We start from the raw sequence: 65,803 nt of genomic DNA, 5'->3' as shown, positions 1-65,803 counted from the left end.
TGCTCCAAACTCTTTATCAAACCCTGTTCAACCCTTTTAAACCCATTTAAGCTGAGCTTTGCAAAGATCAGGACCCACCAGCAGAATCCCTGAGCCCTGCTGGCTTTGCAGGCTGAGCTCAAATCTCCCCCCAAAACACTTCAGAGCCAGCCAGAGCTGCAGGTGTGGGGTTCAGAGGAGATTTAGGGGCGCAAAAACTGCTCTGGAGCTCTCAGCTGTGCACCCAGCCCTGCAGGTGAGCATAGATCGTTGCTCAGCAGCTTTTATTTTTTGTTTTTTCCCGCCCGATTTTTCACTCTGCAGGAAGTAAAGAAACACTTTTGAGCTCTCACAGCGCATTTGGCAGGTAAAAATAAATTTGTGGGGCACAACGGGTTTGTGGGGACGCCCTGAAATCTGTGGGGGCAAAGGCAGCCTTGTGGTTTTGAAGATTTTTTTGTTTCTTTTTGTCTCCCTGCCACCATCAGGGGACCATCCTGAGGGGGAAGACCCTGAGAGCTCCATCAGGGCAGGAATCAAACAGGATTTTGGCGCTCAGAGGTGCAAAAATTGAGATTTTGGGGTGTTTTGCAGCATTTCCCAACCCTATTTCACAGGAATTTGGGGTGTCTTGGAGGATTTCCCAACCTTATTTCACAGCAGAGCCCTGTGAGGTTCAGGCCAAATGCGCAGTCTCTGGTTTTGGTTCATTCCTTAGGATAGAATTTATCATTTAGGATAGAATTTATCACTTAGGATAGGATTTATCCCTTATTTCCAGTTTATTAATTAGGATAATATTCATCTCAAGCAGTGGATCCCTGAAAAAAAAAGGGATTTTTCTGTTTCCCTGCATGGAAAATTGAGCTGCTGAGCCAAGCAGGACTTCCCAGGGCTCGTGTTTGGTCCCTGCTTGGGCCACTGGGATGTGTCCCCTCCTTTAGACAGATCCCAATCCCAATCCCAATCCCAATCCCAATCCCAATCCCAATCCCAATCCCAATCCCAAACCTGGCATCACTTCCCACCAGCCCAGGAGCTGCCCTGGCAGGGGGCTGAGCAGAAAAAAATGCAAATTTCAATATTTGAGGTGATTTCAAGTCTCTCTCACACAGACACCAAGACAGGATGGATTTCCTGGAGGGGCTGAGGACAAATTGTGGGATTTCCATTCCAAAATTTGGGATTTCCATTCCAAACCTTGCAGAGCTGAGGAAAATTGTGGGATTTCCATTCCAAACCTTGCAGGGCTGAGGAAAAATTTGTGATTTCCATTCCAAAATTTGGGATTTCCATTCCAAACCCTGCAGGGCTGTGGAAAAATTGTGGGATTTCCATCGAAACCCTGCAGTTTGGTGGCACAGCTGCCTCTGGAAGTGCAGGCAGCTCTTCCCCCTTAATCTGTAGGGTGCTGATAGCCCAGGGCAGCCTCTCCCTGTGCCTGGGGACAGGGACAGGGACAGGGCCAGCACTGCTGGCAGCGCTATCACTCCCTGTCCCCATCCCCACACGTTTGTTTGTCTCGTTTCTCCTTTGAGGGCAGCTGCATTCTGAGAAACCCAAGCCTGGAGCTACAGGAGCACCCAAAAAAATAAAAAAAGGGAGTTTTTGCTTTATCTCTGCCTGGAGCTGCAGGAGCACCCAAAATAAAAGGACTTTTTGCTTTATCTGTGCCCTTTGTGCCCCCACAGGGCCTCGATAACGCCAGGCTGGGCTGGCAGGATTAGACACCGCGGTGCCACCTGCGAGGCTCTGGGGACATCCAGATGTGGCGCAGCTTCCCAAACAGCCTCCCCAGCTGCTCTCCCACTAAACTGAGGGGATTATTCACGGCTGGAGACGCTGCAGCCACTCCGCAGCGGGGTCAGAGCCCCTCCTGAGCGCCCCTTTTTTGGGGGGACACTTTGTGGGATTGTCCCACCAGTGGTCAGGCTGGGCAGATGGAGAATTTGTGGGGAAGGGAGGCCAGGCTGGGGGGGTTTAGCTGGGTTTTTCTGTAGGAAACGAGGCCAGGAGTTCTGGAAAGCTTTGGGGCCATCCTGATGGCCAGCAGGGAGATTTTTGTGGGGATTTTTTCTGTTCACCCAAAGTGAGGAAGCCACAGGGAGGGTCTGAGTCCTGCAGCCCAAAATTCTCCTTTAGGGCAGCACGGCCAAGGCTGCTCCTCCACAGAGCACAGGGAAAACAGGGAGAGAGGGAGTCACAGGCACAAAACCCCTGCCTCTATAAAGGGTTTGGAGCATCCCAAATATTGGGGTTGCATCTTTCCCCGCCTTGATAAAGGGTTTGGGATAAAATCCCAAAAATTTGGATTGTATCTTTCCCTGCCTCTGTATAAGATTTGGAGCATCCCAAATATTGGGATTTCTTTCTCTGCCTCTATAAAGGGTTTAGAGCATCCCAAAGATTGGGATTTCTTTCCCTGCCTCTATAAAGGATTTGGAGCATCCCAAAGATTGGGGTTGCATCTTTCCCTGAGTCAATAAAGGATTCAGAGCACCCCATAGATTGGGGTTGCATCTGGAGCATCCCAAATGTTGGGATTGCATTTTCCCAAAGATTGGGGTTGCATCTTTTCCTGCCTCTATAAAAGATCTGGAGCCCCCCAAATATCGGGATTTCTTTCCCTGCCTCAGTAAAGGGTTTAGAGCATCCCAAATGTTGGGATTGCATCAGGAGCATCCCAAAAATTGGGGTTGCATTTTTCCCAAATATTAGGATTTCTTTCCCTGCCTCTATAAAGGGTTTGGAGCATCCCAAATGTTGGGATTGCAGCTTTCCCTGCCTTGATAAAGGAGCATCCCAAATCTTGGGATTGCTTCTGGAGTATCCCAAATATTTGGGTTGTATTTATCCCTTCCTCTATAAAGGGTTTGGAGCATCCCAAATGTTGGGGTTGCATCTGGAGCATCCCAAAAATCGGGGTTGCATTTTTCCCAAATATTGGGATTTCTTTCCCTGCCTCTATAGAGGGTTTGAAGCATCCCAAAGATTTGGGTTGTGTTTTTCTCTGCCTTGATGAAGGGTTTGGAGCATCCCAAATATTGGAATTTCTTTCCCTTTCTCAATAAAGGGTTTGAAGCATCCCAAATACTGAGGTTGTATCTTTTCTTGCTTTGATAAAGAGTTTGGAGCATCCCAAAGATTGGGATTTCTTTCCCTGCCTCTATAAAAGATTTGGAGCACCCCAAATACTGGGATTTCTTTCCCTGCCTCAATAAAGGGGTTTGAAGCATCCCAATGCCACTAAATGGGGCAGTTTTGGGGTTTTTTTTCCTATTTCCTGGTTGTCACCCCCTGTCTGTCTGTCCCTGTCCGTCTGTCTGTCCCTGTCCCCCCTCCTTAAGTCTCGCCCCAGTTCCAACGGCCGCCCCAGCTGTGGCAGCTCCCGTGTCACACACGAGAGGCAGCAGCCCCAAGTGACAGCAGGTGACAGTTGTGGGCACGTGAAGCGTGGCCTGCCACCCCCTGGGGTGCCCCCGAGCCTTGCAGGGCCCCCTGGGAAATCATTTCAGCAACATCTGAATATTTGGATTTCATCAACGTTCGAATATTTGAATTTCATCAAGGTTCGAATATTTGGATTTCATCAACGTTTGAATATTTCCTCCCCAAAACAGCCCCGGCTCTGCTGGTGAGGATGAGGAAAATCCCTTCTCCATCATTCCTGCTGAAATCAGGGAAAAGTTCTGAATTCCTGAGCATTTTCCTGTAAAATCCCTCTGCTCTTCCCCAAATTCAGACAAAAATCCCCAAAACAAAATGGGAAAAAAAAAAACCAAACCCAACAAAAAACAACACAACTACAACAAAAAAACTGAATTAAAAAAATCTCCCAAAAAAAAACAAAACAACCCCCCCCAAAAAACCCAAATCCCAAAAAACCCCAAAAATTGGGATATGAACCCTCTTTCCCTTCCTGCTTACCTGGAATGTGGAAAACCCGCTCAGATAATTTTTTGGGGTGCTACCCCTTGCCCTGAAGGGATTCCTCACACCCAGCCCCAGGGATCCCCCAAAAAATCCCGAAAACAAAATGAAAAAACAAAAAAACTAAAAAAAACCCACCCAAAACCCCCAAAAATGGGGATATAAACCCTCTTTCCCTTCTTGCCCACCTGGAGTGTGGAAAACCTGCTCAGATAATTTTGGGGTGTCAAAAACTGCTGGAATTCCTCACATCCAACCCCAGGGATCCCCAAAAGAAATCCCCAAAACAAAATGAAAAACAAAAACCAAAAGAAAACCACCCAAAAACCCCAAAACCCCCCAGAAATGGCGATATAAACCCTCTTTCCCTTCCTGCCCTTCCTTTTCCACCTGGAGTGTGGAAAACCTGCTCAGATAATTTTGGGGTGCCAAAAACTGCTGGAATTCCTCACACCCAACCCTAGGGACAAATCCCGAGGGGAATTTTGCCCCAGGGACGTGATCCAAGATTGAGATTTTAGCCACAAAATTCTTCAAAATTGCATTTCCTGCCCGAGAAGGGTCCCCCAAAGCGCCCCACAGGAGGGACAAGGAGTGGAGCCAGGGCAGAACCTTCCAGAAGGGATTATGGGGACAGCTCCAGCTGAGAGAGGAGGAGCTGGGGCTGGGAGGGGACAGGGCCACTGTCCCCATGGCACAGGGAGGGGACAGCACAGGAGCTATCGTGGCCTCCCAGCTGCTGCTGCAGCTCCAGCTGTGCCTCTGGGGCTGCCATCCCTGGGGACTTTATCGGGGATTGTCCCTTCGTGTCCCCTCCTTTTGGGGCTGCCATCCATGGGGACTTTATCGGGGATTGTCCCCTTCTTTGGGGCTGCTGCCTGGGGCATCCCTCAGGACGTTATCGGGATTGTCCCCTCCTTGGGGGCTGCCATCAATGGGGACTTCATTGGGGACTGTCCCCTCTTGGGGCTGCCATCCTTGGGGACGTTATCAGGGATTGTCTCTTCGTGTCCTGTCCTTTTAGGGCTGCCATTCACGGGGAATTATCTGGGACTGTCCCCCCTTTTTGGGGCTGCCATCCCTCAGGACTTTATTGGGATTGTCCCCCCTTTTTGGGGCTGCCATTCATGGGGACTTTATTAGGGACTGTCCCCCCTTTTTGGGGCTGCCATCCCTCAGGACTTTATTGGGACTGTCCCCCCTTTTTGGGGCTGCCATTCCTGGGGACTTTATTGAGACTGTGTCCCCTTTTGGTGCTGCCATCCTTGGGGACTTTATCAGGGGGTTGTCCCCCATTTTTAGGGCTGTCATCCCTGGGGACTTTATCAGGGATTGTCCCCTATTTTTGGGGCTGCCATTCATGGGGAATTATCCGGGACTGTCCCCCCTTTTTGGGGCTGCCATCCCTCAGGACTTTATTGGGATTGTCCCCCATTTTTGGGGCTGCCATTCATGGGGACGTTATCGGGATTGTCCCCTCTTGGGGCTGCTATTCTTGGGCACTTTATTGGGACTGTGTCCCCTTTTGGGGCTGCTACCATCCCTGGGGACTTTATTGGGATTGTCCCCCCTTTTTGGGGCTGCCATTTTTGGGGACTTTATCAGGGATTGTCCCCCATTTTTGGGGCTGCCATTCTTGAGAACTTTATTGGGACTGTGTCCCCTTTTGGTGCTGCCATCATTGGGGACTTTATTGGGATTGTCCCCCCTTTTTGGGGCTGCCATCCATGGGGACGTTATCGGGATTGTCCCCTCATTTGTGGCTGCCATTCTTGGGGACTTTATTGGGACTGTGTCCCCTTTTTGGGGCTGCCATCCTTGGGGACTTTATTGGGATTGTCCCCTATTTTTGGGGCTGCCATCCTTGGGGACTTTATTGCGGACTGTATGCCCTCTCCTGCCCCGCTCCCAACTCTGGATTTCCAAAAAGGGCAGGAATTGTCCCAAAAAAAGGCAGGAGCTGTCCCAGAATCAGCAGCTCAAAAAGGAAAAAAAAAAACCAGCAAAAAAACCCCAGCTTGGATCCATCTCCTCCTCCCTTGGGATCCCAAAACTCCAGGCAGGGATGGGGGGAGGCAGAAATTTCTGAGTGCCTGGGACCAGCCCGGAGCAGGGGGGATTTTTGGGGGGGTTTTTTTGGAGGAGATTTTTGGGGGGATTTTCAGAGCTGAGGGGTGGGAAAATCGCCATGAATTCATTCAGCGCTGCTGATTTGGTTGGTGAATGAAGAAATAATCGGAATTTCTCCGTGCCAACGTGCCCTCTGCTGGCAGCGGGGCTCCTTGCAAAATGGGGGAGAAATCGCGATAAATCACGATCAAATGTGGGATAAACCACGATCAAAATGTGGGATAAATCACAATAAATCATGTTCAAAATGTGGGATAAATCATGTTCAAAATGTGGTATAAACCATGATAAATCACAATCAAAATGTGGTATAAACCATGATAAATCATGACCAAAATGTGGGACAAATCACAACCAAAACGTGGGATAAATCACAAAATAAATCACAATCAAAATGTGGGAGAAATCACAATAAATCACAACCAAAATATGGGATAAACCACGACCAAAAAGTGGGATAAACCATGATCAAAATGTGCGATAAACCACGGTCAAAATGTGCGATAAACCACGGGTCAAAATGTGCGATAAACCACGGGTCAAAATGTGCGATAAATCACAAATAAATCATGACCAAAATGTGGGATAAATCACAAAATAAATCACGATCAAAATGCGGGATAAATCACGATAAATCAAAACCAAAATATGGGATAAACCATGATCAAAATGTGGGATAAACCACAATAAATCACGACCAAAATGTGGGAGAAATCACAATAAATCATGATCAAAATGTGGTATAAACCACAATAAATTATGACCAAAATATGGGATACACCACAATCAAAATGTGGGATAAACCACGATAAAGCATGACCAAATGTGGGATAAATCACAAAATAAATCACAATCAAATGGTGGGATAAATCACGATAAATCATGACCAAAATGTGGGATAAATCACGATTATCTCAAATCAGGGTGGTTTTTGTGCACTTTCCAGCCTAATTAGAAAGAAACGAGAGTTAATGAGTGGAGGAGGCAAAGTTTCATCGTGGCTCAAGGACAGCCCAGAATTAAGGAGCTCCAGGGATGCCGTAAATCAGAATAACATAAATTGGGATGTCATAAATAAATAAATAAAATCAATAAATAAAAATAAATAATATAAATATAAATATAAATATAAATATAAATATAAATATAAATATAAATATAAAATAATAAATAAATTGGGATTTATTTTATTATTAAAATATTATTTTATTTTATAATAAATCAGGATATCATAAATTGGGATGTCATAAATAAATATAATAAAATAATAATAAATAACATATTATATATAAAAAGATACATAAAATAATAAATAAATTGGGATGTCATAAATAAATAATAAATAATATATTTTATATACACACACACATATATAATATATATATATATATATAAATAGTAAATAATCTGGGATATCATAAATCAGGATATCATAAATTGGGATGTGATGAAATCAGGTTTCAATGGAGACTTTGCCGACTCAACAAAATCCTCGTGCTCCTCGTGTCCTGTCCGGGTTGGGATGGGCGGGACCATCAATCCCATCTCGTTCCGCCCCCTCGGGATTCCAGATGTGCGGGGGAAGGGGAGGGCGGGCGCATCCAGATGTTCCCCTCCCCCGCACTACAACTCCCACGATGCTCCGCGCGTCGCTACGCCTTCACTACAATTCCCACAATGCCCCGCGCGCCCGCCCACCGCCCCGCCCGCACCTGGCGCATGCGCACAGCTCCATATGGCTCCAAGATGGCTGACACAGCGTCCGGCGGCTCCGGCACGGTAACGGCGCCTGATCCCCGGGGCGCGGGGCCCTGAGGGCGGGTTCCCGGCGGGTTCCCGGCGGGTTCCCGGCGGGGCCGGGCGGGGCGGCAGCGCCCGATCCCTCCGGGGCGCGGAGGCGGCCGCGGCCAGGCCGCGGAGCGTGGAGGCGGCGGGTGGAGGGAGGGAGGCGCTGATTGGCTGGAGGGCCCGAGGGAAGGCGGGGTTTGATTGGCTGAGGATGGCGCGCTGCAATTGGCTGGGGGGGGACGGGGGGTTTCCTTAAAGGGGCCGCGTCCAAAAAGTGTCTGGGAGGTTCTATAAGGACGCGTGTGTAAATGTATGTATTTATATAAATATTTATATATATATATAAAATATATACACACGTGCCCATGTGAGTGTATAGGGCACACGTGTATATGTGTGTGTACCTGTGTTCCTGCTGTGTCAGCCTTCCCATCACCTGCTCCCAAACCTTTTTCAATCCTTGCTCCATGTTCCTTCCCAGTCTCTGCTCCATGGTCCTTCCACCTGCTCGGTGACCCTTCCCAGTCCCAGCTCCCAAACCCTTCCATTCCCTGCTCCCTGCCCCATCCCATTCAGTGGATCTCATTCAATGGATCCCATCCCATCCCATCCCCCATCCCATCCCATCCCATGGATCCCATGGATCTCTGACTGTGTTTTTCCCTGCCAGAGGGGCAGCAAGCAGGCTGGCACCCCCGCAGACAATTACCAGCTGGCGCGGCGCCGCACGCTGCAGGTGGTTGTGAGCTCGCTGCTGACCGAGGCCGGCTTTGAGAGCGCCGAGAAGGCGGCGGTGGAGACGCTCACCGAGATGATCCAGAGCTGTGAGTGCCCCCTGCCCGCCCAGGAGGGGCTGGGTCCTGCTTTTCACACAGACACAGGGTGGGGAGAGAGCTGACAGGGCGTGGAGTGCAGCTCAGCTCTGACGCCGCAGATAAATCCCAAAAATCAGCCCCTAAATCCAAGGCACCAATCCCAAAAATCATCCCCAAGTCCAAGGCACCAATCCCAAAAATCAGCCCCCAAATCCAAGGCACAAATCCCAAAAATCAGCCCCCAATGGCTGCAATCAGTCCATGGCACAAATACCAAAATCAGCCTCAGTTCAAGGCACCAGTCCCTGGAATCAGCCCCCAATTCAAGGCACAAATTCCAAATATCAGTCCAAATCCAAGGCAGCAATCCCAAAAATCATCCCCAAATCCAAGGCACTAATCCCAAAAATCAGCCCCCAGTCCCAAAAATCAGCCCCCCCAGTTCAAGGCACCAATTCCTGCAATCAGCCCCTAATCCAAGGCACAAATCCCAAAAATCATCCCCAAATCCAAGGCATCAATCCCTGGAATCAGCCCCCAGTTCAAGGCACAAATCCCAAAAATCAGCCCCAAATCCAAGGCACCAATTCCTGCAGTCAACCCCAATGCAAGGCAGCAATCCCAAAAATCCAAGGCACAAATTCCTGGAATCAGCCCCAATCCAAGGCAGCAATCGCAAAAATCATCCCCAAATCCAAGGCACTGATCCCAAAAATCATCCCCAAATCCAAGGCATCAATCCCTGGGATCAGCCCCTAATTCAAGGCACTAATCCCACAAATCAGCCCCCAATTCAAGGCACTAATCCCAAAAATTAGCCCCCAATCCCAAAAATCAGCCCCCCAGTTCCAGGCACCAATTCCTGCAATCAGCCCCCAGTCCAAGGCAGCAATCCCAAAAATCAGCCCCAGTTCATGGCACAAATCCCAAAAATCATCCCCTAATCCAAGGCACCAATCCCTGGATTCAGCCCCCAGTTCCCCATCCCTGGAGCTGCCCCAGCTGTGAGAATTCCATCCCTGCTGGTTTTTTTCCCTGCAGATATCTCAGAGATTGGGAGGAGTGCCAAGTCCTACTGCGAGCACACAGCCAGGACCCAGCCCACGCTCTCGGACATCGTGGTCACCCTGGTGGAGATGGGTGAGCAGCTCCCTCTTCCCACCCCTCCCACCTCTGGATTGGGAAATTTTCCCCCCAAAAATCTGGGATTTGGTGTTCACAGAGTCCCAGGGCGAGGGGAAGAGATGAGAATCTTGAGTCCATGTTTCAGAAGGCTGATTTATTATTTTGTGATTGTCACAGACACATTTTATGGAAAATCCTGTCCTTAGGATTTTTCCTCCTGAGAAGCTGAGAGGCCTCAGGAACAAAATGTAAATAATAATTATCTGCTGCTGTGGGATGCAACAGATGCATCTTTGATTAATCTCATGTGGTTGTTTTTAATTAATGGCCAATCGCAGTCCAGCTGTCTCAGACTCTGAGAGTCACATGCTTTTGTTATTAATTCCATTCTTTTTCCTGTTCCTTTCTGAGCCTTCTGATGAAATCCTTTCTTCTATTCTTTTAGTATGGTTTTAATAGATATATAATATAATATAATATAATTAATTAATGTAATGTAATTATATAATTAATTAATATATTAATATATATAAGTAATATAATATATTATTAATTATATAATTAATATAATATAAATAATTGTAATATAATATAATGTAATATAATATAATGTAATGTAATATAATATAATATAATATAATGTAATGTAATGTAATATAATGTAATATAATATAATATAATATAATATAATATAATATAATATAATATAATATAATATAATATAATATAATATAATATAATATAATATAATATAATATAATATAATATAATAATAAATCAGCCTTCTGAAACATGGAATCAGATCCTCGTCTCTTCCCTCATCCTGAGACCCCTGTGAACACCACCACAGATTATCTATATTATATTAAAACTATACTAAAAGAATAGAAAAAGGTTTTAATCAGAAGGTTTGAAAGAAAAAGAATGGAATGATAATAAAATCTTGTATCTGACTGGAGAGTCTGAGACAGCTGGACTGCGATTGGCCATTAATCAGAAACAACCACATGAGATTAATCAAAGATGCATCTGTTGCATTCTACAGCAGCAGATAATCATTGTTAAATTTTTTCTGAGGCCTCTCAGCTTCTCAGGAGAAAAAATCCTAAGGAAAGGATTTTTCATAAAACACGTCCCTGACAGGTGCCCTGTGCTGTGGCCGCACACAGCTGATGCTTTTCCATGATCCTCCCCATGATCTGCTCCCCTGGCCCGTCCCTTTCTCGTTTAAATTGGAAAAAAATCTGGATTTGGACAGGATGAATTCCTCTTTTCCTCTTTTGTCTTCCAGGCTTCAACGTGGAAACCCTTCCTGCCTACGCCAAGCGTTCCCAGAGGATGGTGATCACTGCCCGTACGTGGGGCGCCTCTCCCGGGCCGGCAGCAGCCTGGGATCCCTGGGATTCCTCTCTGCTGCCTCCCAGGCAGCTCCCGAGGAGCTTTCTGTGCGACAGCGCCAGGAATTCGGGGCTCCTGGGTTGGGGTGAAGGCACCGGGGTCACTCGGGAGGGGATTTGCCTGCAGGGCTCAAGGGATCCTGTTCCCGTCTGGGATCCAATCCCAAGGTCATGGAGGGGGTCAGGGATGGGGTCAGAGCTTTGGGGGGACCCTGGGCAGGAGGATTCCGGTGTTTTCCCTGATTCCTGTGGGTTTTTCCCCCGATTCCTGTGTGCTCCCTGATTCCTGTGGGTTTTTTCCCCTGATTCCTGTGGTTTTTTCCCCTGATTCCTGTGATTTTTTCCCCTGATTCCTGTGGTTTTTTTCCCTGATTCCTGTGGTTTTTTTCCCTGATTCCTGTGGTTTTTTTTCCCTGATTCCTGTGGTTTTTTTTCCCTGATTCCTGTGTAGTGTTTCCCCGATTCCTTTGTTGTTTCCCCTCATTCCTGTGTGTTCCCTGATTCCTGTGGGGTTTTTTTCCCTGATTCCTGTGGTGTTTTCCCTCATTCCTGTGTTTCCCCTGATCCCTTTGTTGTTTTCCCTGATTCCTCTGCTGTTTTCCTTGATCCCTGTGTTTTCCCTGATTCCTGTGATTTTTTTCCCCTGATTCCTGTGGGTGTTTTTCCCTGATTCCTGTGTTATTTCCCCTGATTCCTGTGCTGTTTTCCCTGATTCCTGTGGGTTTTCCCCGATTCCTCTGCTGTTTTCCTTTATCCCTGTTTTTGTTTTCCCTAATTTCTGTGTTTCTCCTGATTCCTGTGATTTTTTCCCCTGATTCCTGTGGGTTTTTCCCTGATCCCTGTGGTGTTTTTCCCCTGATTCCTGTGGTGTTTTCCCTCATTCCTGTGTTTCCCCTGATTCCTTTGTTGTTTTTCCTGATTCCTCTGCTGTTTTCCTTGATCCCTGTGTTTTCCCTGATTCCTGTTTTTGTTTTCCCTAATTTCTCTGTTTCTCCTGATTCCTGTGGGTTTTTTCCCCTGATTCCTGTGATTTTTTCCCCTGATTCCTGTGGGGTTTTTTTCCCTGATTCCTGTGGTTTTTTTTCCCTGATTCCTGTGGTGTTTTCCCTCATTCCTGTGTTTCCCCTGATCCCTTTGTTGTTTTCCCTCATTCCTGTGGGTTTTCCCTCATTCCTCTGCTGTTTTTCTTGATCCCTGTGTTTTCCCTGATTCCTGTTTCTGTTTTCCCTAATTTCTGTGTTTCTCCTGATCCCTGTGGTGTTTTTCCCCCGATTCCTGTGGGTTTTTCCCCTGATTCCTGTGGTTTTTTTTCCCTGATTCCTGTGGGTTTTTCCCTGATTCCTGTGGTTTTTTTCCCTGATTCCTGTGGTGTTTTCCCTCATTCCTGTGTTTCCCCTGATTCCTTTGTTGTTTTCCCTGATTCCTCTGCTGTTTTCCTTGATCCCTGTGTTTTCCCTGATTCCTGTTTTTGTTTTCCCTAATTTCTCTGTTTCTCCTGATTCCTGTGGGTTTTTTCCCCTGATTCCTGTGATTTTTTCCCCTGATTCCTGTGGGTTTTTCCCCTGATTCCTGTGGGGTTTTTTCCCTGATTGCTGTGGTGTTTTCCCTCATTCCTGTGTTTCCCCTGATCCCTTTGTTGTTTTCCCTGATTCCTGTGGGTTTTCCCTCATTCCTCTGCTGTTTTTCTTGATCCCTGTGTTTTCCCTGATTCCTGTTTTTGTTTTCCCTAATTTCTGTGTTTCTCCTGATCCCTGTGGTGTTTTTCCCTGATTCCTGTGGGTTTTTTCCCCTGATTCCTGTGGGTTTTTCCCCTGATTCCTGTGGGTTTTTCCCCCTGATTCCTGTGGTGTTTTTCCCCTGATTCCTGTGGTGTTTTTCCCCTGATTCCTGTGGGGTTTTTCCCCTGATTCCTGTGGGTTTTTTCCCTGATTCCTGTGGGGTTTTTCCCCTGATTCCTGTGGGGTTTTTCCCCTGATTCCTGTGGGTTTTTCCCCTGATTCCTGTGCTGTTTTCCCCTGCAGCTCCAGTGACAAACCAGCCTGTGACCCCCAAAGCCCTGACAGCTGGGCAGAACAAGCCTCACCCACCCCACATTCCTGGCCACTTCCCAGAGTTCCCAGATCCTCACACCTACATCAAGACTCCAGTGAGTGAAAACAACATTTTTGTGCTGTTTGGGGTCTCTCTGAATTCCAGGAATTGGGGTGGTTTTGCTGCAGTGCTGCTGCCATTTATCCAAAATATTCCTGCTGACCTGACACATTCCTTCTTTGAGGGTTGTGGGCATCCCTTGCCACCCAGAAATCAGCCAGAATCCCTGGATTTCTCATTTTTGTGCTGGCTGGGATCTGTTTGAAGTCCAGAATGCCAGAAGTGGTGTTTTTTACTTCAGTGCTGGTGCTATTCATCCAGAGTATTGTTTTCCTGGCTTTGAATATTCCTTGTTTGTGGGTTGTGGGCATTCCTTGGGATGGGATCCTTCCATTACCTGCTCCCAGACCATTCCCAGTGCAGAATCCCTGGATTTTTGCCTGCTGGACTCTAACTGTCCAAAACCCTGGAGGAGCTGAAGAGCAGAACCTGCAGCTGCTCCATCCCTGGGAAGTTTGAAGGAGGAGCTGCTCCACAACTCCTCCATCCCTGTGAAGTTTGGGAATGGAGCTGCTCCATCCCTGGGATGTTTGAAGGTGGAGCTGCTCAATTCCTGTGAAGTTTGGAGGTGGAGCTGCTCCATCCCTGGGATGTTTGGAGGTGGAGCTGCTCCATCCCTGGGATGTTTGTTTGGAAGTGAAGCTGCTCCATCCCTGGGATGTTTGGAGGTGGAACTGCTCCATCCCTCGCATGTTTGTTTGGAAGTGAAGCTGCTCCATCCCTGGGATGTTTGGAGGTGGAGCTGCTCAATTCCTGTGATGTTTGGGAGCTGCTCCATCCCTGGGATGTTTGGAGGTGAAGCTGCTCCATCGCTGTGATGTTTGGAGGTGGAGCTGCTCAGTCCCTGTGATGTTTGGAGGTGGAGCTGTTCTCTAACTCGTCCCTGCTGTCCCCCCGCGCAGACGTACCGGGAGCCGGTGTCCGATTACCAGGTGCTGCGGGAGAAGGCGGCGTCGCAGCGCCGGGACGTGGAGAGGGCCCTCACCCGCTTCATGGCCAAGACTGGCGAGACCCAGAGCCTCTTCAAGGACGATGTCAGCACATTCCCACGTCAGTCACTCCATGGTTTCACCTCCCTGCAGGCTTTGGGAATCATCCCGTGGTGGTGCTGGCCCCACTGAGGCGCTCACGGGTGTGGGAATCCCTAAAATCAGAGGGTTTGGGGAAAGGATTTGAGGATTGCCACAATGGAAGGTTGGGAAAGGAGGGATTTGGGGGTTAAAATGGGGAGGAAAAGCAGAAAGCAGCTCCTCAAGGTTCCCTTTTATCTCCTGGTGGAGAAGGCCTAAAATCCAAATCTCATCCCAAATCCAAATCTCATCCCAATCCTGGCATCATCCCTGTAACCTCAGCAAGGAATTTCTTCTCCCTGACATATTCCTGGAAAATTTTCCTGTCTCTCTGCCTGCAGAGCAGAGATGAGAATTCCCATTTCCCAAGGCTTGCTGACCCCACAACTTCATTTAAGAGGAGCCCAAAATCTTCATTTAAGAGGAGCCCAATCTCCCAGATATTTGGGATTTCATGGTGAAGCTCAGGAAGGATTTTCTGTGTTGGAACACTGCTGGAAACATGAAGAGATTTAGAAAATTGGGAAGGAGAGAGTGCCATCTTTTAAGGATCAGAAAATTGGGAAATAGAGAGTGCCATCTTTTAGGGATCAGAAAATTGGGAAATAGAGAGTGCCATCTTTTAGGGATCAGAAAATTGGGAAATAATAGAGACTGCCATCTTTCAGGGATCAGGATTTCCTTCCTGATCCTTTGGAACAGCAGGAAAAGGAAATGTATCCAAAAAAAGGAAAAGGAAAATGAAATGTGCCCAAACCCAGAACCAGCGAAATGTTTGATCTCCGTAACTTCGTCCCTAATTTCTGAGGGCAGGACTTTCTCCCAGCTTGCTGACTGTGTCTCCTCTTTTCCCTGCTGCCAGTGATTGCTGCCAGGCCCTTCACCGTGCCCTACCTGACAGCTCTGCTGCCCTCGGAGCTGGAGATGCAGCAGATGGAGGAGACGGATTCCTCGGAGCAGGACGAGCAGACGGACACCGAGAACCTCCCGCTGCACATGAGCACGGTGGGGCCACCCTGGGGGGCTCCTGGGGCCATTCCTGCACCTTGGACACCTGGCTCTGCCTCCTGGGGGACGGGAAATGATGGAACTGAGCAGTGTCAGGGTTCCCCAGTTTGGAATTCTGGCTTTGCCTCTTGGAAAATGGGGAATGGGGAATGGGAAATGGAACGGAATATTGTCAGGGTTCTCCAGTTTGGAAAACCTGGCTCTGCCTCCTGGGAAATGGGAAAGGATGGAAGTGAGCAGTGTCAGGGTTTCTTGAAATTGGAATTCTGGCTCTCCCTCCTGGGAAATGGGAAGTGGGAAATGGAACTGAGCAGTGTCAGGGTTCCCCAGTTTGGAAAACCTGACTCTGTTTCCTGGGAAATGGGAAATGGAACTGAACATTTGTCAGGGTTCTCCAGCTTGGAATTCTGGCTGTGTTTCCTGGGAAATGGGAAATGGAACTGAAGATTGTCAGGGTTCTTGAGCTTGGAAAACCTAGCTCTGTTTCCTGGGAAATGGATCTAACCATTGTCCTGGTTCTCCAGCTCCCTGCAGAGTCCTGTGCAGAACGAGGCCGAGCTGGAGCTTTCAGGACATCCCGAATTTTCATCTTCCCAAGGGATTTTCCTGTCTCACAAACCAGGAGGCCTGGCCTCTGATGCAGCTCCTTGTGTGCTTGGTTGTTCATTGTCCCTCCTGCCCACAGCTTCTGGGCTTTGAACTTTGAATCCTGGAATAGTTTGGGTGGAGTAGGACCATAAAAACCCTGTCCCATGGGCAGGGACACCTTCCCCTACCCCAGGATTGCTCCAGCCTGGCTTTGGACACTTCCAGAGATGGAGCAGCCACGGATTCTGTGAGCAGAAAGATTTCCACGCCTGACTTTGATTGATTTATTTTTTTTGTTTTTTCCACGGCAGGATGATGCCGGACCCGAGAAGGAGAACACCTCAGTGCTGCAGCAGAGCAGCTCCCTGGCAGGCAGCAGGAACGGTGAGGAGAACGTCATCGACAACCCCTACCTGAGGCCCGTCAAGAAACCCAAAATCCGCAGGAAGAAGTGAGGGAGGAATTCCCAAAATATTCCCTGGGCTCAGGAGAGGCAGCCCAGCTGAGGAGGGGTCTCTGAGCCTGGTGAACCCCACTCCCACCCTGCTGTCCCTCTGCTCGCTGCCGTGCTCCAGGAGAAACACCTGGGAATTGTCTGGGGGGCTTTGGTTCCACTCTGGGGGGATTTAATTCCTGAGGAGCTGAGAGAGCCAGGGCTTGGAGGGGCTGGGCTTGGAGAACCCAGGGATGGATTTGGATTTGGAGCACCTGAGGGTTGGATTTGGAGGGACACAGGGGTTGGATTTGGATTTAGATTCGGAGGACACGGGTTGGATTTGGAAGACACAGGAGCTGGAGCTGAGGGATCCAGGGCTTGGAGGGACACAGGGTTGGATTTGGAGAACCCAGGGGTTGGATTTGGAGGATACAGGGGTTGGGGTTGGATTTGGAGGATACAGGGGTTGGATGTGGATTTGGATTTAGATTTAGATTTGGATTTGGAGGACCCAGGGTTGGATTTGGATTTGGGAGACACAGGGTTGGATTTGGATTTGGAGGAACAAGGGATTGGATTTGGAGGGACCCAGCGGTTGGATTTGGATTTAGAGGACACAGGAATTAGATTTGGATTTGAATTTAAATTTGAATTTGGAGAACCCAGGGGTTGGATTTGGATTTGGAGGACACAGGGGGTTGGGGTTGGATTTGGAGGACACAGGGTTGGATTTGGAGGACACAGGGTTGGATTTGGATTTGGAGGACACAGGAGCTGGAGCTGAGGGACTCGGGGATTGGATTTGGCTTTGGAGAACCCAGGGGTTGGGGTTGGATTTGGATTTTGAGGACACAGGGTTGGATTTGGAGGACACAAAGGCTGGAGCTGTGGGACCCAGGGATTGGGATTGTATTTGGGGGACCCAGCCTTTATTTCCTTCCTTTATTTCCTTTATTTCCTCCCTTTATTTCCTCCTTTATTCCCTTTATTTCCTCCTTTATTCCCTTTATTTCCTTCCTTTATTTCCTTTATTTCCTCCCTTTATTTCCTCCTTTATTCCCTTTATTTCCTTCCTTTATTTCCTTTATTTCCTCCCTTTATTTCCTCCTTTATTCCCTTTATTTCCATGCCACTGTTGTCATTATTGGCTGGTCCTGGACGGCTTTGCTTTCATTTCACTTCAGCATTTTTTTAGGTAAAATAAAGAAGAAAAATCTTCTTTATTTTTTGGGTTAAAGAAAAACCAAAAAAAGGTTTTCTTTGGTTTCTTTAGAAAACCCATTTGGGTTTTCTTTGACCCAAAATCTGGGTTCAGTTTCCATCAGAAAAAGCTCCTGAGGTTTGGTCCAAAATCTTCCAAAAATTCCACTTTCACCTCCATGAAGTTAAAAGGATCCCACCCCCTCTTCCCCCAGGACAAAAAAATTTTAAAAAAGGTTTTTTTTCAATGATTTCCTGCCAAAAAACCCTGAAATTAAATCTCAAATCCCCCCCCTGTGTGTGCCACTGTCACTTCTGCTGGTGCCTTGCTTGTACAGAATGAAAAATGTACAGAACACCCTGTAAATATTTGTACATATCCAAAAATTTTATCTTTTTTTAACTTTTCTTTTTTGTTTTCTGCAAGGAGAAAAATCCCTTGCTGGGTAGGGGAAATAAAAAAAAGATGGAATGAAAATTGTAGTTTTTATGTTCATAATAAAAGAAATTTTATGTCCTTACGAGCAAATTGTGATTTTTGTGTTCATAAGAAAGGAATAATAATAATAATTTAGTAAAGGTATTTAGTATTATTTAATAAAAGTATTTAGTATTATTATGTTCCTTTATAAATTTAATAAAAATACATTTAAATTTAATAACAATTTAATAAAGGAATATAATAATAATTTATTGTGTTCATAATAAAAGGGATTTTATCTGAGAGAAATTTTAACTGTTAATTAAATTATTTTCAATTAAATTATTTATTTAATTTAATTTGAATTAGCAGTTGGGTCTGGAAATACAGAAATTATAGGTTTGAGGGGAAACAGCTGCCCCAACACCAGGAACTTTCTGTTTCAGGCCACATTTATTTTTGTGATTCTCAGTTTCAAGCAAATTTTATTTTTTTTAAATTAAGAATATTTTCATTTCAGCAGGGAAGGAGCCAAAATGCAAAAATTCACCTCTTTCCCTCAGATCTTTTCAGGGTGATTTTTTGGGCACAAAAACATAAAAAACTCTCTGAGCGTTAGAATTTGAAATGTAGGGAATTCTTGGAAAGTCATTTGGTTTATAAAATTATTTGGGATACGAAATTATTTGGTATATGAAAATATTTGATATATGAAATTATTTGGGATATAAAATTATTTGTATATAAAATTATTTGGTACATGAAAATATAGATGAAATTATTTGGTATATAAAATTATTTTGTATATAAATTTATTTTGGATATAAAATTATTTGGGATATAAAATTATTTGGGATATAAAATAATTTGGTTTATAACATTTTCTATATAAAATGATTTGGTATATAAAATTATGTGGGTTTATAATCTAAAGTTCAGAATTTAATGTAAGATATCTTTTGAGGCTTTAAAAAAACTTTTAAGTTCTAAAAGTGAGAATATAGATTTATAGTTTAGAGACGTGTTAAACTAAGTAAAAGTTTAGAATTTGAATTTTAATTTTGATTTTATGAATTTATCTATATATTTTAATATATTTTTCTATCTTATTATTTTAAGTTCATGACTATAATTTTTTTTTTAATATCTCCAACACATTTTAAACGCATCAAAACATTTTAAAACACCTTTGAATATTTTAAAACATTTTAAAAACAAATTCTGGTTTTCAATATCTTCCCACGTGGCTGCAATGGGGCTGAGAAGATTGAGGTGAGCAGAGCGAATTAAAAACACAAAAAACCATTTAAAACATTAAAAACCATTTAAAACATTAAAAACCATTTAAAATATTTGATTTATTCAGCCTGGAGCTGCGGGTGAGTGTCTCCAAATAAAGATATTTTTCCTCAGCCGTGGTACAGCTTCAGGTACGCCTCTCTGCCCTGGTTTTTCTGGAATTTTTTATCCACAGTCATCTAAAAAAAAAACCCCAAAATTCGCATTAAAAACAATGAAAATGCGCCAGAAAATGAAAGGGCGAGACCTAAAATTGGGATTTAAATCAGATTTTTGTGCCAGCTTAGCCCCATGAGGCAGTGGAGGCCCCGCTTTGTTCATTTTGGGGGGGAAATTGGAGAAAAATTCTGAGTAAAAGGGTTTTTTTGGAAGAGTTTTGCAATCGGGGATTGTTTGAGAGAACAATTTTGTGTTTTGTGCTCTGGGCAGGGAAAAATGCCAAAAAGAAGTGGAATTTTGAAGGAAAAAAGGAAATTTTCTCTCTCAGAAGTAGGAAAAAATAACAAAACAGAAAAAAATGGGAATTGAAAAGGGAATTTTTATCTCTCAGAAGCTTTGAGGCAGGGAAGGAGAAAAAAAGGTGGAGGAAATGGGAAATAAAAAGGAAATTTTCTGTCTCAGAAGCACTGGGGTAGGAAAGGATTTTAAAATAGAGAAAATATGAAGTTAAAAGGAAATTTCCTCTCTCAGGAGCAGGAGTGAACAACAAAATGGTGAAAATACAAAGTAAAAAGGAAATTTCTTGTCTCAAAAGAGGGAGAGTACAATAAAATAGTGAAAAAATGGAGAAAAAAAGGAAATTTCTTGTCCCAAAAGCAGGAGAGGATAATACAACAGTAAAAATGGGAAATTAAAAGGAAATTTCTTGTCTCAGAAGCACTGGGGTAGGAAAGGATATAAAATAGAGAAAATATGAAGTTAAAAGGAAATTTGTTGTCACAGAAGGAGGAAAGAACAATAAAACAGTGAAAATGGGAAGTGAAAAGGAAATTTCCTGTCTCAAAAGAGGGAGAGGATAATACAACAGTAAAAATGGGAAATTAAAAGGAAATGTCTCAGAAGCGCTGGGGTAGGAAAGGATAACAAAATAGAGAAAAATGAAGTATAAAGGAAAGTAAAAATGAAGCAAAAAGGAAATTTGTCATCTCAGAAGGAGGAACGAACAATAAAACGGTGAAAATGGGAAGTGAAAAGGAAATTTCCTGTCCCAGGAGCAGGATAGGAAAACAAACCATTGAAAATATGGAGTAAAAAGGGAAATTCCCTGTCCCGTAATCTCGGAGCCTTCCTCACCTTCTGCACCTGCATCTTCACCATCCTCGGGGCCAGCTGGGGCAGCGCTGCCCAGTCGGGAGCCCCAAACCTGGAGGGCCACGAGACCTTCTTGGTGAAAGGCTCCCGGATGTCGTAGGTGCCAGGCCTGGGGGGGGACAGGAGCCGTTCATCTCGTTGTTTGCATCGTTTATTTATTGATTTATTTATTTATTTAAAGGCATTTTAATCTGCGTTTTGGGGCTGGGTTTGGTTTAATTAAAATGTCCCGGTGTTGGCCGAAATATCCCGATGTTCACCAAAATATCCCAATGTTAATAAAAATATTCCAATGATAATCAAAATATCCCAATGTTAATCAAAATATTCCAATGTTAACAAAAAAATATTCCAATGTTCACCAAAATATCCCAATGTTAATAAAAATATCCCAATGTTAATAAAAATATTCCAATGTTAACCAATATATCCCAATGTTAAGCAAAATATCCCACTATTATCCAGAATATTCCAATATTAACCAAAATATTCCACTATTATCCAAAATTTCCCAGTGTTAACCAAAATATCCCAATATTAACCTAAATATTCCAACATTATCCAAAATATCCCAATGTTAACCTAAATATTCCAATATTAACCAAAATATTCCAATGTTAATCAAAATATCCCAATGTTAACCTAAATATCCCAGTGTTAACCTAAATAACCCAATATTAACCTAAATGTCTCAATGTTAACCAAAACATTCCAATATTAACCTAAATATTCTAATATTATCCAAAACGTACCAATATTAATAAAAATATTCCAATATTAACCAAAATATTTTAATGTTAACAAAAAAAAATCCAATATTAATCTAAATATTCTAATGTTAACCAAAACATCCCAAAGTTAACCAGTATATCCCAATGTTAAGCAAAATATTCCAGTATTATCCAAAACATCCTAATGTTAACCAAAAAATTCCAATGTTAACCTAAATGTCACAATATTACCCAAAATACCGCAATGTTAACCAAAATGTCTCAATATTAACCAAAATATCCCAATGTTGATCAAAATACCCCAGTGTTATAAAAAAAAAATTCCAATATTAAGCTAAATATTCCAATGTTAACCAAAATATTCTGATATTACCCGGAATATCCCGATGTTAATCAAAATATTCCAATGTTAACCAAAATGTCCCAATGTCAACTGAAATATCCCAATATTAACCAAAATATCCCAGTATTCCAAGTATTCCACAACACTCCAATGTTAACCCAAATATTCCAATATTAACAAAAATATCCCAATATTATCCAAAATGTCCCAATGTTAAGCAAAATATTCCAATGTTAACTGAAATATTCTAATGTTATCCAAAATATCCCAATATTAACCAAAAAGTCCCAATGTTAACCAAAATATTGCAATGTTAATCAAAATATCCCAATATCATCCAAAATGTCCCAATATCATCCAAAATGTCCCAATATTAACCAAAATATTCCAATATTAACCAATACTTTTTGCGATAAAAAGCTTATTTTTTGGAGATAAAAAGTCTTCTTTTTTGGGACATAAAAATTCTCTTTTCGGAGCTAAAAAACCTTCTTTTTTGGCACATAAAAAAAATTTATTTTCGGAGCTGAAGATCATCTTTTTGAAGAGAAAAACCGATTATTTTTTGTTTTATTTATTGAATGAGCGGAGGCTTGCCTTACCCGGGGTAGCGGTCCCTGTCCTGGAGGCGGTTCGGGAACCGGGGGCTGCTGGAGCAGAACGGGGCCGGGGCCGGGCCGGGCCGGGCCGGGCGGGGCTCAGCCGGGAAGGGCCCGTAGGCGGCGGGGCCGGGGGTCACGGTCTGGGGAAAAGCAGCCAAAAACCGGGAAAAGCAGCAAAAAAACCCCAGGGGAATTCAGGGAGAATCCACCCCCAAAATTGTACCACGTTCCTGCCCAAAATTCCACCGCATTCTCACCTAAAATTGCACCACGTTCCTGCCCAAAATTCCGCCACATTCCTGCCCAAAATGCACATTGCCGCCCAAAATTCCACTACATTCCCACCCAAAATTGCACATTCTCAACCAAAATTTCACATTCCCACCCAAATTCCACATTCCCACCCGAAATTGCATATTCACACCCAAAATTCCACACATTCCCACCCAAACTGCACATTCCCACCAAAATTCCACATTCCCCCCCAAAATTGCACATTGCCACCTAAAATTGCACCAAAATTCCCACCCAAATTCCACACTGCCGCCAAAATTTCACATTCCCACCCAAAACTGCACATTGCCACTCAGCTCAAAATTCCACCACATTCCCACCCAAAATTGCACCACATTCCCACCCAAAATTGCACCATGTTCCTGCCCAAAATTGCACATTCTTACCTAAAATTGCACATTCCCACCCAAAATCGCAAATTCCCACCCCAAACTGCACTGCGTTCCCACCCAAAATTTCACGTTCTCAACCAAAATTTCACATTCCCACTCAAAACTGCACATTTCCACCCAAAATTGAACATTCCTACCCAAAATTGAACATTCCTACCCAAATTCCACATTCCCACCTGAATTCCACATTCCCACCCGAATTCCACATTGCCACCCAAAACTGCACATTCACACCCAAAATTCCACCACATTCCCACCCAAAATTGCACATTCCCATCCAAAATTCTACATCTCCATCAAAATTCCACATTGCCACCCAAAATTCCACATTCCCACCCAAAACTGCACGTTGCCAGTCAACTCAAAATTCCACCACATTCTCACCCAAAATTCTACCACATTCCCACCCAAAATTGCACGTTGCCACCCAAAATTGCACATTCCCACCCAAATTCCACATTCCCACCTGAAACTGCACATTCACACCCAAAATTCCACCACATTCCCACCCAAAATTGAACATTCCTACCCAAATTCTACATTCCCACCCAAAATTGAACATTCCTACCCAAATTCCACATTCCCACCTGAATTCCACATTGCCACCCAAAACTGCACATTCCTACCCAAAATTCCACCACATTCCCACCCAAAATTGCACGTTGCCACCCAAAATTGCACATTCACGCCCAAAATTCCACCACATTCCCACTCAAAATTGCACGTTGCCACCCAAAATTGCACATTCCCACCCAAAATTCCACCACATTCCCACCCAAAATTCCACATTCCCGCTCAAAATTCCGCATTCCCACCCAAAATTCCACATTCTCGCGGCAGCAACCAGGGCGTGGCACGGCCGGGCTGGGCAATATTTTGGTTGCTTTTCCCATAGTTTTGTTTTGCTGCTTTTCCCCTGTTTTTTTTCTGCTTTCCCCCCTCTTTTTGGCTGCTTTTTCCCTCTTTTATTTTTTTTTGGCCACTTTTTGCTGCTTTCCCCCTGTTTTTTGCTACTTTTTCCTTCTTTTTGGCTTTCCCCTCACCTGAGCCTTCTGCTGGAAGCGCGGGGCTGTCCTGGCTCCCATCACGTAGCCCAGGGTGCTCATGGGCCGGGTGCTCAGGGAGGACTGCAGGACGTTGCTCTGCAGTTTGAGAGCCAAAATCATTTATTAACATCATTCAAAGGCATCCTTTGCAGGGCAGAGTCAGCTGAGCAGCAAACGTTATTCCTAATAGAGTTATTCCTAATTATTCCCTTAATTTCTGACTCTTCCAGACCCTCAGGGATCAGGTGGGAAAGGAGATAATTCATTTTCCCAGGAAAATTTCCTTTTTCCATCCTGCAGTGGGTTTGCAGGGCAGGAGTGCATGATACATTTCCTATTATTATTCCCTTAATTTCTGGCTATTCCTAAATATTTCCTTATTTTTATTCCCTTAATTATTCCCTTCATTTCGGACTATTCCAGAACCTTGAGGATCAGGTGGGAAAGGAGATAATTCCTTTTTCCAGGTGGATGTGGGACATCTTCCAGCAGGTTTGCAGGGCAGGAGTGCAGCATGAAAAGCAGATACATTTCCTATTAAACTTATTCCTAATAATTCCCTTAATTTCTCGCTACTGCAGAGCCTGGAGCAAAGGAGATAATTCCTTTTTCCAGGTGGATGTGGGACATCCTGCAGTGGGTTTGCAGGGCAGAATTATCTGAGCAGGAAATGTTATTCCTAATAGGATTATTCCTAATAATTCCCTTAATTTCTGACTATTCCAGAACCTCAAGGATCGGTTGGGAAAGGAGATAATTCCTTTTTCCAGAAGGATGTGAGACATCTTCCAGCAGGTTTGCGGGGAGGACTGCATGGTACTATTCCAATTAAACTTATTCCTAATAATTCCCTTAATTTCTCACTACTGCAGAGCCTGGAGGGAAGGAGATAATTCCTTTTTCCAGGAGGATGTGGGACATCTTCCAGCAGGTTTGCAGGGCAGGAGTGCAGCATGAAAAACAGATACTATTCCTAATAAACTTATTCCTAATAATTCCCTTAATTTCTTGCTACTGCAGAGCCTGGAGCAAAGGAGATAATTCCTTTTTCCAGGAAGGTGTGGGACATCTTCCAGCAGGTTTTCAGGGCAGGAGTGACCCTATAACTTCTATAAAAACCCCAAAATGAAGGAGGAGCTCACCTCTGGCCCCAGGTAGGAGCCTGGCCCCAGGGAGGGGTTGCCCCTCACCCCCAGCACCTCGATGCCCAGCCTGTCTGGGGCGTAGCTGTAGGGGAACGTTTTCCGTTCCTGAGTTGTCCCGAAGGAGATGAGCTTGGCCACAGCTGGGGGACAGGCACGGGGAAATGCCAGCAGTGGGATAAACAAGGTAAAAAAAAAGAGAGAAAAAAGAGAAAAAAAGGTGACCATGAGATGTTCTCTGCCTTCATCCCCCTGCCCTGGGTATTTGGGAGGGGTTTGCTCTTTGCCTCAAAGCCACGAGGGGCTGAGAGGGATGAGGGATTTGTCTTTCCAAACTGATTTGTTTTTCATAAGAAAATGGATTTGTTTTTCACAAGGAATGACAGATTTGTCTTTGCCCCGGATATTTGGGAGGGGTCTGCCCTTTGCCTCTGCCTCATTCCTCTCAGACCCTTCTTCATAGCCACGAGGGGCTGAGAGGAATGAGGGATTTGTCTTTCCAACCAGATTTGTTTTTCACAAACAATGACAGATTTGTCTTTCCAAACAAGCTGTGGGTCTCCTGTTAGATAAAACCAGCGCTGAGAGAGAGAAGAAACCATGGGAAGGATTCCCATGAATGGAGATCCAGCCATGGATTGGATTCAATCCATTACCACGGTTGATGAACGGGAAAAAAAAAAGATATTTGCCTTTACAAATATCAAATGCTGATAAATGAAATTGGATATTGAAAGGCGAAAGAAACAATGGGGGAAAACCCTAAATTCTGTAATAATTAAAAATGAAAAGGGAGGGTTGTACATTAGAGGAGAATCTCTGGTATCAGGTGTTTTGGGATGTCTGAACCTTCCAGATACCTCAGAAATGGGGAAAAAAACCCTAAATTCCGTAAGAATTAAAAATCAAAAGGGAGGGTTGTACATTAGAGGGGAATCTCTGGTATCAGGTGTTTTGGGAAGTCTGAACCTCTCAAGTACCTCAGAAATGGGGAAAGAGAGAGGGAAATTGGGATAAAAATGAGCCTGGTCCTCCAGAAGTTGGAGAGACCCCAGGGGAACACCCCATGGCCTCTCCCTTTATTGGAATAAAGTCAAAAGACTCTGTCTCTTTTTTGGACACAAACCTCTGATGTTTGTGGATTAATTTTCCTGACAGGGCAGATTTTCCCCATTCTGAGCAGGGAACTGGGATCTGAGAGGATCCTGGAGCAGCTGATGGCAGCAGGGGGAGGGTGAAGAGAAGAAATCCCAGCCCCTCCAGGTGCCCCCACCTGGACCAGCTCTCACCTTTGGGCTCGTGCCGCGCTGCCATCCCGGCCGGGCACAGCTGCGGGTGCTACGGGCACCAGGGAGCCGGGAAAAAGCCAGGATTGGGCATTTCCCTCTGGAACGGGCCGGGCTGGCTCCGGGCAGCAGCCCCGGCCTGTGAGGTCACAGCGCTGGCGATGTGACAGCAGCTCCTGCCTCGGTTTCCGTGGCACTGCCAGGGTGGGGCGGTGAAAAATCCCCGGCTGGGAGGAAATCCAAAACCTTCCCCGAGCACCAGTGTGAGCGTCAGAGATACGCATTGTATATTGGATTTTTGCAAGTGTTAAAATTCGTCTTATATGTATGATTTTAAAGTAACTTTGTCATAAAAAGATAGTTTTCATTTCTGTTGTTACTTAAACTTAGTAGTGAAATGGCTGATATGTGTTATATCTATAACATAATATCTATAACAACATATATCTATATCATAATATTGGCTTTTTGTAAGTATTAAAACGGATTTTATATGTGCGATATTAAAGTAACTATGTTATAAAAATATGGGGTTTTATTCCCATGTTGTTAATTAAACTTAGACATAGTAGTGAAATAGATGGTATAAGTGATATAATATGTGTTATAGATACATAATATTGGCTTTTTGCAAATATTTAAATGGATTCTATATGTGTGCTGTTAAAGTAACTTTGTTATAAAAATATAGTATTCATTTTGTTGTTAATTAATCTTGGACATAGTAGTGAAATGGCTGATATGCGTTATAGATACACATTATAATATTGGCTTTTTGCAAGTATTAAAATTGATTTCATATGTATGATTTTAAAGTAACTTTGTTATAAAAATACAGTTTTCATTTCTGTTGTTAATTAAGCTTAGACATAGTAGTGAAATGGCTGATACGTGTTATTGATATATATTGTAATAGTGGCTTTTTGCAAGTATTAAAATGCATTTTATATGTGTGATGTTAAAGTAACTTTGTTATAAAGATATGTGTTTTATTTCTGTTGTTAATTAAGCTTGGACATAGTAATGAAATAGTGAATAGTGAATTTTGTGTTAAAATGCCCGCTGGGATGGGATAACATCCCAAAACCACAGCCAAGAAACACACATGCTCTAAAAAGGCAGAGCAAGGAGGGGCCATGTAAAATAGTTCCCGAATATGTAAATTAGTTTGTGGATATGCATAAGGACCTATGAATATGCAACAGGCTGCTGTAACTAAAGGTATTTAAGGGGAATCCCCGAGGATAACAGGGTGCTCTTGGGTGACCCCATAACCTTTGTCCTTGTCTCCTGTTGTCCTTTATTAAACTTTTTAACCTGTTTTTCACACCTTTGCTCTATGGTCCTTGCTCTATTGTCCTTTATTAAACTTTTTACGTTTTCACAGGTGGTTTTGTCTCTTTTGCTCTATGGTCCTTGTCTCCTATTGTCCTTCATTAAACCGTTCACATTTCCACAGAAGAGTGAACGTGTTTTTCTCTCCTGAGAGAATCAGGAAGTGACAAAATACAAAGGAAGAAACGAGTGGAAACAGGAAGTTGCTGGGTTTGGGTAAAGGTTTATTGAATCATTGTCGTTGTGTGCAAGGGGATCAGAGGGGTCTTTGGGCTGGATCAGGATCAGGATTGAGATCAGGATCTGTCACTGCACCTCCAGCAGCTGCAGGAATGTGAGGACTGTGCTGTGAAAAGAAAGCAGAATTTTCCTTGATGTGACACATGAGTAATGCCATGGCTGACTCCCACAATTAAATTAAATATCAATTAAATTAAATTAATTTAAATATCATATATATATTTTAGGAGAAGTTTTATAGATTTATAGTTATGTTTTACTCCCCCCTTGTGTTGTTGTTATGGGGTGGGACATTTGGGAGGCTGGGATTGTTACTATTACAACACCTGACTTCCAATTAAGATTTAAGGAAGTGATTTCCACCACTGGATAGGGAAGGAGGAGTTGATGGACAAAACTTTGGGAAGGACTAAAGGGTTAAAAGGCAAAACCTCCATTGCATGGACGAGCACATGCTGGGGGAAAAAATCCTTTAATATTCTCTCTATTAAGTCTTGTGTTGTATTTTTTACAAGGTTTTAAAAAACCTCTTAAATTTTTTGGAAGTGAGTACCATTTTTCACACTGGGGAAGGGATGATGTTTGCAATGCCCCCTTGCCCACCCCTCCGTGTCCTTTGGGGCACACAGCCCGTGTCCCACCCTGTCACTCACAGCACGCTCACAGCCCCAGGCCCCTCTTGAGGCTGGAGATCAGTGGGTATTTGCCCTGGTGGCAGAAGTTGCCAGTGAAGTCATCCAGGTCGATGGTCCACACCATGGCCCCTCCAAAGTTGTTCTTCTTCAGCCAATCCACCTGTGGGGAGGAAAATCACAGTGAGCGCCAGGAATTGATCCCACAGGAGAATCCAGCCCCACCCCAGCACAGCCCCCAGACCTTGAGGCCAAAGCTCTTCTCGTTGTCGTAGCCGACCCATTCGTTGGCCTTGTAGGCGTAAGGGACATCCTCAGGGGCATCCCAAACCTGGGTGGCTCCAGAGCTCAGGAAGGTGCAGATCTAAGGAGAAAGAGCAGTGGGAATGTGAGCCAGGTTAGGAACCCAAGCCTGGGTGGCTCCAGAGCTCAGGAAGGTGCAGATCTGGGAGAAAGAGCAGTGGGAATGTGTTGCGGTGTGATGTCGTGGTTTGCCTCAGATACCCCAGGTTTCTCGCTGAAGATTCCTTCCCCAGGTGTGTCAGTCACCGCTCCTTTCCCCTCCCAGCACTGTCTGTCGGTCCTGGAATTCCAGAAGGGATTGGCAGATCCAAAGGATGCCCTCTACCCCTGGGGGGCATTGGGCCATCCAGGTGTCCTTTGTCCCTTTGTCCCTCCCCTCCTGTCCCTGCTTGGTGGCTCCCTACCCCTTCCCTGCCCCTCTCCCCGGGGTTCAAAGGAGCAGCAGCCACGGGCTCAGGGAGTTCTGTTGGAGCTGGTGCTGCATTCAGAGGCCTGTGGGCCAGAATAAAGCTCTGGATCCAAACCCTCCATGAGAACCGACTCCTTTCCTTCACCATCGCCTTAAAGCTTCTGTGCCAGAGAGAAACCTGAGGAGCAGCCCCTGGTATGGGGGAAGCACCACCAGAGCTCCTGCAGGCCTGGACTTGTCCCCACGGGCCCAACTGCAGCACCCAGCCAGCCCAAAGTGTCTGTGGGGTGAAACACCACACACCAGCAGGCCAAAAGTGTCTGTGGGTGAAACACCACACACCCAGCCAGCCAAAAGTGTCTGTGGGTGAAACACCACACACCCAGCCAGCCCAAAGTGTCTGTGGGGTGAAACACCACACACCAGCCGGCCAAAAGTGTCTGTGGGGTGAAACACCACACACCCAGCCAGCCAAAAGTGTCTGTGGGTGAAACACCACACACCCATAGAGCCAAAAGTGTCTGTGGGGTGAAACACCACACACCAGCAGGCCAAAAGTGTCTGTGGGGTGAAACACCACACACCAGCCAGCCCAAAGTGTCTGTGGGGTGAAACACCACACACCAGCAGGCCAAAAGTGTCTGTGGGGTGAAACATCCAGCCAGACAAAAGTGTCTGTGGAGCAGACCCTGTTATGGAGGGAAGCTCCATCCCACCATCACCAGGCTCCTGCAAGCCTGGACTTGTCTCCACATGCCCAACTGCAACACCCACCCAGCCAGAAGTGTCTCTGGGTGAAACACACAGTGCCACTGTTTGATTCAGCAGCAGGGCCAGACAAGCTCAGGCACGTCCTGTCTGGCAATACTGGCGATATTCCAATAGGAACGTGAGCCAGGTTAGGAACTCCATGCTGGGAAGTGCCAGCAGTGTCTGGGCTGCCCTTGCAGTCCAGGATGAGTCCCTCACACACCTCGTAGTAAGCCAGGAGCCCGGCCTCCTTGGTGTAGGGCCCTGCAGGGCCAGGCCCGGAGCTGGGGGCTCCGATGGCCGTGTTGGATGGGTTCTGCAGGGTGAAGCTCTTTCCGTAGGTTGGGAATCCCACCAGCAGCTTCTGGGCTGGGGCGCCGTTGTCCTTCCAGTAGTTCATGGCGTATTCCTGGAAAAGGCAGCAGGGTTCAGGCTGAGCTGTGGCAAGGGGAGCCCCGGGCCAGAGGCCCCAAAGGCACTCACAACACTGAGGGTGCTGCCGCTGCTGAACAGGGGGCTGTTCTCGCCCGTGGAGCCATCCCAGGGCCCGTGGAAGTCGTAGGTCATGACGTGGATGTAATCCAGGTACCTGCAGGGAGCGGGGCTCTGTCCTCACCTGAGGGCCTGGAGCTGCCATCACCCCACCCTCAAGGGCTCTTTCACTTCAGCACTGCCAGGAAATCCCTCAAATCCCACCAGGGACCCCAGGGTGGTCACTCACTTGCCCAGCTCAGCGATCTCATAGCCAGACTGGATGGTGGAGAGTCCTCCAGCCACAGCAGCAGTGACCATGAGCTGGGGCCTGTTGGTCTGTTTGGCTTCCTGCTCGAAGGCTGCCACCATTTCCTGAGGGATCCAAGGCACAGGAATCACCTGGGGGCTTTCAGGGCTGAGGCTTTGCAGCCCCCAGGGCTCAGAGGCCAGAGCTGTGGGCAGCAGAGCCTGGAGCCAAGCCCACCTTAACCAGGACGGTGAAGAGAGACTTGTCCTGGGCAGGGCTGCCCCTGGAGCCGGGGTATTCCCAGTCCAGGTCCAGCCCATCGAATCCGTACTGGCGCAGGAACCTGACCACGGAGTTGATGAAGGTCTGGCGGTTCTGGGGTGTGGAGACCATGGTGGAGAACCTGGGCAAGCAGAGCAGGACCGAGGTGGGGTTGGAATCCAGCCTCTTCCTGCTTTCCCTCCCTGTCCTGGGAGTCATTATTGGGAAGAGCTGGTTTGGACTCACTTCTGTGTGCCGAAATTCCATCCTCCGATGGCCAGCAGGGTCTTCAGCTTCCTGTTCCTGCAAGGAAGGGAGAGGAACTGGAATGAACCCAAGGGTTTGGTGTCACCATGGATTTTCAGCATGGGTCCCTTGGATGAGAAAGGCCAAGAGCCACTGTCCCCATGCTCAGAGGACGGAGCTGACCCCATGTCCTGCCTTGGCCGTTTCTCTGTCCCGCTTCACTCAGCATCTTTGTCACCAAGAAGGACAGGGAGGGAGCAGAGAAGGGCAGAGAAGGACAAGGAGGGAGCAGAGAAGGGCACAGGAGGGAGCAGAGCCCTGCTGAGGCTCCCAGCACTCACTGGTTCTTGAGGCCATTGAAGGACTTGTAGAGGGTCTCGTCGTTCCACTCGTAGGTGGTGATCTCGTTGTTGTTCATGCCGGCGAAGGCGTAGATCAGGTGGTTGCACAGGTTGGGGTCGATGTTCTCGGGGGTGTATCTCCCCTCACCAGGCCTGTACTGGGCCCAGTTGGTGAAGTAGCAGGTCAGCACATAGGCAGTGCCTGCGGGGACACAGCGGCCATGGAGGGGCTGCAGAGCCCAGCACGGCCCGGCCCTGGGCACGGCATCCCCACTGTGGGCACAGCTCCTGCTCCACACTGCAGGGCAAGATCTGTTCTATTGCCATCTGCATGGCAGCTGGCTCCTGTCAAGTGGGCAGTTTGCCTTATCTCCTCCCTGGGGAGGGGACACCTGCTGATAACAGCTATTGGATGTCACTGCATGGCTGATAAGAGCTACAGCATCCCATTGGGAGATGTGAGCCCAGAAGGACCCAAGCATTGCTACCCAGATATGATCTGGAGATTCTGGAACACCAGCACGGCTTCTGCACTGGATTGCCCATTCACATTCCCCATTTCAGGGGACGCTCCTGCCTTCCTCAGCAGACCCCTGGCTTTCCAAACCCAGACATCTCCGTGTGTGGGCACAGCTCCGCCAGAGGCAGCGGGGCCGGGCGCCCTGGGCACCCTGGGGCAGCCTGGGCTCCCCCCAGCCCCGCAGCCCCAGCCCTTCCTCCCCGGGCTGGGCAGGGCTGGCTCAGCAGCCCCGGGCCCGCAGCTCCCGCCCGCTCCGGCCCCGCTTCGGGCCCGGCCGGCCGGGCAGCGCGGGGGGCAGCGGCGGGAGCTGCGCCGCCGCAGCGGCACCTACCGAGCTGGGCGTTCAGCAGCAGGGCCAGACCTGGCAGGGACAAGGAAACAACGCACGGTCACTGCCGGGCCTTGGCAATGCAAACCTCTGCAGCAAGGCGCTGCTCCCAAGCTCAGGCACAACAGTTTTAGCAAAACATTTCTCCATGCACTTCATTTCTCCAAGCGCTTCATTTCTCCAAGGGTTTCATTTCTCCAATGATTTCAGGTAAAAGCACCAAAAAGAACCCAAACAGATGCCAAAGGAATCATTTGGTTATAGGTTTAAATCTAAAAGCACATTTCAATTGCAGCCTGCAATGAACTCTGTCCATGCTCAGGCAGAAGAGTTTCACTAACATTTCTCCATGCGCTTCATTTCTCCAATGATTCCATGTAAAAGCACAGAAAAGAACCCAAACAGATGCCAAAGGAATCATTTGGCTTTCAGGTTGAAGTCTGAAAGCACATTTCCATTGCAGCCTGCAATGAACTCTGTCCATGCTCAAAGCAGAGCAGATCCCCAGCCCCAGCAGCGCTAAAGAAGAGAAATTTCCCTCCCCAAAGGAAATTGAGAAATCTTTGACAGGAAAGAGAGAGCAGCGTTTTTATCCCTCCACCCCCCGTGCAGGCAGCAGAGCAGCAGTGCCAGAGCCCCCAGCCCTGCTCAGGAGGGCACAGAGCTCCAGCCCAGCAGCACTCACCGGTGAGCACAGTGAGCTTGGCCATCCTGGACCAGACTGATGTGCTCGGGCTCTCTCCCTCTTTTATACCCTGCTCCTCTCTGCTGCCAACGTGGGACCGACAGGGATGGACAAACATTACGAAACTTGGCAGGGAGCAGTGTCACCAAACCTGACACCAGCACAAGGGGCCTGGGCTTTCCAGCTGCAGGGGTCACTGCCGTGGGGCTGTGCCACATCCTGGTGCTGCAAGGGCAGATAAAGAACGGGATTAGATTGTGGGATTGTTCAAATGTTCTTCCAAGCACAGCTCTGTGTCCCCGCAGGGACCGATGGCTGCAGGGCTGACCTTGTGCTGTCCTTGAGCCCTTCCCAGGGGCTGGCACTGCCAAAGCCCAGCTCTGGCCTTTGCCAGCCTTGGCTGTCCTGGGTGGCAGCGGCCCCAGGCAGGGCTGAGCGGGGCTCTGGCTCCAGCCCCGGCACTGCTGGGGGCTCTGGGCTCACTCGCTGTGGGACAGAGGGACCTTGGGGCTCTGAGCTCACCTGGGCTCTGCTCAGGGAAGCAGACACAAGGAGTCCCATCACGACAGAAAAACCACAGCGCTTTTTACTGAGTCATTCTCCACCTGAGAAAAGTTCTTCTGTAAGAAGCGTTGTTTTTGTCATCTTCTTTCCCTAATCCCCTGACACCCATGGTCACAAGAACAAGTGGGAGGACAGCGCAGCAGAAGCTGATTCTGATTCACTTTGTTTGCATCAACCCTTGTGCCACACCTCTGTTTTGGTAATTCCCGTGTTGGTGTTCCCAGCAACCATGGAGTGGGCAGGATGAGAGTTTTACCGGGAAGAGTTTTGCAGCAGGAAAAACCCAGAGTGGTGAAATCTCTCTGCAACCCAGCGCTGGAATGGATGGAAGGTCCCTGTCTGCTCTTTTTAACGGGAATTCTTTCAGCAAGGACCAATTCTTGTGCCCTTTGTTACCTCCCGCACTCCCAGGGAACCCACAGCAAAACACCTTCGTTAGAACAGGAGAAGGGCACGGAAAGTCCTGAAGGAAAAGTCCCGAAGGAAAACTCCAGGATTTGTTACCCCCACATGAAAACAAATCAGTGTTCTTGAGCCTGCCCCAAATGCTCTCATTTCCAGCCCCAAATGCCTTCCCTGGATAACAGAGCTGAACATGCTCCAGAGGTCACTGAGTGCAGGATTTTCCAGATCTATCCCGGTTGAATTTGTACCCTGGGACTTTATCAACCAAGAAAAACATTGGAAAAATACTCCTTGAGGATGTTGTCCTGTTATTAGCTGTATCCCACCCCGTGCCTGCACCAAATCCCAAAGGCTCAGGCTGGCACGTTTGAGTGTGCAGGTCAGCCAGCACCTGATACCAGGCTGTTTTCCAGGATTCCAGTCATCCAAGGCTGGGTGACCTCCTGGAAAGGCACCTTCATGTCACCCCACAGGGAATTAAACCTCCCAGTGCAGGGACACAGCCGTGTCCCCACTCCTGAGTGGGGAAAAGGGAAGAAATCCCCAGTCTCCTCACACAGGGGGAGAGCTTGGAGTCTCCATTGGGTCAGAAGATGGAAATAAAATATGGAAAAAATATTTTGAGGCATTTAGCTGATGGAGTTTCACTTAGGGAAAAATGGCAATGATCAGCAATACAGGGGTGTCTCAATTTGGGAAAGAGCTGAGCAGGAAAAGGAGGGGACAGATGTGAGAGGAAAATTAACTGGGGTCACGTTCCAGGGTGTCCCTTGTGGAGTTTAACCTCCAAGAAATAAAAAAATTCCTCTGCTTCCCTGAGCAGAGCCCAGGCGAGCTCAGAGCCCCAAGGTCCCTCTGTCCCACAGCGAGTGAGCCCAGAGCCCCCAGCAGTGCCGGGGCTGGAGCCAGAGCCCCGCGCAGCCCTGCCTGGGGCCACTGCCACCCAGGACAGCCAAGGCTGGCAAAGGCCAGAGCTGGGCTTTGGCAGTGCCAGCCCCTGGAAAGGGCTCGAGGACAGCACAAGGTCAGCCCTGCAGCCATCGGTCCCTGCGGGGACACAGAGCTGTGCTTGGAAGAACATTTGAACAATCCCACAATCTAATCCCGTTCTTTATCTGCCCTTGCAGTACCAGGACGTGGCACAGCCCCACGGCAGTGACCCCTGCAGCTGGAGAGCCCAGGCCCCTTGTGCTGGTGTCAGGTTTGGTGACACTGCTCCCTGCCAAGTTTCGTAATGTTTGTCCATCCCTGTCGGTCCCACGTTGGCAGCAGAGAGGAGCAGGGTATAAAAGAGGGAGAGAGCCCGAGCACATCAGTCTGGTCCAGGATGGCCAAGCTCACTGTGCTCACCGGTGAGTGCTGCTGGGCTGGAGCTCTGTGCCCTCCTGAGCAGGGCTGGGGGCTCTGGCACTGCTGCTCTGCTGCCTGCACGGGGGGTGGAGGGATAAAAACGCTGCTCTCTCTTTCCTGTCAAAGATTTCTCAATTTCCTTTGGGGAGGGAAATTTCTCTTCTTTAACGCTGCTGGGGCTGGGGATCTGCTGCTTTGGGGTGGGGTTCGTGCTCTGCTTCTGAAAGCATTTCTTTGGCATCTGTTTGGGTTCTTTTCTGTGCTAATGGCATTGCAGAAGAGTGCAGAATGTTAGAAATGTGCTTTCAGAACATTCAACCTGAAAGCCAAATTATTCCTTTGGCATCTGTTTGGGTTCGTTTCTGTGCTTTTACCGAAATCATTGGAGAAGTCAAACCCTTGGAGAAATGAAGCGCTTGGAGAAATGAAGTGCATGGAGAAATGTTTTGCTAAAACTGTTGTGCCTGAGCTTGGGAGCAGCGCCTTGCTGCAGAGGTTTGCATTGCCAAGGCCCGGCAGTGACCGTGCGTTGTTTCCTTGTCCCTGCCAGGTCTGGCCCTGCTGCTGAACGCCCAGCTCGGTAGGTGCCGCTCGGCCGGCGCAGCTCCCGCCGCAGCCGCCGCTGCTGCCCCCGGCCCGGCCGGGCCCGGCGAAGGGCCGGAGCGGGGCGGGAGCTGCGGGCCCGGGGCTGCTGAGCCAGCCCTGCCCAGCCCGGGGAGGAAGGGCTGGGGCTGCGGGGCTGGGGGGAGCCCAGGCTGCCCCAGGCTGCCCAGGGTGCCCGGCCCCGCTGCCTCTGGCGGAGCTGTGCCCACACACGGAGATGTCTGGGTTTGGAAAGCCAGGGGTCTGCTGAGGAAGGCAGGAGCGTCCCCTGAAATGGGGAATTTGAACCATCCCCACCCCTCTGAATTGCTGTAAATTTTAACTTCAAGGGATCTCAGGCAAAAAAATATGGGAGTAGGAAATAACAGTTCTTTAATAGGGAAGAAAAGGATAAAATAAGCAATGCAGTAAACTAGAACAACACTGACAGAGTCAGAACACAACCTGACACCCTGTGGGTCAGGGTGCTGGCAGCAGTCCCATTGGAATTGTGGCTCAGCCCTCCTGCAGTGTCAGGGGTGGTTCTGCTGGAGCAGGGATCCTGGAGAAAGCTGCAGTCTCTTCCTCTGAAGATCCAGGGAAGGGGCAGCTGCTGTTCCTCTGGGAAATCCAGTGCAGAAGCTGTGCTGGTGTTCCAGAATCTCCAGATTATATCTGGGTCGCAATGCTCGGGTCCTTCTTCTGGGCTCACATCTCACACTGGGATGCTGTAGTTCTTATCAGCCATGCAGGGACATTCAATAGCTGTTATCAGCAGGTGTCCCCTCCCCAGGGAGGAGATAAGGCAAACTGCCCACTTGACAGGAGCCAGCTGCCATGCAGATGGCAATAGAACAGATCTTGCCCTGCAGTGTGGAGCAGGAGCTGTGCCCACAGTGGGGATGCCGTGCCCAGGGCTGGGCCGTGCTGGGCTCTGCAGCCCCTCCATGGCCGCTGTGTCCCCGCAGGCACTGCCTATGTGCTGACCTGCTACTTCACCAACTGGGCCCAGTACAGGCCTGGCCTGGGCAAGTTCACCCCTGAAAATGTCGACCCCTGTCTGTGCAACCACCTGATCTACGCCTTCGCCGGCATGAACAACAACGAGATCACCACCTACGAGTGGAACGACGAGACCCTCTACAAGTCCTTCAATGGCCTCAAGAACCAGTGAGTGCTGGGAGCCTCAGCAGGGCTCTGCTCCTTCCTGTGCCCTTCTCTGCTCCCTCCTTGTCCTTCTCTGCCCTTCTCTGCTCCCTCCCTGTCCTTCTTGGTGACAAAGATGCTGAGTGAAGCGGGACAGAGAAACGGCCAAGGCAGGACATGGGGTCAGCTCCTTCCTCTGAGCATGGGGACAGTGGTTGGGGGTGCTGTGGGCATGCAATAATTCAGGTTCCTGCCTCTTCTCCTGCAGGAACAAAGATCTGAAGACCCTGCTGGCCATTGGAGGATGGAATTTCGGCACACAGAAGTGAGTTCAAACCATGTCCAGCCCTAAATGGCAATGTGGGGAGATAATCAGAGGAGGAAGGGGCTCCATGGAAACCTCACCTCTCTCCTGCTCTGCTTGCCCAGGTTCTCCACCATGGTCTCCACACCCGAGAACCGCCAGACCTTCATCAAGTCCGTCATCAAATTCCTGCGCCAGTATCAGTTTGATGGGCTGGACCTGGACTGGGAATACCCCGGCTCCAGGGGCAGCCCTGCCCAGGACAAGTCTCTCTTCACCGTCCTGGTTAAGGTGGGCTTGGCTCCAGGCTCTGCTGGCCACAGCTCTGGCCTCTGAGCCCTGGGGGCTGCAAAGCCTCAGCCCTGAAAGCCCCCAGGTGATTCCTGTGCCTTGGATCCCTCAGGAAATGGTGGCAGCCTTCGAGCAGGAAGCCAAGCAGACCAACAGGCCCCAGCTCATGGTCACTGCTGCTGTGGCTGCTGGACTCTCCACCATCCAGTCTGGCTATGAGATCGCTGAGCTTGGCAAGTGAGTGGCCAGCCTGGGGTCCCTGGTGGGATTTGAGGGATTTCCTGGCAGTGCTGAAGTGAAAGAGCCCCTGAGGGTGGGGTGATGGCAGCTCCAGGCCCTCAGGTGAGGACAGAGCCCCACTCCCTGCAGGTACCTGGATTACATCCACGTCATGACCTACGACTTCCATGGCTCCTGGGAGAGGAACACCGGCGAGAACAGCCCCCTGTTCGCCGGCCCTGCTGACAACGGCGACTACAAATACTTCAACGTTGTGAGTGCTTCTCTGGGACACTCGCAGCTCTCAGATCCTCGGTTGGATTTCAAGGAATTCATCCTTCAAATCCTAGCAAAGGCTCGAGCGGGAATGGTTTCTTGCAGGAATACGCCATGAATTATTGGAAGAGCAATGGTGCCCCAGCTGAGAAGCTCCTTGTGGGATTCCCAACCTATGGAAAGAGCTTCACCCTGCAGAACCCATCTGACACCTCTGTTGGAGCTCCAGCATCCGGCCCTGGCCCTGCTGGGCCCTACACCAGGGAGGCTGGAACTCTGGCTTACTACGAGGTAGGGATGTTCCATCACATTCCTCGCTCAAATCATTTGGAGGAATTGATCAGGAAGCTCCCACGGAGTTTTCATTTGGAGGAATTGATCAGAAAGCTCCCACGGAGTTTTTATTTGGAGGAAGCGATCAGGAAGCTCCCACGGAGTTCTCTGCATGGCTCAGGCACAGAGCTCTCCGTGGAATCACCAGGAAGGAGTTGGCACTCAGGGAGCAGGGAGGCAGCACAAAACCAGAGGAGAAAGCCAAGGCAAGGGCAGAGCCTGGGCTTTTCCCTTCTTGTGGATAACATTCCTGCTTCCTTCTCCTTAGATCTGCTCTCTCCTGAGCTCTGGAGCCACCCAGGCTTGGGATGAGCCCCAGGATGTCCCCTACGCCTACAAGGGCAGCGAATGGGTCGGCTATGACAACATCAAGAGCTTTGGCCTCAAGGTCTGGGGGCTGTGCTGGGATGGGGCTGGATTCTCCTGTGGGGTCAGATCCTGGGGCTCACCGGGAATTTCCTCCCCACAGGTGGACTGGCTGAAGAAGAACAACTTTGGAGGGGCCATGGTGTGGGCCTTGGACATGGATGACTTCACTGGGGATTTCTGCAAGGAAGGCAAATACCCGCTGATCTCCAGCCTGAAGAAGGGCCTGGGGCTGCAGAGTGGTGGTGAGTGGCTCCAGGACAGCAGGAGCAGCTCCTTGATGGAGGCTCCCAAAATTCCTGCAGGGATGTGGGAGGGATGAAACACTTTGAACCTTTTCCCACCCGAATTCCAGATTGTCTTCCCCATCTGAGCCGCTGCCTCCCCTCACTGAGGCTCACAGCAGCAGCAGGATCTCCTTGATGGAGACTCCCAAAATTCCTATGAAGGATGGGGAGGAATCAAACACTTCCAACCCTTTCCTGCCTAAATTCCAGACTGTGTCCCCCCCTTCTCCCATTTGAGTCTCCCACCACCACCAGCAGCAGGAGCAGCTCCTTGATGAAGGCATGGGAGGGATGAAACAACAGGAACATTAAAATAAACCTTTTCCTGCTTGAATTCTTGAATTCCAGACTGCATTCCCCCTTCTGAGCCCCTTCCTGCCATCACTGAAGCTCCCACCACCACCACCAGCAGCAGGAGCAGCTCCTTGTGGAGCAGCTCCTTCATGGAGACCCCCAACCTTCCAGTGGAGGTGCGGGAGGGATGGAACACCAGGAATGTTAACCCCATTCCCGGTTGAATTCTTGCATTCCAGACTGCGTTCCCCCCTCTGAGCCCCTTCCTCCCATCACTGAGGCTCCCACCACCACCACCAGCGGCGGCTCTGGCGGCTCCGGTGGCTCTGGCGGTTCCGGTGGCTCTGGATTCTGTGCCGGGAAAGCCAACGGGATCTACGCAGACCCCAACAACAAGAAGAACTTCTACAACTGCCTGAACGGCCAGACCTTCGTGCAGAGCTGCATGGAGGGGCTGGTCTTCGACCCCGCCTGCTCCTGCTGCAACTGGCCCCAGTGATTCCCAACCCTTTTCCAGCCAGTCCATCCCTCGGATTTAATTGCGTGCAATAATGATGATTATATAAAGCTTTCTCAAAGCAATCCTCTCTGTCGTAGCTTTATTTTTTGGGTGTTTTCATGCTGTTTGCTCTCAGGGAATCCTGGAGAGCGTGGCTGTTAAAATTCCCGACAGCAGGTGTCAATGTTGCCTGCTCTTCTTCCCGGGCGTGGAGGGATTTTCCAGGAGTTTTTCAGAGATTTTCCGGCAACATTTGGAGAAGAAAAGTGGTTGCAGGCCAGAAATCTGAGTTGTTGTTCCTCTTTGATCAGCCACAAATCGAGATATGAGGTGGAGAGGAATTTTTTTGCTCCATTTTATAGAAACGGAGCACTTTGATAGGTAAAAAAAAAAACCAAAAACAAACCAACCAAAAACCAGGATAAAAGCAGTTTGTTTCTCCAGGGCTTTAGAGCCTGTGGGAGACATGGAATCATGGAATTCCAGAGTGGGCTGGGTTAGAAGAGACCTCAAAGTTCATCCCATTTCAGCACAGGCCATTCTTCCTGTTTGGGACAGCCAGGAAAGATCCTCTCTCTCCGAGTCCCACCAGCTATAAATAAAAATAAAAATAAAAATAAAAATAAAAATAAAAATAAAAATAAAAATAAAAATAAAAATAAAAATAAAAAATAAATACAAATACAAATACAAATACAAATACAAATACAAATATAAATAAATAGAAATAGAAATAATAATAGAAATATACATATAAATAGAAATAATAAGAGAAACATATTTCTATTTATACTAATATTTCCATGTGTATTTCTATGTATAAGTAGAAATAAATAGAAATAGAAATAGAAATACAAATAGTATAAATAGAAATATACATAGAAATATACATAGAAATAGAAATATACATAGAAAAAGAAATATACATAGAAATAGAAATATACATAGAAATAGTATAAATAAATACATCTATACCTATACCCATAAATATGGATAAATAAATATAAATATAAATCTAATTAGAAATAGAAATATACATAGAAATATACATAGAAATAGACCTAGAAATAGAAATATACATAGAAATATACATAGAAATAGACCTAGAAATAGAAATATACATAGAAATATTAGTATAAATATAAATATGTTTATAAATATTTTATAAATATAAATATAAATGGCTCTCTTTTCAAGCTGTTTCCCCCAATCCCAGCTCCACCTTCCCCTGGAATTCCACTTCCCTCCTCTCCACAGCCCATGGAAGCAGCGCTGATTTCCAGGTCCCAGCCCTCCCCTCCCGGGGGAGGTTCCTGCCTCCCTCCTTCCCAGAAATACCGGCTCTGACTCACCCCATTACGAAATCCTGCAGCCAACCCCCGGCTCCTCCAGGCTCCTTTGTCCCCCTCTTGTCCCCGGGGATGTTTGAGGAGCACCCAGAAGAGTTTTCCCCTGAGGATTCCATGCCCTGCTGCCCTCTCCCATTGTCCATCCCTCCCATCTTCCCCCACTCCTCATTTTCCCTGCTCTGTAAACAAACCCTGAGCCTCTCTCGGGTGTGTTGTGAAACAGCTCCAGCTCAATTTCTGCCCGTCCTGTTCCCCAAATAACCCTGGCTCTGCTGGGCTGTGGGAACCCAGCACATTCCGGATGACTCAAGATCCTGGCAAGGGGCTCAGAGACCTTGGCACAGAGTCAAAATCACCTGTGCCTTTGACTTTAACCCATGGAAACAATTCCCAACGTTGTGTGAGGAGTTACAAGCCACAAGGGTTTGAGTAGAGTGATAGTGTGTTTGTCACTGGGGTTTTTAGAATGGGGGTTCAGGAGGTAAGATGGAGGAATTTGGGCATGTCCTGTCCTCCTTCTCCTTCTCCTTCTCCTTCTCCTTCTCCTTCTCCTTCTCCTTCTCCTTCTCCTTCTCCTTCTCCTTCTCCTTCTCCTTCTCCTTCTCCTTCTCCTTCTCCTTCTCCTTCTCCTTCTCCTTCTCCTTCTCCTTCTCCTTCTTCCCTCCTCCTCCTTCTCCTCCTCCTTCTCCTCTTCCTTCTTCTTCTTCTCCTCCTCTTCTCCTCCATCTTCTGCTGTGATGGTGGCATTTCTGGGTTGGTTTAGAGCAGAGACAGACTGTCTTAACAAAGGTGATAGGCATTGGAAAATTATTGTAAATGAAGCACAGGTAGTTTTTAGTATAAAAAGCCAACACCACCCCAAGGGTGGTCACTGTGCCACAGCCCGACCCGCTGGACAGATCTCAGCAGGTCAGAGAAAGAATTGTGATAGATAAGGGAAAATAAACAACCTTGAAAAGCAGAGCTGAGGAATCTCGACTTCTTCAGTCGTGGGGCTGGGAAAAAAGAGACTTTTTAATACCTTTTAATACCTTTTTAATGCCTTGGGCGTCATTTCAAGCACAGAAATCCCAAGAGGCTGGCACCTCCCTGGCATTCCCTGGAGCCTTCCCAGAGGTGCTGAGCTCCTGGGAACGGGCTGCAGGTCCTTCCACCCATCCCCAAGTCAATCCTGATGTTATTTCCTGCCTCTCCAGGCCTTCAGACAGATTCCCTTATCCTTTCCCTGCATTTAAAAATCTCCATGCACAGCAGAGGTGGGAAAAGGAGCTCCAGAAATGCTGGATTGATGTGAATGAGCAGGCACGTAGGTGTTGTTTTGGCTCAGGAAATATCTCATGGATCATTGGAGCTTTGTTTTACTGGATTTTCCTTTATTTCTTTTTTTTTTTTTTAATGGGCCTTATGTTGCATGAAATTTTATCATTATTATTTTTTATATATAGCCCTGATCTCTTAAAAATTGGATTTATTAAAGCATGTAATCTCCCAAAATCCATTTAGGATTGGTAAAGCATCTCCCAGCCTGAACTAATATCAGCTGTTATTTAAGGGAATAACATATAATAATAATATTTAGGGGAATAATCCTGCTCCCAGCCAGGATTCCCCATGGAACAGGAGCTGCTCCCACCCTGCCAATTCCCAGCATCTGCCCTGGGACAAACTGGGAGAGCCGGGGGTGAATCCATCCCCCAGCACAGGGGGTGGGGACAATATCCTGAATTTCCTCCTGGTTTTATTTTTTTTTTTGAGGTTTGGACCTCACCAGGACCTTGGAAGCACCTCCTGTGTCCCTGTATTTAATAATTTGGCTAATTATGAGTGTATTCATCAGAATGTACTTTATTTCTTATTTCTTGTTGGGAGATAGAATTTGTTTCTTGTTGTGAGATAGAAATAGGTGGAATTTCTAATTAGAGTTAGAAAGGTAAAAGCAGGCTTAAAACTTTAAAAAGGGTATCAAGAAAAATGTATTAACATTAACTAAGAGAAAGAGTAATAAGAATTAGAACTAAAAGAAAGAGTAATAAGAATTAGAAAAAAGAGCAATAAGAACTAGCACAAAATAAGATTTAGAACAAAAATTTATTAACACTATCCAAATGAAAGAGGAATAAGAATTAGAACTAAAAGAAAGAGTAAAAAAAATTAGAACAAAGAGTAATAAGAATTCGAACAAAAATTTATTAACAGTAACTAAAAGAAAGAGTAATAAGAATTAGAACAAAGAGTAAAAAGAATTAGAACAAATTAAGAGTTAGAACAAAAATTTATTAACACTAACTAAAGGAAAGAGTAATCAGAATTAGAACAAACACTTCTCTTTCCCCTACAACCTTTTCTTCCTTACTGACAAAACCTAAAATTTTTATACTTCTTTTATATACTTTTATACTTCTAGAATATATATATAATATATATATATTTCTAGAAGACATATACTTTATACTTCTACTTATATACATTTTATACTTCCAGAATAGTTTTTTTTTTGGTTCATTTAGGGAGAGAAATCCCCTTGAACCCCTCCTAGGATGCTCTGCCCCATCCCAGCCCATCTAATTCCAGTTTAAACCTTTCTGCTGAGGCAACATCTGCCTGTCCCCCCTAATCCCTGCTCCAGAGCTGGAGCCATCTGGGCAGGGAAGTTGGATCAGCATCCCATGAAATATTTACCACAGACAACCCAGCTGATCCCACGTTTCCAGCAAAAAAAACCATCAAAAAATCAAATAAAAGGGTTTTAAAATGGGTGTGGATCATCACACCCCCCACCCCAGCACAGGGGAGCTCCTCTCATTCACAAACATAAATTCCTGCTCGTTAAAATAAAGGATTATTTAGTGACTACAAGGAAATGGCCTGGGAGGAAATGAGGTGCAGTGCAAAGGAGCAAAACAGGCCAAAACTAAGCTCCCAGACGTTGCAAAAGCAGGGGAAAAAATCAAGGAGGAACACACAGCTTGGAGGGGAAGATATGAGGGACGTGGCATGGATACTTAAAAAAAAAAAAAAAACCAAACGGATTTTTAATAATTTAATGACATTTTGAGCCCAGCTTGAGCAACCAAATAGCCTCTAAATAAAACATTCCCTGCTGGAGCAGGTGCCCTTCAACCTCCCTGGGCTTAAAATAGCTCTGGAGTCAGGCTGAGCCCCCAGTTCAGCTTTCCTGAGCGGGGTTTAAAGTGACCTTCACTTGGGCAGGGACATTGTCTCTGTCCCCACGCTGGCTCAGCCACTTGGCCTTGTTTGGAAATAACACGAATTTCCCTTCCAAACCTTGCTGGATGGGGTTTATCTCCCACCGCCCTTTTGTCCCTCTCAAGGTTTTTTGGTTTTTTTTGGGACAGAATTTCCCATTCCCTCAGCAGTGCTTAGGTCAGCAGAGCAGGGGAAAACCTGACATGAAAAATTAAGGGGAATGAATTAAAAACCTGAGTGAAAATTAAGGAATGAAGCCAGAAATTGGGAATATTTCAAGGGGGTGGGTTGGGGGTTATTAGTTTTTTGAGGTTGGGATTGAAGGTATTTGAGATGTCTGGATTTAGGTGTTTATTATTTTTTATTAGTGAAACAGTCCTATGAGATTTGTAGTTTTTATTAGAAAGGTAAAAATGGTTAACTATATTTTGTTATAAGGTCTTTTAAGACTAAACTATTTAATTAAGAACTGATACTTAGATCATTTTCCCTTCTAACCTAATAATTGATCTTTTGAAGTTTGTTATGTGGCCTTTTCCTGCCCTGGACTGGATCTCTCCCATTCCTTCCCCACTTCCAGGCTGGATTCAGCCCCTCTTCCAGACATCCCTGACATTCCTCTCTCCTCTTCTATTTCCCAATCCTTTATTTCTCCAACAGGGAATAGAACAAACCTGGGACACGGAACAGGATCTGTTTTCCGGATGACAATTCCCTATTTTCTGGCAGGAAAATAGGGACTGGATCTCTCCCACTCCTTCCTCACTTCCAGGCATCCCTGAAGTTCCTCTGTCCTCTCTATTTCCCAATCCTTTATTTCTCCCACCCCCTGGTTCTGTCCATTACTGGGACACAGAACAGAACCCATTTTCCTGCTGACAATTCCCTATTTTCTGCCAGGAAAATAGGAACTGGATCTCTCCCACTCCTTCCCCTCTTCCAGACATCCCTGACGTTCTTCTTCCCTCTTCTATTTCCCAATTCTTTATTTCTCCCGCAGGCAAGAAAACAAAACTGGTACACAGAACGGGACCTGTTTTCCTGCTGACAATTCCCTATTTTCTGCCAGATATTCCCTATTTTATCCCAGATTCCCTGGACTGGATCTCTCCCACTCCTCCCTCACTTCCAAGCTGGATTCAGCCCCTCTTCCAGACATCCCTGACATTCCTCTCTCCTTTTCTATTTCCCAGTCCTTTATTTCTCCATCCAGAACTGGGACACAGAACAGGACCTGTTTTCCTGTTGACAATTTCCTGTTTTCTGCCAGATTTTCCCTATTTTTTCCCAGATTCCCTGGACTGGATCTCTCCCACTCCTTCCTCACTTCCAGGCATCCCTGAAGTTCCTCTCTCCTCTCTATTTCCCAATCCTTTATTTCTCCCACCCCCTGTTTTCTGTCCATTACTGGCACATGGAACAGGACCCATTTTCCCCCTGACAATTCCCTATTTTCTGCCAGATATTCCCTATTTTTTCCCAGATTCCCTGATCTGAATTTCTCCCACTCCTTCCCCACTTCCAGGCTGGATTCACCCCCTCTCCCTGGACATTCCTCTCTCTGGGACCCCTCCAACCCCAGCCCCTCTCCAGCAGCCCCCCGACATTCCCGGGGCTCTCCTGGGCTGGGATTCCATCGGGATCTCCATCTTTGGCAGCCTGGCTGTTCTCCTCAGCCCTCCCTGGCAGGTTTTGCTCCCACGTCATTTGTTTTGGAGCTCCCTGCTGCTCGCGCTGACGTGCGCGGGGCCGCGTCAGGCGAGGGAAGCGCGGCCCTTTTTTGGGAATTTGGGATTTGGGAACAGCTGGGCTCTGTCAGCTCCAGGCATAAACACTCCAGGGTTTATTTCTCCCACCCCTGTGCTCAGCACAATATTTTCCTTTCTCTTTAAGAAGCATTTTGCTGCTGAGGGTGGAATTCTGCGCCAGAATTCTTTTTAAGATTTGATTTTTTTCCCCCCCATTTCAGCCTCTCCAAAGCAGCTGTGTCCCCTTTGGAAAGGGAAAAGATCCTTTTTCCCAAAAAATTTGAGAGTTTTGAGTCCTGAGGGAGAACTGGGGCACTTTTTTGGGGGGGGTCAGGAGGTTTGTGGAGGAGTAAAGGAGAATCGGGGACTTCAAATGCCTGGGAAAGGGGGATTAGAAAATGGAAAGATAAAAAAAAAGGGGGATAAAAAAGGGAGGTAAAAAATAAAGGGGGGTAAAATATGGGATAAAAATGGAGGTAAAAAATAAAGGGGGATAAAAAAGGGAGGTAAAAAATAAAGGGGGGTAAAATATGGGATAAAAATGGAGGTAAAAAATAAAGGGGGATAAAAGAGGGAGGTAAAAAATAAAGGGGATAAAACAGGGGTTAAAAGGGGGATGCAAAATAAAGGGGGATAAAAATGAAGGGGGATAAAATAAGGGGAAAAAAAGAGGGATAAAAATAAAAGGGCGATAAAAATAAAAGGGATAAAAAAATAAAGGAGGACAAAAATAAATGGGAATTAAAAATAACAATAAATGGGTCTTAAAAGGGGATAAAAAAGAGGGGTAAAAATAAAGGGGGCACAAAAAGGGGGAATAAAAAAGAGTGGGACAAGAAAGGGGCTAAAAAATAAGGGGGGCCAAAAATAAAGGGGGATTAAAAAGAGGTAAAAAAATAAAGGGGGATTAAAAAGGGGGTAAAAAATAAAGGGGGATAAAAAAAGGGTAAAGAAAAAAAAAGGGGGACAAAAAATGGGACATAAAATCAGAGCATGCTGGCAGTCATGCGTTATCCCAAAATGATAAATTTTATACAAATGCACAAATATTTGGCAATGTGAACACTTGACAAGAAGCCTCTAAGCCAGGCTGAAGCCAAATCCCCACCTGACTCTTCCTCAGCTCCTGGGAAAACCCCAAATCCACAGCAAACCCCTTTTCCCTGACCTGGCTACAAATCCCTTCTCTGATGTGGGTGGTGGGGAGATAAGGCAGGTCCTGCTCTTAAAAATGAACAAATCAGCAAAAAATAAAGAAATCAGCAGGGAAAAATCAGATTACAGAGGCCCCAGCTGAAGGACACTGGGAGATGCTGGAAAATCTCTTTATCCCAAACTGGAGAGAGCCAAAAGTGAGGATCACACCCAGGGCTTTCATCTTCTGGAGGAGCTGGAACCTGCTGGGCAGGGCAAGGAGCAGAGTGGGGCCAGCAGGAGCTTCTCAGCCTGGGCCAGATGTGGTCAGAGCCTTTTTTATCCCACGTGTGCTGCCTTTCTTTGCATAGCCCAGGTGTCATTAGGTGTCATTAAGGCAATTATGCCGAATTTTAGCAGCCCACAGAGTAATCGGGGGCAATTTTTAGCATTCCCCAGGGGCATTTTGAGAGCCCAAGGTGGCCCTGCTGATGATTTTCTCAGGTCAGGTGTGGCTCAGGTGACACCTTTGAAGTGGACCTTGTTGTGCTGCTGCTGCTGTTGGGATAAGGCTGGAGGAGAACAACTCCAATTTTCCAATTTTTCCCTTCATTCTTGTTAAAAAAAAAAAAAAAAAGGATTTTTTTTCCCTCTTGTTTCAGCTCTGAAGCAAATTAAACCTGAGGAGTGGCTGGGAAAAATCCAGGTTCAGGTGGGACGCACCAGGTCCACAGGGAAAATCAGGGATTTTAATGGCTTATAAAATCAATTTTTAAAAAAAAATTCATGGCTTCTAAAATCCATAAATTTCCTGTGGTTTTACTCTGGCTGTGCTTGGAAGAGGGGGAGCAAAAGGGACTCAGCTCTGGGGTGAGGAAATTCTGAGCATCACCCCTCTGCTCCACAAGGAAAATCAGGGAATTTCAGCAAATTCAGGAATCCAGAGGGAAAATGAAGGAATTTCATGGCTTCTAAAATCCATCAAATCCCTGTGGTTTATCTCTACCCTCTCCCCTACCCCAAAACACCGCCTGCCCAAAGGGAAATTTGGGATTTTTCTTTATTCCCTTCTTCCTCCAGCTCATTCCTGCATTTCAGGCCTTGCTGTGGATCTGCAGGAACAATTCCAGATTTTTCCTCAGCCAAAAACCTCCCCTTAATTAATTAACCCTCATCCCTCACAATGGGGAAAAAAAACCCTCAAAAATTGGGAGATTTGAGGAGCTCAGAGCTGGAATTCCTGAGCAGAGCACTTGGAGCACAGCATGGCCTTGCTGGAATAAAGTGAAAAAAAATCTCATTTATTGCTGACAAATGTGGCCAAAGTCCAAGGAAAACCCTCCAGGGGTTTGGATCCGGCAGGGTGAGGGGGTGGGAGATATTTTTTGTCGGTTTGTTTTCTGCTCACCCCTCAAAACTGGGAGATTTGAGGAGCTCAGAGCTGGAATTCCTGAGCAGAGCACTTGGAGCACAACAGGGCCTAGCCAGAAAAATGGAAAAAGAAAATCTCATTTATGGCTGACAAACGTGGCCAGAGGCCAAGGAAAACCCTCTAGGGGTTTGGATCCGGCAGGGTGAGGGGGTGAGAGATATTTTTAGCTGTTTTTTTTTCTGCTCACCCCTCACAATTGGGAGATTTGAGGAGCTCAGAGCTGGGATTCCTGAGCAGAGCACTTGGAGCGCAGCACGGCCTTGGGGGAATAAAGTGCAAAAAAAATCTCATTTATTGCTGACAAACATGGCCAGAGGCCAAGGAAAACCCTCCAGGGGTTTGGATCCGGCAGGGTGAGGGGGTGGGAGATATTTTTAGCTGGTTTTTTCTGCTCCAGAGGCCTTTGGGGCCTGTGAGAGCAGCTCAGGAGCTCTCCTGAGGAGGAGGAGGAGGAGGAGGCTGGAATTTGAGACCCTTTTTAAGCTCTGTTTGCCTTTCCAGCCTCTGCAGGCTCCAAGGGCACGGCCATGGGGTTATCTTGGCAAGGGCGGAGGGAGGGGAGAGCCTTGGAGCCATTTATAGGGGATTTTATAGAGGATTTTCCCTGCTCTGCTGGGCCATTCCCATTCCCAATGTCCCTGATCCCAAATAGGAACAACCCCTGAGCAGGGATCAGGGGCCTCAGAACCCTTTATAGGGGATTTTTGTGATTTATTGACCCTTGGGGTTGCCATGGAGCTGCACCACACGTTCCTCTCTCTTCAAAACGGGTAAAAAAATGCAGATTTTGGGCAATGTGCTGCCCTGGCAGCTCCTCCCAGCCTGGCTGAGCTGCTCTTTGGCAGCCCAGTTATCTTAAAAAAAAATACAAAAAATAAAATTCCTGTCTTGTGGTTTCAGCCAAAGAGGTCTGGGGTTTTTTTCTTCGTCGGTTTTATTTTTGTACTTCTCGTTTCTAAGAAAAGACAAAAATCCCTTTTTCGTAGCTGTGTGTCAGCAGGGAAGGGGGAAATCCTTCAATGCAGCCTGCCTTAGAAGGAAAGGTGTGAGACAGACCCGAGGAGGGAGGTTTGGCCTGAAAAATTCAGGAAGAGGGGAGGAATTTTGGTCCCTTACCCCACCAATTCTTTGTCCTGATTGGTGTTTTGGCCTGAAAAAATTCAGGGAGATGGGAGGAATTTTGGTCCCTTATCCCACTAGTGCGGGGCCCTGATGGTTTTTTGGCCTGAAAAACTCAGGGAGATGGGAGACGTTTTGGTCCTGCACATTCCTGCAGTGTGCTGATTGGTTTTTTTGGCCTGAAAAATTCAGGGAAATGGGAGGAATTTTGGTCCTGCACATTCCCGCTGTGTCCTGATTTTTTGGCTTTAAAAATTCAGGAAGAGGGGAGGAATTTTGGTCCCTTATCCCACCAATTCTTTGTCCTGATTGGTTTTTTGACCTGAAAAAATTCAGGGAGATGGGAAGAATTTTGGCCTCTTATCCCACTAGTGCTTTTTTTGCCTAAAAAATTCAGGGAAATTGGAAAAATTTTGGTCCTGCACATTCCTGCTGTGTCCTGATTGGTTTTTTGCCTTGGAACAAGAGGTGGCATCTCCTAGGCTTGGTTTTCTCCATCCTGGAGAAAAAAATTTCCACGAATTTTCCCAATTTTCCCTGGATTCCTGTCTGTGTGTGTCTCTGTGGTGGTGCCAAGGACTTGGTGTGTCCCTTATCCCACCAGTTCTTTGTCTTGATTGGTGTTAGCCTGAAAAAATTCAGGGAAATTGGAGAAATTTTGAGCCTGCACATTCCTGCTGTGTCCTGATTTTTTGGCTTTAAAAATTCAGGAAGAGGGGAGGAATTTTGATCCTTTATCCCACCAGTGCTGTGTCTTGATTGATTTTTTTGCCTAAAAATTCAGGGAAATTGGAGAAATTTTGGTCCTGCACATTCCTGCAGTGTCCTGATTGGTTTTTTGCTTGGAACAGTGAGGGTGGCATCTCCCAGGCTTGGTTTTCTCCATCCTGGACCCCCAAATTTTCCTTGGATTCCTGTCTGTGGGTGTCTCTGTGGCAGTGCCAAGGACTTGGTGTGTCCCTTATCCCACCAGTGAAGGGTCCTGATTGTTTTTGGCCTGAAAAATTCAGGGATAGGGGAGAAATTTTGCTCCTTTATCCCACCAGTGCTGTGTTTTGATTGGTTTTTTTGGCCTGAAAAATTCTGGGAGATGGGAGGAATTTTGGTCCTGCACATTCCTGCTGTGTCCTGATTGGGTTTTTTGCCTTGGAACAGTGAGGGTGACATCTCCCAGGCTGGGTTTTCTCCATCCTGGAGAATAAATTTTCCACCAATTTTCCCCAATTTTCCCCGGATCCCTGTGTGTGTGTGTGTGTGTCTGTGGCAGCGCCAAGCACCCGGTGTCACCCCCACCTGTCCCCAGGTGTGCGCAGGAGGGAGTGGCTGTTTTGACTGCGCTCTCTGTGTTTATCCTGGGAGTTTCCAGAGGGGAAAGAGCAAGGCCTGGCTGGGCAGCCGCGCCCTGATAAGGAGGAATTACCGAGGGGCAATTTGCCTGTGCCCGGCTGTGCCCCCACGTGCTGTTTACCCTGGGCTGGGGGAGATTTTATCGCCAGGTTCGGGGTGGGGCAGCGCCAGGGCGCGTCTCACCTTGGGCCCTGCTCTGTTCCCAGGACTCTGGAGCGCTTTTGTGTCCTGAAGCAGCACCGCTGCTGCTCCCAGCTTGCCCTGGGAAAAGAAATCTATTTTCTATTCTATAGTGTTTTTGTATTTTATATTTTTATTTTATATTTTATATTTTACATTTTATATTTATTTTATATTTTTATATTTTATATTTTATATTTTATATTTTATATTTTATATTTATTTTATATTTTATATTTTGCGTTTTACATTTTAAATTTTATATTTTACATCTTATACTTTACATTTTATATTTATTTTACATTTTGCATTTTATATTTTATATTTTAGATTTTACATTTTGCATTTATTTTATATTTTATATTTTGCATTTTACATTTTAAATTTTATATTTTACATTTGATACTTTACATTTTATATTTATTTTACATTTTGCATTTTATATTTTATATCTTATATTTTACATTTAACGTTTTACATTTTACATTTTATATTTATTTTATATTTTAGATTTTACATTTAACGTTTTAAATTTTACATTTTATATTTATTTTATATTTTGTATTTTACATTTTATATTTATTTTATATTTTACATTTTACATTATATATTTTACATTTGATATTTGATATTTTACATCTTATATTTTATATTTTATATTTTACATTTTATATTTATTTTACATTTTGCATTTTATATTTTATATTTTAGATTTTATATTTTAGATTTTACATTTTGCATTTTACATTGTATATTTATTTCATATTTTATATGTTATATTTTACATTTTACGTTTTACATTTTACATGTTATATTTATTTTATATTTTGTATTTTACATTTTATATTTATTTTATATTTTAGATTTTACATTTTACATTATATATTTTACATTTGATATTTGATATTTTACATCTTATATTTTATATTTTATATTTTACATTTTGTATTTATTTTACATTTTGCATTTTATATTTTATATTTTATATTTTATATTTTATATTTTATATTTTATATTTTATATTTTATATTTTACATTTTGCATTTTACATTGTATATTTATTTCATATTTTATATGTTATATTTTACATTTTATGTTTTACATTTTACATTTTATATTTATTTTATATTTTAGATTTTACATTTTATATTTATTTTATATTTTAGATTTTACATTTTACATTATATATTTTACATTCAATATTTGATATTTTACATTATATATTTTACATTTGATATTTGATATTTTACATCTTATATTTTAAATTGTATATTTATTTTACATTTTGCATTTTACATTTTATATTTATATTACAGTATATATTTTACATTTTACATTATATATTTTACATTTTACATCTTCTATTTTATATACAAAAATTACATCTTTTCTAATTCTAAAACAGATCATTTTGATATTTGCAAAAAGCCAATCATTTAATAAGCACTTTTCACTATTCCTAAAGGCCAATCTGGTCTTAGGTACACCATTGTTTCTGTAAGAACTGTGGATTTCTAATAGTTAAGTGCTTTTTCTTGCCTTCTGAAGATAAAAAGGGGGAATTTAAAGGTGGCAAAGAAAGGATGGGGCTGACAGAGCCCCCAAAATGGGGAAAAACCCCAGGAATTCCCTGGAGTGTTGGGATCCAGAGTTCCCAAGGGGATTTAAAGGTCCCAAACAAAGGATGGGGCTGGCACCCACCAAAATGGGGTTGGAGGGGCAGATTTGGGGGGGAAAAACTCCAAGAATTTCCTGGATTTTTGGGATCCAGAGTCCCCAAGGGAATTAAAGGTAACAAACAAAGGATGGGGCCGACAGAGCCCCCAAAATGGGGGTGGAGGGGCAGAGTTGGGGGGGGATAAACCCCAGGAATTCCCTGGAGTTTTGGGATCCAGAGTCCCCAAGGGGATTTCAAGGTGACAAACAAAGGATGGGGCCGACAGAGCCCCCAAAATGGGGAAAAACCCCAGGAATTATCTGGAGTTTTGGGATCCAGAGTTCCCAAGGGGATTTAAAGGTCCCAAACAAAGGATGGGGCTGGCACCCACCAAAATGGGGGTGGAGGGGCAGATTTGGGGGGGAAAAACCCCAGGAATTCCCTGGAGTTTTGGGATCCAGAGTCCCCAAGGGGATTTAAAGGTCCCAAACAAAGGATGGGGCCGACAGAGCCCCCAAAATGGGGAAAAACCCCAGGAATTCCCCGGAATGTTGGGATCCAGGGTGCTCCAGGACACCCAGGGCTGCTCTGGTGTCCCTGTCCCATTTCTCGCAGGGTCCCCTCATTGCTCAAACCCATTTGGAGGAGCCTAAATCTAAGTCTAGGCTGAGCTTTAAGCCCTGCCTTGTTGTTTGCTCTGCCTGCCAGGGGTCACAGCCGGGTTACCAATTACAGCTGGGATTAAACATCTTAAACCCGGTTTACCCCGGGCTTTTTTCCCCTTCAATTCCCACTGATTGTGTTTAACTGCTGTCCCCAGCCAGGTGGCTGCTGCCACTGCCAGCACAGCTGTCTGTCCCACAGTTGTCTGTCTGTCCCTCCTCTGCCACAGACACATAATGAGATTTAAGCCAGGCCAATACATCCATTATTTTTACAGTTCTGGACCATTCCCAGTGATTTTTCCCCCTTAAACTTAAAGAGAAGCAGCTCAAATGGACCAAGATAAGCTTGAAATCCTTCCCAGAGCTTGGGGTGGCTGCAGGGTCCTGCCCAGGCCTCTTTCTTCTGTGGTGCTGACTTCAAATAAAATTAAAAAATAAAATTCAGCAAGTCAGCTTCCTGCTGACAGCATTTTGTCTTGTTTGGGGTGCTTTGGGGAGGGGGATTTTTTGGTGGTTAATGGTGTGAAACCAGGATTATTGCAAATACATCCATTATTTTTACAGTTCTGGACCATTCCCAGTGATTTTTCCCCCTAAACTTAAAGAAAAGCTGCTCAAATGGACCAAGATAAGCTTGAAATCCTTCCCAAAGCTTGGGGTGGCTGCAGGGTCCTGCCCAGGCCTCTTTCATCTGGAGTGCTGACTTCAAATACAAAAAAGGGGGAAAAAAATAGGAAAAAAAATTTCAGCAAGTGGGACCCAGCTGATGAGCAGGATTTGGATGTTAATTATGTTCATTCTGAATGTTAATTATGTTCATTCTGAATTCTGGGGCTGTTTTCCTGCTTGGGACAGGGGGTGCAGGGTCCCCCTGTGTGGGCAGCTGCCTCTGCGGGGATTCCAGGACATTTGGGGTTGGGGTTTGTGCCTCATGCCCTATAAACTGCAGACTCGAGGTGTCGTCACCCTAAAAAAAACCAAAAAAAACCAAAACCACAAGGAGTCCAAGTGTGGCGTGGGAACCGAACATGAAACACCCCGAGCTGCTGACTTGCAAAGCCTCAGTCCCTGTGAGCAGCTCAGGTTTTAACCCTTGACTGAATGCCAAAAGTTCTCCCTCCTTTTTTTTTTTCTTTTATGTATTTAAATTTATTTTTATTTTTATTTTATTGTTAAATTTCCAGCTCGACTGGTTTGGAGCCTCGTTTGGGTACCCAGGAGGGTTTGGGAGCTTCTCTGAGCTCCTGGTTCCTGTCAGACCAGTTCCAGCCCCAGCCTGGCCGATCCCTGTGCAGAAATTTACTGAGTTTGCCTCGGTTTTTGTTTTTTTTTTTTTTTTTTAATTGAAATCAAAATGCTCTCAGCTAAATGCAGGGTGGAAAATTAATCCAGCAAGAACAGCGTCAAATTCAGAGAAAATATGAAAGAGAAAATAAGAGAAAAAGGAAGGAGGGAAGGAAGGAGGGAAGGAAGGAAGGAAGGAAGGAAGGAAGGAAGGAAGGAAGGAAGGAAGGAAGGAAGGAAGAAAGGAAGGAAGGAAGAGAGAGAAAAAGAAAGAAAGAAAAAGAAAGAAAGAAAAAAAAGAAAGAAAGAAAAAAAAAGAAAGAAAGAAAGAAAGAAAGAAAGAAAGAAAGAAAGAAAGAAAGAAAGAAAGAAAGAAAGAAAGAAAGAATAAGAAAGACTAAGAAAGAAAGAGAAAAATAAGAGAAAATAAGAGAAAGAGAAAATAGAAAGAAAGAAAGATTAAGAAAGAGAAAATAAGAGAAAAAAGAAAGAATGAATAAAAAAGAAAGAAAAATAAGATAAAAGAAGAGAAACAATGAGAAAATATTAAAGAGAAAATAAAAGAAAATAAGAAAAAGAGAGAAAAAAAGAATAAAAAAGAAAGAGAAAAATAACAGAAAATGAGAGAAGGAAAGATAAAATAAAAAAGAGAGAAACCAAATTTGATTTTCTGGTGGTTCCTTTGCTCTGGAACTCCTCTGAGCTCTTTGAGAGGCTGCGCTAAGCCTCAAGCTCTGCCTTAAAAACGCCAAGGGCAGAATTCGGGACACAAAACCGGCTTAGAGGGCCCTGAGCCCCACAGGAAATCTCCCCTTGGAAGGGTTTAACGGGGCCAAGCTGATTTAGGAGCCCTGAAGAACCCAGGGGTGCTCAGGAATAAATGGGAATTTGGGGAATGGTGCCACCTCTTCCCCCATCCTGGGGGACCAGGGGAACCTGCCTGATGGGCTGGCTCATCCTCATCATCCTCATCCTCATCAGTGCCTAATGAGCACAGTTAGCCCCTAATGGTTAATTAATAGCCCTGGTTATTAGGGCTGTTCTGGGTTAGGCTGCAGCAGAGCTCTTGCTCCAACCCAGTGACTCAGGGCTGGAGGATTCCATCCCAAAATTCCTCAGGCTGAGGGAAACCAGCTCTGGTCCCAGCTGGGATGGTCCAGCTCAGCTCAGTGAAATAAATTTTATATTTCTATTTAAAATTTATTAATTTTTTAAATTTCTAAGTAATTTTATCTATTCATTTAATTTTTATTAATTATTTTTAATTTTAATTTATTAAAATTATTTTTAAATTTTTAAGAAATGATTTTTAAATTTTAAAAAATGATTGTATTTATTAATTTAATTTATTTATAATTAATTATTTTTAAATTTTAAATTTTAATCTATTTTTAAAACTTTTAATAATTTTATTTATTAATTTAATTTTAAATTAATGCTTTAATTTTTATTTTTAATTCGTTAAAATTTAAAAACTATTTTAATCATTTTGCTAATTTATTAATTTAATTTTTAACTAATTATTTTAAATTTATTTTAATTTTGGTTTTCCTGGCTGTTTTTGCACACGGGGGCTGTTTCCCATCAGGACGGTTTTGTTGGATTCCCATTTTTTTTGCTTGATTCCCATTTTTTTTCCTGCTGATCCACGTGCCCAGGTGTGTTCAGAGCTCTGAATGTTTATCCAAGCTCTTCCAGGGGCCTATGGAATATCCAAAATATCCAACCCCCCGCCCCTGCAGCCTGTGCTGGCCTCTCTCATCTGTGGTGCTAACTTTAAAGAAAAAGGAAAAAAATAGGAAAAAAGAAAAACCCAAGTCCTCAGACTTTAATCCTTGGGTTTATTTCAAAGCTTACAAAGGCAAATCTGGTTTGTGGTGAGAGATTTGCCTGATTTCTTCTGCTCTGGGCGGGAATGGGGTGGCAGATGGGGAGGATTTGGGGACTCTTGGCTGTGTCTGCTCTCAAACCTGACCCAGCCCTGAGCCTGCTGCACGAAACGGGGTCAGGAGCTCTGAATTCCCCTTTCCCACAATTTCCGAATTTCCATTTTCCTTCCCCCCCATTCCTGTCCTGTTCCCAATTCCCGTTCCCAGCCCTGGGTGGGAAATCCCTTGGGCAGAGCAGGAATTAAACCAGAGCAGGAATAAAAGCAGCTGCAGGCTGCGAGCAAAAGGCCTCAAAAAAAAAAATCCTATTATGAAATTCTGGGAAATATTGGGAATTTGAGATCTGGAGGTGCTGGAAAACCTCAGTGCCATCCCCATTTTTAGGGGTACAAGTGATGCTGCTCCTTGCTCAGGGGGATAGGAAAGGATCAGCAAGCCCAGGATAATTTTCCAGAGGGACAGAACCCCAAGGGTCAACAAGTCCAGGATAATTTTGGGTCAGCAATCCCAGGATAATTTTCTAGAGGGACAGGAGAAGGTCAGCAAATCCAGAATAATTTTCCAGTGGGATAGGAGAGGGTCAGCAAATCCAGAATAATTTTCCAGTGGGATAGGAGAGGGCCAGAAAGCCCAGGATAATTTTCTAGAGGGACAGAAAAGGATCAGCAATCCAGGATAATTTCCCAGTGGGACAGGAGAGGGTCAGAAAGCCCAGGATAATTTTCCAGAGGAACAGAAAAGGATCAGAAGTCCAGGATAATTTTCCAGTGGACAGAATCCCAAGGGTCAGCAAGCCCAGGATAATTTTCTAGAAGGACATGACCCCAAGGGTCAGACAGCTCAGGATAATTTTCTAGTGGGACAGAAAAGGGTCAGCAATCCAGAATAATTTTCCAGAGGAACAGAAAAGGATCAGAAGTCCAGGATAATTTTCCAGTGGGACCCCAAGGGTCAGCAATCCCAGGATGATTTTCCAGTGGGACAGAAAAGGGTCGGCAATCCCAGGATGATTTTCCAGTGGGACAGGACCTTGAGGGACTCAAGAGGAGCCTCAGAGAGGTGGGATTCCTCATCCCAGCTTCTGTTGAAAATAAGATCTAAAACAATCTTCTGAACGCCCATGGAAAGTTTAACCAAATAAAACCAAACCCTTCTGTCATATACAGTAATAAAACCAAAGACACAAATGAAGAGATTCAAACGGAATGTAAGAAATCCTTTTCCATCTCAAAAACAACAATTCCCCCCAAAAAACCCCTACAACCTCCAACCTTAAAAATCCACAAAACCCAACCAGACAAAACCCTAAACGACCTGATCCAGTCTCACAACTCTACCTCAAACAACAAACCCCACCAGAAACCTCCCGCCCCACCGTGCCCGTTTTTCCTGCTGCGTCGATCTGGGGATGCCAGGTGAGCACCTGGCACCTCTTTTGGGGAGCAGAGGGCGTTTTCCTCCCCATCAGAGCAGAGCGGTGGCTTCAGGTCCTCAAGGGTTGGTTTGGAAGTGGAGGAGGTTGGTTTGGATCTGGAGGAGGTTGGTTTGGAACTGGAGGAGGTTGGTTTGGAACTGGAGGAGGTTGGTTTGGAATTGGAGGAGGTTGGTTTGGAACTGGAGGAGGTTGGTTTGGAATTGGAGGAGGTTGGTTTGGAAGTGGAGGAGGTTGGTTTGGAACTGGAGGAGGTTGGTTTGGAACTGGAGGAGGTTGGTTTGGACCCATCCTGGAGCTCTGGCAGGGAATATCCACCCAAGATCCTGACCCTGCCTCCATAGGAGTTCTCCCATGGATGATCAAAGCCAAGAGCTCGGCCTCCCACTGCTCTCTAGCTCGGGGCCAGTTTCAGCAGGAGCTCTCTCAGGGCTTGTGGTGGCTTCCAGGTGCTCCTGCATCTCCCACAGCATCAGGGTTTCTCCTCTCCCTCCCTCCGGGCTGGCTGGGAGCACCTGGAGGCTCCGTGTGCTGCTCCAGCCCTGCCTGCCCTGGCTTGTCCTCGCCGGTTCCTGGCGTGGGACACGGCCCTGGTGCCACCTCCTCCTGCATCCTGCTCTTCCTCCAGCCTGGAGTGGGGCTGGGAGGTCTCAGGTGTCCCCTGCACCTCCTCGGATGAGGTGGGGGCGGCACTGTCACCCCTCATCTCCTGCAAGGGACACCTGGAACCTTCTCCCTTCTTCAGAAGGTTCAGGGGTGGCACTGTCACCCCTCATCTCCTGCAAGGGACGCCTGGAACGTTCTTCAGGAAGTTCAGGAGTTTTAGAAGGTTCAGGAGGTTCAGGGGGTGGCACTGTCTCCTCTTGTGTTCTGCAAGGGACATCTGGAACCTTCTCCCTTCTTCAGGAGGTTTGGGAAGTTCAGAAGGTTCAGGAGTGGCACTGTCACCCCTCATCTCCTCCTGTGTCCCTGTGTCCCTGTCTCTCTGTCCCTGTCCCTATCCCTGTCCTGGTCCCATTCCTCTGTCTCTGTGTCCCTGTCCTGTCCCTCTGTCCCTGTCCCTTTCTCCCTGTCCGTCTGTCCCTGTGTCCCTATCCCTGCCCCTATCCCCCTGTCCTGTCCCTCTGTCCCCTTGTCCCTGTCCCCCTGTCCCTCTGTCCTTATCCCCCTGTCCCTCTGTCGCTATCCTATCCCTCTGTCCATATCCCTGTCCCTGTCCTATCTCTGTCCCCCTGTCCCTCTGTCCCTCTATCCCTATCCCTGTCCCTGTCCCCCTGTCCTTCTGTCCTTGTCCCCCTGTCCCTGTGTCCCTGTCCCTCTGTCCCTATCCCTGTCCCCCTGTCCCTCTGTCCCTGTGTCTCTATCCTTGTCCCCCTGTCCCTCTGTCCCCCCCCGGTCCCCTCGATCCTCCCCCGGTAACCGCCCCCCCCCCTCCACCCCCGCGCGCTGTGACGTCACCGCGCTGAGCTCAGCCGCTATTACCATACCGCCCTATTTGCATTCCCTCATTTGCATGCGGCGCGGCCAATGGAACGCCGCGGCCGCGCCGTGACGTCGCGCGCGAGCCGCCCTATATAAACCGCGCGCGGAGCGGGCGACCGCCAGTCCGAGCGCCGCTGAGCCGCCGAGAAGGTCTTGGGTGTCGCCGCGTCCCCGCCGGGATGAGCCACCGCCACAGCCAGCGCCGCGGGCCCCGGGCCGACATGGTGCCTGAGATCGCCGCTGCCGTGGGCTTCGTGTCCGGCCTGCTGCGGACGCGGGGCTGCGTCAGCGAGCAGCAGTTGCAGGTGTTCAGCGGGGCGCTGCGGGAGGCGCTCACAGGTGAGCTCGGGGCGAGGGCGGTGACAGAGCCCGCTGGTGGCCGGGCTCTCCTGGTGGCGGCCGCTGGAGTGCTCCCCCATGTTCCTTCCAGGACCTGGCGGCGCCTCGAGTGCCCTCTGTGCTCCTTCCAGGACCTGGCGTCCCTTTGAGTGCTCCCCATGGCGGTGCGAGGACCTGGTGTCCCTTTTAGTGCTCTCTGAGCTCCTTCCAGGACCTGGTGTCCCTTTTAGTGCGCTCTGAGCTCCTTCCAGGACCTGGTGTCCCTTTTAGTGCTCTCTGAGCTCCTTCCAGGACCTGGTGTCCCTTTTAGTGCCCTCTGAGCTCCTTCCAGGACCTGGTGTCCCTTTAGGCTTTTTCCAGACCTGGTGCCTTTAGTGCTCTCTGAACCGTGTCCCTTTCGAGTGCCTCCCCCGTTGTTGCTCCGAGGACCTGGTGTCCCCTCCCGAGTGGCCCCCGTGTCCCCTCCGGGACCGCGTGTCCCCTCCTTGGTGCCCCCCGTGTTCCTTCCAGGACCTGATGTCCCTTCCCGTGTCGCTCCCGGGACGGGGTATCCCCCTCCAGGACCGGGTGTCCCCTCGAGGGTGCCCCCCGTGTCCCCTCGGGTCGGGCACCCCTCGGGGCTGTCCCGTGCCATTCTCGCTGCCGTCTGTCCCTTTGTCCCTTGGTGTCCCCGGCTGTCCCCGTGGTGGTCCGGGGGTCCTTCCCTGCCGGGCCGGGGCTGTGCAGACCCCACAGCTGCTCCCGGTGATGTCCCCAATGACTCCCGGTCCCTGCCGTGCCCGTGCCGGTGTCACCGCCCCGGGCACTCCCTGGGCGGTGCGGGGCTCCCTCCCTCCGGGCCGGGGCTGTTATCAGCCCCAGGAGGGGTGGCCGGGGTGCGATAAGGGGCAGCAGAGGGCTCAGCTGTGGGATGGGGCAGCTTTGGGGTGCCCTATCTGCCCCCAGCACCCCCCAGCCCCTGGCATTGTCCTGCCGGGGTTTTTGGGATGGAAGAGAAGCATTTGGGGTGGGCAGAGGGCTGGCAGTGCTTCCCTCTCCCTGCCCCCTTGGGAATGGGATTGGGGTCCCTTTCTTTGGTGCAGAACTTTTGGCACAATTTTAATTTCCTGCTCTTCCCGGTTCCTTTTGTGCTCCCAGTGTCCAGGGAGGCTCTGCCCGGGTGTTTGTTGGGATTTGGCTTTTAAACCCCAAATTTAGTGAGAGCTAAAGGCCCTAAACCCCACCTGCCTGCTGGGAAGGAGCCTTTCCTGGGACACCCTTTCTCACTGGGTTTTCTTTAGGATTTGGCCTTTAAACCCAAAATTTAGTGGGAACTAAAAGCCCTAAACCCCACCTGCCTGTGGGACACCCCTTGTCACTTCCCAGAGCACTACAAACACCACTGAGAAAAAAGGGTTTTCTTTAGGATTTGGCCTTTAAACTCTGAATTTAGTGGGAGCTAAACCCCAAATTTAGTGGCAGCTAAAGGCTCTAAACCGTACTGACTTTTGGGATATCCTTTCTCACCTCTCTTTTTCCCCTCCCCAGAGCACTACAGACACCACTGAGAAAAAAGGGTTTTCTTTAGGATTTGGCCTTTAAACTCTGAATTTAGTGGCAGCTAAAGGCTCTAAACCCCACCTGCCTGCTGGGAAGGAGCCTTTCCTGGGACACCCTTTCTCACTGGGTTTTCTTTAGGATTTGGCCTTTAAACACCAAATTTAATGGGACCTAAACCCCAAATTTAATGGGAGCTAAAAGCCCTAAACCCCACCTGCCTGTGGGACACCCCTGGTCACTTTCCAGAGCGCTACAAACACCCCTGAGAAAAAAGGGTTTTCTTTAGGATTTGGCCTTTAAACCCCAAATTTAGTGGCAGCTAAAGGCTCTAAACCCTGCTGACTTTTGGGATATCCTTTCTCACCTCTCTTTTTCCCTCCCCAGAGCACTACAGACACCACTGGTTCCCCGAGAAACCCTCCAAAGGCTCCGGCTACCGCTGCATCCGCATCAACCAGAGGATGGACCCTCTGCTGAGCCGTGCAGCGGGCCAGGGGGGGCTGGCAGTGCCCCAGCTGTTCCAGCTGCTGCCCCGCGAGCTCACGCTCTGGGTGGATCCCTACGAGGTCTCCTATAGGATCGGCGAGGACGGTTCCATCTGCGTCCTCTACCAGGCCACCAAACCCCCCAGCCCCTACGGAGGGATGCTCACCTGCAAGAACCAGATGATGCTGGGCCGTAGCAGCCCTTCTAAAAACTACATCATGACTGTCTCCAGTTAAAAAAAAAAAAAAAAAAAAAAACAACAAAAAAAAGAAAAACAAAAAAAAAAAAACCACAAAACACGACAAAAAGAAAAAAAAAACTTTTTCTCCTCCTTGTCCTTACACTGCCAAGACACAGGCTACTGTAATACCTCAAGCTGAGGATCTATTTTTAAGATGAAGAGCTATTTATATTTTTTAAAAAAAAAACCTCCAGAAAATCCAAAATTAAAATTTCGGGCGCCGCTCTGAGCCGAGGCGACGCCCCGGGTGCCTTTTCTAAAGCTGTTGCGGGCTTGTGAGTTTCTCTTTTTTGTATTATCATTGTTGTTATCGTGAAGCTGAGATCTGCCTGATGATGATTTTGGGGCTGGCTTTGGAATGGGGGATGAGGAGGCGAAGCCAGTCTGGGCAGTGTGGCTGCCTTGTCACCTTGTCACCACCCTGCTTGTCACCGCTGCTGCATCTCCAGGTGTTGCAGTGCTGGGTTTGTGGCCTGGATTTGGTGTCACCTCAGGGCTGGGTGACCCTGGGGACATTGGGGTCACCCTCCTGGATGTGCAGCAGCTCTGCCCTGCCCTATTGGGTGACACTGGGGACATTGGGGTCACCCTCCTGGATGTGCAGCAGCTCTGCCCTGTCCCTGTCCCAACCCCTGGAAAGGCTCCCCCAGGACCTGGAGCAGGGCAGAGACACCTGGGAGTGTCCCCAGGGTGACCCTGGTGGCACTGAGGGGACATTCCTGGTGCTGCCACCACCCCAGACCAGGTGCCTTTTCTAAAGCTGTTGCAAGCTTGTGAGTTTCTCTTTTTTGTATTATTATTATTATTATTGTTATTATTGTGAAGCTGAGATCTACCTAATGATGATTTTGGGGCTGGCTTTGGTCACCTGAGGATGAGGAGGTGAAGCCAGGCAGGGCAGTGTGGCTGCCGTGTCACCTTGTCACCACCCTGTTGTCACCTTCCCTCTGCTGTTGCTGCATCTCCAGGTGTTGCAGTGCTGGGTTTGTGGCCTGGATTTGGTGTCACCTCAGGGCTGGGGACATTGGGGTCACCCTCCTGGACGTGCAGCAGCTCTGCCCTGTCCCATTGTGTGACCCTGGGGACATTGGGGTCACCCTCCTGGGTGTGCTGCAGCTCTGCCCTGCCCCATTGTGTGACCCTGGGGACATTGGGGACATTGGGATCGCCCTCCTGGATGTGCTGTCCCAACCCCTAGAAAGGCTCACCCAGAACCTGGAGCAGGGCAGAGACACCTGGGAGTGACCCTGGTGGCACTGAGGGGACATTCCTGCTGCTCCCACCACCCTGGACCGTGAATTTTCTGCTCCCAGGGGCCCAGCCCTGCCCTGGTGTCCCCTCTGTGTCCCCTCTGTGTCCCCACCCTGATCCTGCCACCTCCTCGTGTCCCTGCTCTCCTTGTCCTGCAGGCCTTGGTGTGTGACGCCCCCTTTTTGCTGCCTTTTCTCCCCAAATCTGGATTTTTGGGGGGCTCTCCCTGCTCTCTCTGGGTGTTTTGGGGTCCTGATGTTGCTTTTCAAAGCCACAGCACTTCCCTGCCCCCCTTGGGAAGGGGATTTGGGTTGATCTCCTTGGTACAAAACTTTTTGCACAATTTTCAATTCCTGCTCTCTGCATTTCCTTTTGCATTCAGGGAGGCTCTGCCAGGGTGGTTTTGGGGATTTGGCCACAAATCCCAAATTTAGTGGCAGCTAAAGTTCCTAAATCCCACCCTGATTTTGGGAAGGAGCTACAAACACCACTGAGAACTTTTAAAATGTTTTCTTTAGGATTTGGCCACAAATCCCAAATTTAGTGGCAGCTGAAGTTCCTAAACCCCATTTGATGCTGGGAATGAGCACTACAAACACCTTTAAAGGGTTTTTTTTTTAGGATTTCACCTTTAAATCCCAAATTTAGTGGCAGCTAAAGATCCTAAACCCCATCTTGATTTTGGGAAGGAGTTACAAACACCACTAAGAAACCTTTCAAGGGTTTTTCTTTAGGGTTTGGCCATAAATCCCAAATTTAGTGGCAGCTAAAGTTCCTAAATCCCACCCTGATTTTGGGAAGGAGCTACAAACACCGCTGAGAACCTTGAAATGGATTTTCTTTAGGATTTCACCTTTAAATCCCAAATTTAGTGGCACCTAAAGATCCTAAACCCCACCTTGATTTTGGAAAGGAGCCTTTCCTGGGATATCCCAAATCCTCTGCCCCTTTTCCCACCCCCTGGAGCTTCCTCAGGGAGAAATTTGAGCCTTGGTTGTTGCAAAACCTCCTGGATTTTTCTCTTCCCCTTTTCCTGACGTGGCAAAACCCCAGAGCTGTTCTCACCCAGCCCCTGGTGATTCAAATTCTCAGATATTTGTGCAACACATTTCCAAATCCTGCCTGCTCTGGGAGAGGCAGGAACCTCTTGAATACATTCAATTATCCAGCTCAGCAACCCAAAATTCTAAAATTCAATTTTTTTTTTTTTTTTTTGCAAGTCCAGAACTGAAAAATCAACCTAAATTCACAAATATTTATATTTTTTTTTAAATGTCATTTAATGGTTTTTTTAATGTTGTTTGTGCCTGAGATCAGAGCAGAGTTTGGAGTTGCATCAGTTCTCTCCCCCCATTTCTAAAATTCAGATTTTTATTTTTTTTGCAAGTCCAAAATTGGAAAATCAACCTCAATTCTCAAATATTTATATTTTTTAAATATCAGGTTGCTTATTTTTTCTTTTTTTTTTTGCAAGTCCGAATTTGTAAAATCAGCCTGGATTCTCAAATATTTTTATTTTATTTTTGGAAATGTCACATTATTTGTACTTGAGCAGATCAGAGCAGAGTCTGGATTGCATCACTTTTCTCCCCATTCTAAAATTCAGATTTTTTGGTTTTTTTTGCAAGTCCAGAACTGAAAAATCAACCTCAATTCTCAAATATTTATATATTTTTTTAATATCAGTTTGTTTGTGCCTGAGGAGATCAGAGCACTCTGGAGTTGCATCGTTCCCTCTTCACTGGAATTTCTCCCCATTCTAAAATTCAGATTTTTTTTTTGCAAGTCCAAAATTGGAAAATCAACCTCAATTCTCAAATATTTATATTTTTAAATATCAGGTTGTTTATT

The 65,803-nt window shown here is 46.7% G+C and overlaps 5 protein-coding genes across 5 annotated transcripts; 3 read left to right on the top strand and 2 right to left on the bottom strand.

Moving 5' to 3' along the window:
* Positions 1 to 7,750: 7,750 nt before the first annotated feature.
* TAF8 (TATA-box binding protein associated factor 8) lies at positions 7,751 to 17,426 on the top strand. Its single transcript, XM_030965761.1, has 8 exons — positions 7,751 to 7,818; positions 8,498 to 8,651; positions 9,684 to 9,782; positions 11,059 to 11,121; positions 13,186 to 13,310; positions 14,218 to 14,365; positions 15,248 to 15,390; positions 16,293 to 17,426. The coding sequence occupies exons 1-8, from the start codon at positions 7,759 to 7,761 to the stop codon at positions 16,434 to 16,436; spliced, it is 936 nt and encodes a 311-aa protein (XP_030821621.1). The 5' UTR covers positions 7,751 to 7,758; the 3' UTR covers positions 16,437 to 17,426.
* Positions 17,427 to 19,447: 2,021 nt separating this feature from the next.
* Positions 19,448 to 26,512, bottom strand: PIFO (primary cilia formation). Its single transcript, XM_030965554.1, has 6 exons — positions 26,488 to 26,512; positions 25,199 to 25,341; positions 24,054 to 24,152; positions 22,325 to 22,464; positions 20,631 to 20,757; positions 19,448 to 19,516 (listed from the first exon to the last, which is right to left on the bottom strand). The coding sequence occupies exons 1-6, from the start codon at positions 26,510 to 26,512 to the stop codon at positions 19,448 to 19,450; spliced, it is 603 nt and encodes a 200-aa protein (XP_030821414.1).
* Positions 26,513 to 28,719: 2,207 nt separating this feature from the next.
* LOC115913666 (acidic mammalian chitinase-like) lies at positions 28,720 to 33,295 on the bottom strand. The gene is made up of 10 exons (XM_030965824.1): positions 33,256 to 33,295; positions 32,574 to 32,603; positions 31,723 to 31,924; positions 31,382 to 31,438; positions 31,112 to 31,277; positions 30,875 to 30,999; positions 30,637 to 30,742; positions 30,377 to 30,562; positions 28,936 to 29,055; positions 28,720 to 28,854 (listed from the first exon to the last, which is right to left on the bottom strand). The coding sequence occupies exons 1-10, from the start codon at positions 33,278 to 33,280 to the stop codon at positions 28,720 to 28,722; spliced, it is 1,152 nt and encodes a 383-aa protein (XP_030821684.1). The 5' UTR covers positions 33,281 to 33,295.
* A 2,163-nt stretch (positions 33,296 to 35,458) lies between these two features.
* LOC115913663 (acidic mammalian chitinase-like) lies at positions 35,459 to 40,171 on the top strand. The gene is made up of 11 exons (XM_030965814.1): positions 35,459 to 35,576; positions 36,125 to 36,154; positions 37,125 to 37,326; positions 37,571 to 37,627; positions 37,732 to 37,897; positions 38,010 to 38,134; positions 38,267 to 38,390; positions 38,498 to 38,683; positions 38,994 to 39,113; positions 39,195 to 39,336; positions 39,912 to 40,171. Exons 1-11 carry the CDS (start codon positions 35,459 to 35,461, stop codon positions 40,169 to 40,171), a joined length of 1,530 nt encoding a protein of 509 aa, XP_030821674.1.
* Positions 40,172 to 60,227: 20,056 nt separating this feature from the next.
* Positions 60,228 to 65,791, top strand: BTG2 (BTG anti-proliferation factor 2). The gene is made up of 2 exons (XM_030965689.1): positions 60,228 to 60,435; positions 62,359 to 65,791. Exons 1-2 carry the CDS (start codon positions 60,276 to 60,278, stop codon positions 62,694 to 62,696), a joined length of 498 nt encoding a protein of 165 aa, XP_030821549.1. The 5' UTR covers positions 60,228 to 60,275; the 3' UTR covers positions 62,697 to 65,791.
* Positions 65,792 to 65,803: the final 12 nt, after the last annotated feature.

The sequence above is a fragment of the Camarhynchus parvulus genome, chromosome 26 (assembly GCF_901933205.1).
Source record: "Camarhynchus parvulus chromosome 26, STF_HiC, whole genome shotgun sequence".
NCBI lineage: Eukaryota > Metazoa > Chordata > Aves > Passeriformes > Thraupidae > Camarhynchus > Camarhynchus parvulus.
Note: the sequence above shows the minus strand (reverse complement) of the source record. Positions and strands in the feature narration are given on the sequence as shown.

What these genes read in the sequence shown, in the direction of transcription:
- TAF8 (XM_030965761.1), top strand. Translation starts at nt 7,759, where the DNA reads ATGCGCACAGCTCCATATGGCTCCAAGATGGCTGACACAGCGTCCGGC. An exon ending in CGTCCGGCGGCTCCGGCACG is followed by an intron (nt 7,819 to 8,497) that starts GTAACGGCGCCT and finishes TTTCCCTGCCAG; the next exon opens with AGGGGCAGCAAGCAGGCTGG. An exon ending in CGATGTCAGCACATTCCCAC is followed by an intron (nt 14,366 to 15,247) that starts GTCAGTCACTCC and finishes CCCTGCTGCCAG; the next exon opens with TGATTGCTGCCAGGCCCTTC.
- PIFO (XM_030965554.1), bottom strand. Translation starts at nt 26,512, where the DNA reads ATGGCAGCGCGGCACGAGCCCAAAG. An exon ending in GCTTCCAGCAGAAGGCTCAG is followed by an intron (nt 22,465 to 24,053) that starts GTGAGGGGAAAG and finishes GCTTTTCCCCAG; the next exon opens with ACCGTGACCCCCGGCCCCGC. An exon ending in TGAAGATGCAGGTGCAGAAG is followed by an intron (nt 19,517 to 20,630) that starts GTGAGGAAGGCT and finishes TTTTTTTTTTAG; the next exon opens with ATGACTGTGGATAAAAAATT.
- LOC115913666 (XM_030965824.1), bottom strand. Translation starts at nt 33,280, where the DNA reads ATGGCCAAGCTCACTGTGCTCACCG. An exon ending in GCTGCTGAACGCCCAGCTCG is followed by an intron (nt 31,925 to 32,573) that starts GTAGGTGCCGCT and finishes GTGTCCCCGCAG; the next exon opens with GCACTGCCTATGTGCTGACC. An exon ending in TTCAATGGCCTCAAGAACCA is followed by an intron (nt 31,439 to 31,722) that starts GTGAGTGCTGGG and finishes CCTTCCTTGCAG; the next exon opens with GAACAGGAAGCTGAAGACCC.
- LOC115913663 (XM_030965814.1), top strand. Translation starts at nt 35,459, where the DNA reads ATGTTTGTCCATCCCTGTCGGTCCCACGTTGGCAGCAGAGAGGAGCAG. An exon ending in TGGAATTTCGGCACACAGAA is followed by an intron (nt 37,628 to 37,731) that starts GTGAGTTCAAAC and finishes CTGCTTGCCCAG; the next exon opens with GTTCTCCACCATGGTCTCCA. An exon ending in GAGATCGCTGAGCTTGGCAA is followed by an intron (nt 38,135 to 38,266) that starts GTGAGTGGCCAG and finishes CACTCCCTGCAG; the next exon opens with GTACCTGGATTACATCCACG.
- BTG2 (XM_030965689.1), top strand. Translation starts at nt 60,276, where the DNA reads ATGAGCCACCGCCACAGCCAGCGCCGCGGGCCCCGGGCCGACATGGTG. An exon ending in GCTGCGGGAGGCGCTCACAG is followed by an intron (nt 60,436 to 62,358) that starts GTGAGCTCGGGG and finishes TTCCCTCCCCAG; the next exon opens with AGCACTACAGACACCACTGG.